This window comes from Megascapheus bottae, chromosome 13 (genome assembly GCF_031878675.1).
Source record: "Megascapheus bottae isolate mThoBot1 chromosome 13, mThoBot2.hap1, whole genome shotgun sequence".
NCBI classification, from domain to species: Eukaryota; Metazoa; Chordata; class Mammalia; order Rodentia; family Geomyidae; genus Megascapheus; species Megascapheus bottae.
This window is the reverse complement of record NC_143521.1, coordinates 17,490,867-17,562,955: the sequence shown is the minus strand read 5'-3', so window position 1 is coordinate 17,562,955 and position 72,089 is coordinate 17,490,867. Positions and strand designations below refer to the sequence as shown.

The following is a 72,089-nucleotide window of genomic DNA, read 5'->3' as shown; positions in this document are numbered from 1 at the left end:
CTTACCATAAACGCCAGATTGCCTTGGCTGTCTGGAAAACAAAGAGAATGATCAGATCCTCTGTGTATCAGAGTTGTGAATCAGAGCCAAAAAACAGAACAGGAAGAGCCATAAGGACTGCACAATGCAACAAGAGTCAGACATGAAGGCCGGCAAGATGGAATGTGAGGAGCAGAGAAGGCTCACTCCATCCAATCACCTTCTTACCAGCAAATGCGATACTTGTGGCTAAATCTTAGGGGCTATGAATTTTGCCTTAATAACATTTTTTTCTTATTACACTATATGCTATAGTTGGTAATGAAATTTATGCACAGTGGGATGGTGTACAATTTAGTCTGTGAGTTGGCAGAAATGCCTAAAAATGATGAAATAGAATATGGTCGAGGATGAAAAATACTTATTTTATGGTGAACATGTATTTAGCCCAGCTGCTTCTTTATTCTTCAGTAGCTTGTTACAACAGCGAGGCACCCACTGAGAATGTTGTACTGATAGAACGTTTTTCTAGCATGGCTTAGCATGGCATTAATATTTAAGCTCATTTGTTGCAGCTTTCACTTGGAGCTAAAAATGAGTGGGCAATGAATAGGCTGTGTTGTTGTTCACCTTTTTCAGCTAATTATTCAACCTGATCGTAGTCATCTATGCTTTCCTGCTGGGTTCAGTCATGTCTAATCCTTTGATCTATTTTTTCCCATTGATGTTTGCCTGTTTTGATGGCCCTTTCCAATTACATTAAGGTCAGTCCTTACAACCCCTCTGAAGAAAGAAACTGTGGAGCATAGTTTAATGATACAGCCACAGTTTTCTTCCTACATGGAATTTATTATGGTATTGTATTCTTGGTGACTTGCTCAGCTTTGTAGAGGTATTGGCTGGTGAGATTTGGGTTTAAGGCTCTAGAGATGCAGCAAGACTCAATGAATTATTTACCAAGAATAGCTAAAAACAATGTCATTAGGAATGCTACAAAGCAAAGATTGTGATGAAGAAAGTCAAAAGAAGCATAGAAAAGTAGTTGCCAATCTCATTTTGGAGGGAGTCCAGGTCTGAAGAAGTCCATCACTGTAGAGGTGAAAGGCTTTAGCCATTGATAATGGGTCAAAGAGAAGAAGGTAAGATGAATCTGCTGAAGATGATGGACTAAATCTATGAACAGTGAGAAGATGCCAGGGCCTCATTTTGAGGTATTATTTATATCGTTAGTGGTGATAACCAAAATCCTATATCCTGGGTGATTTGTAAACAACCAACATGCATTGCTCCTGGTTCTAAAGGCTGGAAAGTCCAAGATTAAGGCATCAGCAGATTTTGTGTCTGCAGAGTCGCCAGTTTCTGTTTTCAAGAGTGGTGTTTTTCATGAACTAATCATCCCTCTTCCTAATGCCAGCTTTTCAAGGTTTAAAGTTTGATTTTATGAATTGAGAGGTAGAGGCATATGCATTCAATCCATGGAAGCTAATTTCATATCCGTGGTGATAATTATTTCAATGATTTTATGCCATTTATTTCTGGGTCTCCCCACTTCTGAAAGTAATATGGAGCTGGACTTTCTGGCTCCCACATGGCTGAACAGAGCCATATCACCAATTCTATCCAGTGAGTTCTAAGCAAATAGCCTCTGTGTCCTTTCTAAATTAGAGCTTATGATTGTCATTGCAAGATTTGCCAGAGCTCTTTTTTCCCTCTAGTAAGGCAATTAACATCCTTCAGAATGATGCCTGCATATCAGCCTGCATTCTAAGTAGGAAGATGCAGAGCAAGGCTTCCACCTTATTCACTAATGTATCATGAGGTAAGAAGTCAATCTATGTTGTTTAACCACTGAGACTTTAGAATTCTTTACACAGAAAATCATCTCTGTAACATTGTGACAGATGATTCTGCTGTGTCCAGTATGCTAGTGAATGATACCATAGACCCAGGGGACTCCTCTCTCATAGCTTACCAGACAGCTTAGCATGGCCCTGTCCCAGGCAGTACTAGGCCCATTTGGTCAAAGCAGTAAATAATCAGTGCTGGCCCAGGGCCCCTTCTCCCTCCCTCCCCTTTAGTTTAGTGTGTTCTCTCTATATACAAGCAGTACCAGGCCCATTTACTAGGGCAGTAAATACCTATTTCCCACCCCTTTGCCTTGAATAACCATATAAGGCTATAAGATCCCCTCCTCCAGAGATCTTCATGTCTGGGAAGCTGCAGAATCCCCTTATCTATCATGTTAGCAGAGCCATAAATCTTCTTCCATGATGGAGCCCCTAACCCTCATGTCCACCCCAAGGTCTCCGCCTTCTCTCCACCCCCTAGGTCACCCCAGACAATAGCTGGCACTTCTTCTCAGGTGCATGTGAGAAGGGGTCTTGTTAGCTCCTTTAGCTAGCAATCAGCCTTCCTTTCCTCTATGTGACGGTGTCCCTGTGGTTTTCTGGAAAGGTGCTTACACAGTAGATGAGCTAGATATTAACTATTAAATGTTGTCAGATTTTACTACATTTACCCAATGATATGTGTAGAGTGAAAAGAACATCAGGCTAGGATAGATGCCCAGATGGCTAAATGGATGGATGGATGGTCTCAAAGATATGTCATTAGCTATTCACATTTGGATCACCAAACTAGATAGAGTGGGCCTACCCTAACCTCCTTTTAACTAAGTTATCCATTCATTTAATCTCTTTCATTAAATGTCAGTGTTGTTCATCTCTACCACAGAAATAAGCCCATCTATCCATCCCCAGTCCAAGAACTGTGTTGAGAGCTAGGGATGTGGCTTAGTGGTAGAGTGCTTCATGAAGCCCTGGGTTCAATTCCTCTGTACCACATAAACAGAAAAAGCCACAAGTGGCGCTGTGGCTCAAGTGGTACAGTGCTAGCCTTGAGCAAAAGAAGCTCAGAGACAGTATCTAGGCCCTGAGTTCAATCCCCAGGACTGGCAAAAGAAAAAAGAATTGTGTTGATAATTGTGATAGGAAGACTCATTGTTATTCCTGCCTCCTGACATCCAAGCCTTTGTCTAATCTTCTCCCCTTCAGTGGGAGTGAAACATGTACTTTACTTCTAGCTAGTTGAATGTGATGAAAGATACAGGAAGTCAGTTCTATGATTACATTACATCATACAGTTAGTCCTCTTCATCCTTGGATTTCACATCTGCAGATTCCACCAAGTGAAAATTGAAATATTTAAAAAGATATGTGTTTCTGCTGAATGTTCGGATAGTTTTTCTTCTATCATTATTCCCTAAAGAATATAATGCAACAAGTTTTTGCATGGTATCAACACTGTATTAGGTATTATAAGTGATTTAGAGATGAAGTAAAATGTGTAGGAGAAAGTATATAAGTTATGTTCCAATATTATGCTATGTAAGGAACTTAAGAACCTGTGGATTTTAGTGTCTTCCAGGATTCCTAAATCATCTAAATACCAGAAAATGACTACTATATGCCTCCATTTTTCTAGAAGTTTTGGAGACCCTCTATCCTGCCTTGACAAAGTCAATGGCAGGCTAAGCACTATAGTTATCCTCTAGGAACTGATGGTGGCTCAAAGAGTGGAGAGCCTAGCAAGAAATCAGGATATTCAACCCCTCCATCATAGAAAAATGAATTCTGCCAATACAGTGAATGAACTTGAAAACATTCTTTCCTCTAGATGGACCATGTGGGAAAGCAGCCCAGCTGATACCTTAATCACAGCTTGTTAGACACTAAGCAAAGGATGCAGTTAAGTTGTATTCTTGAACTATAAAAACTGGGAGAGATTAAACTAGTGTTACTTTCACTGTTAAATGCATATCCATTGGTTATGTAGCAGTAGAAAAGTAATACAATAATTGAATCCATTAATATATGCCAAAGCAACCATATATAATGCAGCCTATCAATATAAACTCTTAGAATTGGAAAAAAAAGAGGTCCTTATTATGTCCTGTGAGTTCTTTTCTTTTCTTTTCTTTTCTCTTAGCTTTCTGTACCTTGTGTCTTGTGTATGTTTATTCAATTTGTGGAAGGGAAAGGGAATCACAGAAACAGCAGTATGAAGGATGAACTAATGTAACATGGATTCTCACTTGACACTATGTTGGATATGAACCTCACAACTTGGGAGGAAGAGAGTAGGGAGGGATAAGCAGGGGAAAATGAGGGATGGGATATCAATGTATAAAAACAAATGTACTCATTACCTTACTTATGCAACTGTAACCCCCTTTCTCATCACCTTCTCAATAAAGATAAATATACAGATACACATATATATATATATGACAAACCTGTGCAATAGTACATATATGTTTTAGATATCAATTTCAAAGTACATTAGTGCTTTTTTGTATCATGGAAACACAACATTACTTAAAGAAAAGAATTACCCTTGTGCTTTGGGAATTCTACAAGTCATCTTTTCACTGAGTCTTCGCATAAACTCCTTCCATTTTCCTCCAAATTATAGCATCTGCTTCTTTACTCTGACCTTCAAGTTGGGACAGCTGTGTCATTGGTTGCTTTTGGTCTGTGATATGTACAGCTTCTATAATGCTGTCGATAAAGATAAAACCTAGAGTTGAAATGCTTCTCCTTAGAGAACTAAGAAAAGCTCAGACTGTTTTAACTATGGATCCAATTTAATAGCTATACTTCAGCCCACATTTCAGTGGGATTATCATTTTCATCATTTTTACACTACCCTACACGTCACTATGATCTATTAAGAACATCAATGTATTTTTGTGTCTGTGTTTTTTAGCTAGACTTCATAAGGATGTTAGAGTTCTGTTGTCTATATCAATATGCCAAGTTTCATCTCCATTACAGAATTTAAGTTTGACGCAGTTTCTGTCATGAGTAACATTTCTTGCCTTTAAGCAAACTTGCTTCCAAAAACCCCTGACCAGTGTGGCTCTGACGGAGGGTAACCTTGTAAGTCTAAAGTAGTATGATTTTGTCATCACTATCATATTATTATGCTTATGACAATGACCAGAAACTGAGTACCCTCTAAGTGCCAGTCTCTCTGTGCCATCCTAGCTAATTCTCAAGAGAACTCTACAAAGCTCATTTATTTTTTTTTTTTAAAAACAGACTTAAGAACTGCCTCTCTTGAGGTCAAACATCTACTACTCACTCAACTAAGATTTTTATATCAGGTGTGATATATTTCAAAGTTCATATTATTCCTCCACACCTCACCTAAGTACAAGCCCCAAGACCAGCACACAAAAACAAAAGAAGAAAGAAAAGAAAATAAGGATCAGAACCCAGAAGAAATTAGTTGCAATGGATAAAAATTCTAAGTAGACTCCTTTGAAGTAGTAGCAATACCTTAAGCCTTAGAGATGAGTAAAATTTGAGTAGATGACAAAGGAGTTGCAGGAATGTGTGAGATACAAGGAGAATTAAAGGATATTACATGCTCAATAAATACCAAAAAGTGAAGAGTTATAAAGAGTTAGTTCACTCCCACTTATAGGGACAGTTATGGTCCTCAGAGAATCTTCTTGTTATTCATCTAGTGTCCACTCTTTCTTTATTTCATGGTAGCCAGATTCTAGGTAAGTTTATACCCACTCAAAATAAAGACAACCTTTCTTAAGCTCCCTTACACCTGGGGATGGGCAGGGGTTATATGTCTAAAGTCTCACTAATGTGATACAAACAGATGTATCTTGAGCTAGGCACAGGGAATCATTCTTGAGAAGCCAGTCAGCATTCTTCTTGATCCCTCTAAGGAGAGGATCACAAAGGCTCAATAGCTATTTCACATGGTCATATAAAATGATGTTTATCAAATGGAAACAAGAGGTTTTTTATTTTACTTTTTGTGGGTTTTTTTTGGTTTTTCCCTTTTTGTTGCTGTTTTTTGATTTCCACACTTTTTGTCTTGTGTGTAAGTTTATCTGTTTGGGTGGAAGGAAAGCATAGAGATGGTAGACAAAGGGTGAATTAATTCAGCAGTGATACTCACTAGACACTGTTGAAAATAAACTATACAACTTGTAGGAGGGGAAAAAAACTAGGAGAAAGCAAGAGAAGAGGCGACACTGTTCAAGAAGCAATATACTCATTACCTGACTTACGTAACTGTAGTACTTCTGTACATCACCTTTACAATAAAATAATTTTTTAAGCATAAGACCCTGAGGTCAGTTCCAGTACTGAAGCATCATTGTCTGTCATCTAACAGGCTAGAAAGCCAAGAAGACAGTGATGTCAATCATAATTCAGTTTAAGTTTCAAGGCCTTAAAATAGTAGGGTCAGCAGTAAAAGTCTCAATCTGGTAAAAAAAAAAAATAGGTTCAAAGCTGGACACCAGTGGCTCATGCCTATAATCCTATTTATTCAGGAGGCTGAGATCTGAAGATCATGGTTCAAAGCCTGCCCAGGGAGGGAAGCTCATGAAATTTTCTTATCTCCAATTAATCACCGAAAAAGCTGTGGCTCAGGGACAGCCCCCAAATTTCAAGCCCCATGACTTGCAAAAGAAAAAAAAATCATGTTTCAAAATCCCAGAATGGGAACCACCAAGGTCTGATGATAAGAGGAGATAGGTGTCTCCACTCAAGCAGAGAGAGTGCACTGAACTTGCTCCGTGTTCTACTCAGGCCCACAATGGATTACATGAACTCAATACTTCATCAGTGTAATCATTCTGTCTACCCTCACAGACACACCCAGAAATAATCTTTTACTAACTATCCTGTGGCCAACTCAAGTTTACATGTAAAAATAACCATCACAGAAAGCAAGTGAAGAGCTTTTAAAGCAGTTTTAGAAAATATGTGCATGAACCATATTATTTGCCTACCCAAGTTAATCCTCTTTTTCCTCACTACAACACTTACTTTAATCATATTTGAGGAAGTCACGGGTCCAAGGTCATTTGGTTCCTGCCCAGCCTTTGAGGTAATGCCGGAATAGAAGTAGGTATTTACCCCACACATAGGCAAAAGGACATGAAGATAAGTTACTAAGAGCATCTGAGAAAGGGTTTTCTCTATGATTGAAAATAATTGTAGGGCTGAGAGTTTGGCCTAGTGGTAAGAATGCTTGCCTAGCACGCACAAAGACCTGAGTTAGATTCCTTGGTACCACATACATAGGAAAAGCCAGAAGTGGTGCTGTGGCCCTAGTGGTAGAGCGCTAAGCCTTGAGAAAGCCCAAGGATAGTGCTCAGGCCCTGAGTTCAAGTCAGAGAGAGAGAGAGAGAAAGAGAGAGGGAGGGAGGGAGGGAGGGAGGGGGGGGGAATAACTGTATCTTTGGTCTGTTTTTAAATTTTTTTATTATCATCATAATAAAGGGAAGCAGGTAGCATGAGAGGATGGGAGGGGTCAGGAATGACGAATGACTGGAGGAATGAGGGGAAAGACATTGCTGGAGATGAATTGTACTCATAAAACCCCACTGTACAGCTACTTAAAGACCACTTTAATTTTTTAATAATAATAGTAAAAAGAGTTCCCTCCTTTTGTTTAAATTCAATTACAGGAAGACTTGACACTTGGAACTATTGCAGGTATTTTGTGGTGATGACATTAAATCCAAAACCACACAAACAAGCTGACTCAGAACTATACTGCTGAATCAGCGATCCTCAGAATCACTTATTTCCAGATTTATGTTACGTAAATAATAAACTCTTGATTTGAAGATTTAGTAACTACTTCAGATCTCAGAGCAAAAATAAACTTATTGATAAAATACTTAAGAACAGCATCTATCTAACCACCATCTATTTCTCTTTTTATTTAGTACTTTACAATTGTTTAAATTTTGATAAATAAAATTATGGAATATTATTTTGACTAAAACCTATACTTTCATTTAGGAGTGTTAGATATAACATACCAACATTTGAAAGGCATGCTCACAGTCCAGAATTCATGGGAATGGGAGTCTAGACTGATCTCAAACTCGTGATCCTCCTACCTCAGCCTTTCAAGTGGTGGGCTTACAGATGTGTGTTACCACATTGACTATGAAATCTAAATCTTAACAAAAGTCATCACAAGACCTCTTACAATATGGAAAGATAGTCTTTACTCTCTTAGTTACAACGCCTTGGTTGACTGGAAGAACCCATTGTCTGTCCAGACAGAATTAACAATGTTGTATACATTGTACATAAGCCAGATTTCTGTTGCCTAGCCAGGATTGTGTATAGATCATTGAGACATGGTTCAAAAATCTGAGCAAGCAAATGCTTCTGTACAGAGAATAAAGATAGCTGCCTACCCTGGCAGAATTATTCCGACCTTTAAATTGGAAATTGTTTTAGTGAGAAAATAAGCTCAATGAGTCTGAATTGCTTTTTTCTAGCTAATGTAGAGTTCAGGAGCCCCGGGACATAGTAACATGTTTCTATGTAGCCTTTTTCACAGTTGTTTTGCATTATCATTGGATCTGGAATATTGCATTCCCAGCTGTGTAATGTACCTGCCCTAATGGGCAACAAATTTATTTTAAAATGCCATTTGTAGATTACTTCTCTCAGGCCTGCAAAGGACATAATGGGATAATGTGGTAGGAAGGACTCTGTAAGCTGTGAAATACTATAAAAACATTGCTATTTTTATTACTACTTTAGACTTTTTTTCCTCTTAAAATGTTCAAATGAACAAGACCTTGTAATGGTCCTGGAGAGGCTGCTTCTCAGACAGGGAGAGCATCCCTAGACATTGCTCTGTAATGATGGCATCTACCACGTTCACAGGCTGAAATTCTGTTCAAGTAAACTGAAAGCGCTCAGGAATCCTGCCTTCCTCTGTTGCTCAAAACAAGTACGTTCTACACAGTTCCAATCATGGAAAAATCCTTATAGTATCTGCAGTGTCTGTATAACAATTGATCCTGATGCTTGCTTCTTTGTTATGTCAAACACTGTGTATCCTCAGATTCCAGTTCAGTCCATATTACTGAGCTGAACTCAACTCAGTTGCTACTCAAAGTCTGGTGAATGGCATGTTGATGCTTCACTGAGAAAGTAGACTGACATATGACTAGCCTTCTTGGCCTTCAGTAAGAAAATTCTGACACATATCCCAGTCTTCCAGAGGGTCCCAGTAATGCTGAGCTCCTATTTCTCCTCATTGTAACCACTATTGGCTTCTCTGTATTCGTAGCTCCTTTCCCCAAACCTTCACTATGACCTCCTGGAATCACTTTCCCCAGTAAACTGCCTTTATTCTAAGCCTTATCTGCTTTTGGAAGAATTCATACTAAGGCTAGTCATTTTCCTTTCTGACAGTCTCTGTTCTAATTTAGCCTCCCTGGTTGTACTACGATACAAAAATTCCAGAGATTAGATGGCTTAAACAACAAAATTAATACTCTGGTACAAGTCCAAGATCACAATGCCAGTACAGTTGTCTCCTCAGGAGATGCTCAGGTGATACTCTACCCACTGTCCTCCAGAGACAGGGAGAGAGTCCTGTCACACGAGCACTTGAGTCCGTCTTTTAACACCTGCCAATAGTCTAGGTGTATGTACACTCACACTAGGTGACAGGGTTTCAAAATATGAATCCTGGAGAGGCAAAACTCAATCCCGAGTGCCTCTTATTCAAAAAAATAAAGGATATAACCCCCAATATGTTAAATAAATGTCCAGCAGTTCAATATGTGGAAGAGATCAAAGATGGCTATCTGGTGAAGATAATGTTACCCTTCTATTAATTACAATAAAAATCATATGAAAAGAAGGTGGAATTCAACCATCCTCTTTTGACTTCTGGTTCTACCACTAAGCTCCCCTGGCTCCGCTGAAGGATTTAGACATTAGGCCAATGTAGTCACTAAGGACCAGTAAGGATGAGGCCAGAATAAAGAACAGAGACAGGAAGGAAGGTCTTCTAACAATGCTTTGGGGAGCTTTAAGAGTGAGCACAAAAATCCAATGAATTATCACATTAAACCAAAGAAAATGTACCTCGCTCTTTTATTTCTCAATCCTAAATCACTTTAATTACAAGCAATTCATGACAATTCACACTAATGAAAGAGAGCACTGACATAAATAATTCAGAAACTCACTAATAATCAGCACAGCTGTAGGACACTCCTGCCAAAGGAAACGTCCCAAGAGCTCACACAGGGCTGGTAGGTGGTAGGCATGCCAGCTCAAGACTTGAGTTTAAGAGAGCACAGTCTGTTACAGGCCCTTTTGTGCTGTCGGGGAGAGGAACCCTCTTCCAACCTGAGGATATAATAGGAGAGTTGAGGGAGCTTCCAAGTTGACATAATCGAAATTTGTGCAAATATTCTGCCTGTATATTAATCACGTCCAAGCACTGTGGTGTCACAGGAGTTTTATCTACCACTACCTTTATTCACAGTCCTCTCTTCACCTGAATGACTGCTACAGAAACCTGGTGGAGCACAATAAGAAAAGTGCATGCAAGCTGGACATGGCAACGCATGCCTGTAATCCCAACTACTTGGAGGTAGAGAGAGGAAGAGATGCCTTCCCAAGGCACTGTTTCAATTCCTCCCCATGCTTCTCCTCCACTCCTAAGCCATGTTAGTTACTTCTAGAGCAGGCATCCTGAGTATGCAGGCGGTGACAAGGAGTGAGGAATTAATATAAGAAGTGATCGTTTGGCCAATGGGAGATGAGGGAATAGATTATTTCTCCACTCTTTCTTCCTCCAGAAGACTATGCTAAGGTGTGTTGGATATAATTCTCAAAAAGTTTGGGTTGGTTTTCATGGACTTGAACTACTGATGAATTTAGAGTATTAGTTTTTATAATTACTGTGACGATTTCAAAGCTCCAAAATCAGCAATAGTGCTATTTTACTCCAGATAGCATAACGTGAAGCAGAGATTTGGCTACTATCCAGTAAATCGGATCCTATAGACAGCTCAATAGGCCAAAAATAACCTCCTCTGTAGCGAAATCTATTGTGGTAGCTTTTGACTTGTTATTATACTATGAATTTTTCTGGGCAATATCATGTCCAGAAATATGGCTTCGAAGAAAATTTAGAGAAGCCAAATGCAGATAGTAAAGGATATTTTCATATCAGTCAGAAAACTACCATAACATAGCAATCTGCAGGTGCCTAGATCAATCTTTTCCTCTTTGTAGGCTCTCTTTAAGAAAGCATTTTTTTAGAGCATTGGGCTATCTCTACTAGAAAACTCCCTCCCAAGGAAAAATTTAAGTTCAACTGCTCAATTATGTGAATAAGCTTTCTGTATCTGAAATCATCTTGAATGAATATTTTGCCACTTAGAAAGTAGAAGTCACATGTTATTTTAAATTATCACTGCTAAATTAGGAAAAATTAATGACAGGATAAATGGTTATACAAATATAAAACTTCTATCTTTCATATGGAAAACAGTGCTATTCATTCATTCTTTCACTCAGCACATTTATGGAAAGCATACTATTATGCCCTAGCCATTGAATGGCAAGACAGTCCTTGCCTTCCAGAAATTGAGTTTAAATCTATCTAAAAGTACACTGATAAACAAAATACCCCAAAGGTATCTATGCATATAAATAGAATTCAAAAGTATAGAAGAGGGGCCAGGAGTTTGGCCTAGTGGTTAAAGTGCTTGCCTAGCATGCATGAAGACCCGGGTTCGATTCCTTGGTACCACATACATACAAAAAAGCCGGAAGTGGTGCTGAGGCTCAAGTGGTAGAGCTCTAGCCTTGAGAAAGTCCAAGGACAGTGCTCAGGCCCTGAACTCAAGCCCAGGACAGGCAAAAAATAAATAAATAAATAAATAAATAAATAAATAAATAAATAAATAAATAAAATAAAAAAGAAAGAAGTTAAGTTGTTATAAAAAAAAACAAAAGTATAGAAGGAAAAAAATATGTCAACTCTGATTTTTTTGACTGACAAAAAAAAAGTTTATATTTGGGCCCAGAGTGTGACCTAAGCGTGGAGTGCTTGCCAAAGCACGCACAAAGCCCTGAGTTCAATTCCTCGGTACCACATACACAGAAAAAGCTGGAAGTAGTGTTGTGGTTCAAGTGTTAGAGCGCTAATCTTGAGAACATTCAAAGACAGTGCCCAGGCCCTGAGTTCAAGCCCCAGGACTGGCAAAAGAAAAAAAAAAGTTTATATTTCTGTTATTCAACATGATCTCTTGATGTGACTATGTACTGAACAACTAACCCAAGCTAACTAACATCCACATTCATACACATCTTCTTTGCATGTCTGGAGAAAACACTTGAAACCTATCTTGCTAATAATTTTCAAGTAGATATGTTGTTATTAACTATAGTCATGACGATATACAATAGCTCCCTTGAATGTACTTCTTCCATCTCCTGGAAATTCTATGCATGTTTCCCATCTCCCATCCCCTCTCCTTTATCCCCTGCTACTGATAACCACCTTTTATGCTGTTTCTACAAGTTCAACTTTCTTAGATTCCACACGTAAGTGATCTGAAGCAGCATTTGTCATTATCTGCCTGGCATGTTTTGATTCACATGATGTCCTTCACATCTATGTTATTGCAATCTAATTCATTGTGATACAAAAATATTAGAGAATCTATAAAAAGTATGTACACTGGCCAAAAGATCTACTTCTCAGAATACCTGGATATAGAACGTGCTTAAGTAAAACGTTTAACTGTACTGCTTTATCAGGGTAAGAATTGTGACATGAGTCATAATGAAACATTAGTAATTCTTTTGAAAGGCGAAAGGCTTGAGTGAGTTCTTGATACAAGAAAAGGTAAGACACAGAAGCAGTTCTTTTTACCATTTAATTTATATGGAGCCATTTGCTAGTTGAACGGATGGAGTCTATTTAACCAAAATCCCACCAATCAGATTTTTCCTCCAGGAGCTTTGAATGAAAATCAGAAATCACAGTCAACCAAGTAGCCAAATACCATGAGGCAACTCCCACCACAAGCTTAGAGAGACACAATAATCAACCAACCTAGAGATCAGTCGGTGTTTCTAGACTAGGCAGGCAATCCCCAGAAAAGAGAAAGAGCAGCCTCCTTCATTTCTGGAAGATTTCAAAGCCTGATATACCACTATATCTGACTGTGTGTTGGGAGACAGAAAAGAACCATCCAGTAACTTTTTTTTATAGAAAAGTAATTCTTTATTTAAATTTTAATTTCAATCGTGTCATTTTAAATACATATTCAGATTCCAATCATGTTAAGGAATATGATGATGTCTCTAGAGGGTAAATGATCCAGCCAGGACCAGTAACTTTTTTCTTTTGGATAAACCCAGCATGGATGATTGATCATTGAAAACTCTTAACTATAAACATACCCCTCCAGCTAGCCCAATCTGCTACTGTCCCCAAAATATCAGTACTATGTCATGAAACACAAGTGTACTGTGGTCCTTCTGACTCCCAATGCCTTCCCAAGGCCATGTCATCTCCAACTCAAGTCTCTTGCATTTCCTTACATCTTCTCCAGTCTCCTTAGCCAGCATGACTCCAGGGCAGTGACAGAAGCTGGAAAGAGATTTGTAGGACGACTCTACAGAATAGCAAGCATCTCAGACCCACTACATGTGCAAAGTCTTTGAAATCCAGTATTTTATTCTTCTACTATGTTATCATTCAAACCAGCATATTTCAAGTGTTCAGTCATGACATTTGGCTAGAAGCTACTGAATTGGCCAATAGTGCTCTATATTTTAATCCAAACCCGGTTCATTCCTTATTAGGTTATACTGGGTAGATTACTGAACCATTTCTTGCCTAGTAAAGTTTATATTGAATATTGCATGATATATTACCTTCAAAGCCGTTATCATAGTGCCTGTCACCTAGAAATCCCTGAATAAATATTAACCACTAATTTTATAACAAAATCCAAAGAGCAAATAGAAGACAGCATCAGGGAAAGTTCATGAATTGGGGCACTTCATTAAATATATTTAGAATAAAGCGTCAGATGACTACAAATCCTGTGATGTTAGAAATCCTGTTTTGTAATGATTAAGAACAAATTTGAGATTTGCATCCTGGCTCTGCTACTTTCTAGCCATATGAAATTGAGAAACTGATCCAACGACTTGAGATGCCAATGCCTTCATAAGAATAAAAAGCATAACGGCATCTATCTTATGTAATTGAGACAAGAATAAAACCAGTTTATAAGCTGGAACTGAGAGTAAAAATAAGCAGCAGCTATCATTATAATTGTCACCATTACTATCATCATCACTATTGTAATTGTTATTCTGCCAGGCAAATTGTTAATGACACTGTCATCATTAGGTCTCAGTTTCTCCGACTTCACTAAATACATGCTGGCTTTTAGTTGACCCACAGTCAAAACAATCTAGTGTGCACATCATTGTGACCTTCTCTAGTAAGTAAATAAAACCACACGAAGACAAAAGCACAATCACAATGTACTAGCTACAAACATCCAGTTCACAAACATTATACTTTCAGTTTATAAATTTTTGGCAGTCGTGGGGCTTGAACTCAGGGCCTGAGCACTGTCCTTGTACTTTTTTTTCTCAAGGCTAGTTCTCTACCACTTGAACCACAGCACCACTTCCAGCTTTTTTCTACATATGTGGTATCAAGGAATCAAAGCCAGGTCTTCATGCATGCTAGGCAAGCACTCTACCACTAGGCCACACTCCCAGCCCCTCAGTTTACAATTACAAGTGCTGAGAAATAGCACTAGGTTGCTGGTGACTAAGTATATAAAATGGATCACCAGATATTATTAATTGACCCTCTACACTTTTCCATCCTCTCCTTTGTCCTGGGGGCTAGAAGCCTGAGAATTAAAGGTCAAATGTACAGTCACCAGCACAATACTGGATCTGGGTCTGTAAAGTCACTCAACACAAAGAAATCAGAAAGGGAGTGAAATTACTCTTCCCCCCCTATGAGTCCAGCAGATATGTGTGCTTCACAAAGGAGGTGGATGGTGTCATAAAAACATCTCTGTTCCCTTAAAATTCACTCCCTTCAGGTTTCCGGAGCTTACAGCAGTATCCTACAAGTTACTGCCTCTGGGTGACATCCATAGCTCTCTGGTTCCTTGAATGAATGCAGCCCGGGTTGTCCTCTTAACTCTTGCTCCTTCAGCCACTCAGGGCTTGGTGTAGGTGCCTTATTTATTCCCCAGGTTAAATTTTGTTCTATATGCAACGCCTAGAGTGATTTCTGTTTTCTGACTGCTCCCCCCATCCTGACCCCGCCACCCAGCTGATATTCTAGCTTCCCTCTGAAAATTGATCTTGACCCTTTAATTTAGCTGATGCCTCTAAGACATGCAGGTCATGCAATGTTAGCAATGACTACAGAAACACTACTTTATTAGCAGAATGGAACTTAAGCAATAGTAATGACAACAATGAAAAGCAGAGTAAATCACTTTTTATATGATAAGACCTCTTTTTTTATGACTCTCCCTGTCTTATAAGTCAACCCCAAACTACCTAACATAAAAGCCCAAGCCCTTAACCATTGGGTAATATCTAGCTTGTTGCATCAGAATTGATTGAGTGGTCCCCTAGGGACTTGGGCAGGGGCCATATCCACACATACACTATGATCTCAACATCCATGTCATCACTACTGTGCTTTAAATCTTGTTTCCTTAACTCTATTAACATGGTAGGTCTCTTTCTCCTAACAGAGAGGCTAATGTAAGAGACCTGCATGTTCAAAATAAGGCAGCATCTCGGGTAGATCTACTGGATTGGATGTTAAAATGGACAGTTGCCAAGAGAGATTCCTAGCAGTGATTTTTGAAAATCATAGAACACATTTAGTTTCCATCTAATCCAGCAAACCTCACCTAAAAATCAGGTAAGATTCCCACTGACCAAGGAAAACAGCAAGGGTGGGGCACTTTTCCAGAGAGTTGGTTGAACAAAGATGCCATCAAAGCTTCCTACCTCACTAGGCTTCTTTTACTAATGAGACACGAGGCATATGGATAAAGCAGTGGCGATTATAAAGGAGTATTCTTTGAGGCTTTGGGCTCTGGGTTTCCACAGCAACATCATACCTGGAGAAAAGCAGCTATGTGGTGCAGCCCAGAATGTCTGTCTCCATAACAACAAGTTGCTCATGGCAACTTAAGCTGTGATTCTTCTCCTGTCTCCTCCCCAGCAGTGTCCATGGTAACAATGCCATACACCTTCACTTTCCAAATGGACAAATGTCCACCTCTGAGCCCTTGTCTTAGGTCAGGTTCCTCAGGAGATGACACTGTCCATGATTTATTAAAGAAGTGCTCCCAAGAACAGCCAGGGAGATGGGATGCAGTAGAACAGGGCAGGAGAATGTCAGGCAGCACTGCCACCTGGCACAGTCTCACAGCAGGGGATGTCAGCCTAATCCTGTGAGGAGAATCATAGATCAAAGTTACTTCTACTCATCTTTAACCTGTCAAGAGTTAAGATCTATCTCAAGGAGATGTAATTCTACCACTCTTAAGATTGTGCCTTCGTGTGAAATCAGGCTCTAGACACCAGAGACATTTAGAGAAGTGGCTTTGGAAAGCACAGCAAAATCATGCAAAGCATAATAATGGTAAAATGATATTTAAGGACCGGGAGTTTGGCCTGGTGGTAGAGTACTTGCCTAGCATGCACAAAGACCCAGGTTCAATTCCTCGGTACTACATACATAGAAAAAGCTAGAAATGATACTGTGGCTCAAGTGGTAGAGTGCTAACCTTGAGAAAGCCCAAGGACAATGCCCAGGCCCTGAGTTCAAGCCCCACGACTGACCAAAATAATAATAATAACTTTCAAAATGAGAAATCTATAGCCTCAAATGATTTCACTTCAAAATTTTATCATTTTTTTAAATTCAGCACTGATCTACACAAGTTGTTAAAGTGTGTAGAAGAAATATTTTCCAATTTATATTAAGAAGCAAATATTATTCTGACCTCCAGACAATACAAACACATTACCCCCACACACACAAACACACACACACACACACACACATTCACATACCGCAGTCACACATAGTTTATTCACCATGACTGAGATTTTACTTTGTATGTGTGTGTGTGTGTCCTGCCTTGAGCTCAGAGCCTGAGCACTGTTCTTGGGCTTTCTCAAGGCTACAGTTCTGCCACTTGGTACCACAGCACCACTTCTGGCTTTTTCTATGTATGTGGTACAGAGGAATCAAACATGGGTCTTTATGCATGCCAGGCAAGCATTCTACTGCTAGGTCAACTCCCAGCCCCCTGAAATTTACTTTGAAATATACAAAATTAATTCAACATTCAACAAATCATTACCATGATAAGATAAATACAAAAAACTTACGTGATTTTATCAATTGATACAGAACAAATCATCTCACAAAATTCAATTCTTAATTATAAAATTTTACAGAAACATGGAAACAGAAGAGAAATTCCTTTCAACTTGACAAAGAACAGCTACCAAAGGTCCTGCGGCTAACCTTGTACTTAATGGTGACAGATTAAATGCTTTCACAAAGGTCAGAAACTAGGCAAATATCCACTCTTCCCTCTCATTCTGTAAAGTGATATGTCCACATAGAAAGGTACAAGGAAATTAAAACAACAAAAAAAATTTAATCCTCTCAGCTCTTTCAGTAAAGTCATAGAATATAAGATAAATATACAAAATACAGGCATCAAAATTAAAAGATAATACCATTTGTAATCACTCAAAAATTAAATGTTTAAGCTGGGCACCAGTGGCTCACACCTGTAACCCTAGCTCCAGATCTGAGTATTGCAATTCAAAGTCAACAGGGTCACTAAAGGCCATAAGATTCTTATCTCCAGTTTACCACCAAAAAATTAGAAGTGGTGCTGTGGCACAAGTGGTAGAGTGGCTTGAGTTGAAGAGCTCAGAAACAGCACCCAGGCTTAGAGTTCAAGCCCCAAGACTGACAAAATATTTAAATGTTTAGGTAAAAATTAAATAAGAATGTTCTTGACTGAGTTATAAAATGTTTTTGTACTCCTTAATTTATATGTTGCATTACTGTTAATATGATGGTATTAGGAGGGAAGGTTTTAGAAAGTAATTTGGCTTAACTTAAGAGTTAAAGATGGAGTCTACACAATGTGATTAGTACCCATAAAAGAAAGGAAAACTTTACAAGAAGAAATAGGAGATACACTAGGCCTCCTTGGCACAGGTCGAAACTTTCTTAATAAGGACCAAGAATCACAACAAATCAGAGAAAGGCTGGATAAGTGGGACTGCATTAAACTGCAGAGCTTTTGTATGGCAAAGGACATAGCTAGTAAATTAACTAAGAAGCCTACAGAGTGGGAGAAGATCTTCACCAACCATACAACAGACAGAGGCCTCATATCTAAAATATATCAACAGCTCAAAAAATTGAATCACTCCAAAACTAACCTCCAAAGTAACAACCATCCCATTAAAAGATGGGCCAAAGACTTAAAGAGAGTCTTCTCTGCAGAAGAAACAAAAATGACCTATAGACACATGAAGAAATGCTCAACATCTCTGGTCATAAAAGAAATGCAAATCAAAACAACTCTAAGATTCCACCTCACTCCAGTTAGAATGGCCAGGATCAGGAAAACTAATAACAACACATGCTGGAGGGGATGTGGCCAGGAGGGATCACTACTACACTGTTGGTGGGAGTGCAAACTCGTTCAACCATTATGGAAAGCAGTATGGCAGTTCCTCAAAAGGCTAAACATAGAGCTCCCCTATGACCCAGCAATTCCACTACTAGGCATTTACCCAATCATCCAGAAACAAGGACAGACTAAATCCACTAGCACAACAATGTTCATTGCAACACTATTTACCATAGCAAACATATGGAACCAACCCAGATGTCCCTCAGTTGATGAATGGATCAACAAGATGTGGTATTTGTACACAATGGAATTCTATGCTGCTGTCAGAAAGAATGACATCGCCCCATTTGTTAGGAAATGGAAAGACTTAGAAAAAACCATATTAAGTGAAGTAAGCCAGACTCAAAGGAAGATAGGCTCAATGTTTTCCCTCATTTATCATAATCAGTAGAAACCTTGGGCTCTCCTAGCAGAGATTTGCAGTAGAGCAAAGCCCAGATACATAAGGCCATGTAGTATGATGCTAAATGAAAGGACCTCAAGGGTATAGAAACAAAAGCCATATAATGAGTGATTGTTGTCCTTAACATACTATGTTATCTCTCATCTCTTTTGCTGTCCCCTGGTTATCTCATATTGTTACAGTATCCCATTTTGTTACCTGATATATCAGATATATTTGTGTTTGGTTATTTGAAATTGGATAGGGAAGGGGGAAAACAAGATGAGGGATCGGGGTGGGGGGGAGGGAAATGGGGATCAAGACATGTGAAAGGGTATCAATGTATGTGAGTTAATGCACTTCCTATCTGGCAAATATCACGTAATTACATAATTAATTACAATAAAAAATATGAAAAAAAAATTTAGCTGCAGCAGAAACATACACACACACACACAAAAAAAAGGAAAATAGTGGAGCTTGCTCCTCAGTATGCGAAGACAGCAAGACAATTGTCTGGAAACCAAGACCTGAATTGACTAGTGCCTCAGTATTGGACTTCTGAGTCTCAAGAACTGTGGGGACTAAATAGTTGTTGCTTAAGTGGTATTTTCATTTTCTTCTTCTTTGTTTCTTATCTCCTCCCTTCCTTTCCTTTTTCCTTCCTTCTTTCCTGTTTTTTGTTGTAGGTTTTTTGTTTTGTTTTCTTCCAGTCGTGGGGCATGAACTCAGGGCCTGAGCACTGTCTCAAGGCCAGAGCTCTACCACTCAAGCCACAGAACCACTTCCAGTTTGGTTTTTTTTTTTCTATGTATGTGGTCTTCGTGCACGCTAGGCAAGCACTCTACCACTAGGCCAACCTCCTGGTCCCTTTCCTGCTCTTTTCTATCTTTCTTGTAGGTTACAGCACCAGCTTATAGAAGGTAGATCTGGCAAAGACAAACTTTTCTATTCAAAACCATATAGCAAGTCAGGTGACAGTGGCTCCTGCGTGCAATCTAGCTGCTGAGGGCCCTGAAATCTGAGGGTTATTGTTCAAATCTAGCTCAAACAGAAAAGCCCATGAAATTCTACCAGAAGTAGAGCTATGGCTCAAGTGGTAAAGCACTAGCCTTGAGCAAAAAAAGCTCAGGGAAAGTACCCAGGCCTTTAGTTCAAGTTCCAAGACAAGAAAAAAAACTATATATAGCAAAGAAGAACTAAATATTGAAATACATCCTGTTGGATGAGTTGGAATATTCAGTATAATAATGATATCAATTTTTCCCAAGTCATATAGAAGCTTAGTGTAACTCCTATCAAAACTCTGGCCAGCCGGGAGTTTGGCCTGGTGGTTAAAGTGCTTGCCTAGCATGCATGAAGACCCGGGTTCGATTCCTAGGTACCACATATAGAAAAAAAGCCGGAAGTGGTGCTGAGGCTCAAGTGGTAGAGCTCTAGCCTTAGGAAAGTCCAAGGACAGTGCTCAGGCCCTGAGCTCAAGCCCAGGTCTGGCAGAAAAAAAAAAAAAAATTCTGGCCAAACTGAAGGTGTGGTAGTTTAGAATTTAAAAACAACAACAACAAAGAATTTCTCTTAACAGTTGGCTGTTCTTTTAGTAAAATAAAAATGTTTTTCTTACTTTAAAAAAAAATTCTGGCCAAAATTTTCATAGATATAGACAACAGTACTATAAAATTTATATGGTAGGGGCCAGGAGCGTAGCCTACTGGTAGAGTTCTCGCCTAGCATACATGAAGTCCTGGATTTGATTCCTCAGTATCACATACACAGAAAAAGCCAGAAGTGGTGTTGTGGCTCAAATGGCAGAGAGCTAGTCTTGAGCAGAAAGAGTCCAAAGACAATGTCCAGGCCCTGAGTTCAAGACCCAGGACTGCCCCCCAAAAAAGATTATATGGTGGACAAAGCAACTAGAATAGCTAAAATAGTTTTGAAAACGTTGAAAAGAAATGGAAATAGAACAAAACAGAGAACCCAACAGCTATATCTAAATTCTTACAGATATTCCAAAGCAATGCAATGGAGAGAACATAGCCAATACGGCAAGTAATACTGGAGCAATTTTATAGGCAAAAATGAACCATGAAACAAACCCCATATCTTACAGAAGAAAATAATCTACTGTATTAAATGTCAGTACAAAACTATAACAGTTTTATTACAAGCATAGGATGAAATCTTTGAAAATATGGAGGTAGGCAATAAGTTCTTAGACTCAAAGCCAAAGTACAATGCCTAAGATGAAAAAAAATCAACAAATTATACTTCATCAAATTTTAAAGCCTTTGTTCTTGAAGAGGCCTATTTAAGAAAAGGAAAAGCAAAGCTACAGAGTGGAAAAAATACTTGCAAATAACAATTGGACAGGACTAATGTCTAGTATATAAAGAACACTAAAAAGTGAAAAACCTAGTAAATGAATAAATGTAGCATGTTCTAATTAGAACATAGAAAAATAACATAAGCAGATATTTTACAAAAAATATACATAAATACGTAATGAAGTTCAACAACATTAGGAAAATGAAAATAATGACCACAATGAAGTCTAGCTTATAAGCTGAGAACAATAACTGCAATTTAAAAAAAAAGATTAAATACAAAAATGAAATGTCAAGAGTGAGTTCTAAATGCTAGTAATATTAGTAAATGTAAGTTGAGTTCTTGATTTTAAGGAGAAAAATTTAAATATAATAAGGTGTTGTCTATATGAAGCACATTTGAAACAAAAGTATGCAGAAGTTCGATATGAAATTACTACTGCGCTGTTTTTACTAACAATACTTCTGGTATAAAAATAAATATATAATTTTTCCAATTAACCCTCTGGTCCTTTATGGATACCAGTTGGAAATCCTACAGCTGGGGTTTGAATTCAGGGTCTGGGTCCTGTCTCTGAGCTTCTTTTGTTCAAGGCTGGAACTCTGCCTCTTGAGCCAAAGCTCCACTTCTGGATTTTTTTGGTAGTTTATTGGAGGTAAGACTCTCCTTGGACCGGGAGTATAACCTCGTGGTAGAGTGTTCGTCTAGCACACACAAAGCCCTAGGTTCTCTTTCTTGGTACCACATACACAGAAAGGCCAGAAGTACTATGGCTCAAGTGGCAGAGGGCTAACCTTGAGCAAAAAATGTACAAGGAAATGGGGACCATGACATGTGAAAGGGTATCAATGTGTGGGAATTAAGGCACCATTTATCTGGCAAATATCATGTAACCCTTCTATTAATTACAATAAAAAATATATTTTAAAAAAAAGTGTACAAGGACAGTACCCAGGCCCTGAGTTCAAGGCCCAGGACTGCCAAAAGAGAGGAGAGAGGAGAGAGAGAGGAGAGAGAGAGAGAGAGAGAGAGAGAGAGAGAGAGAGAGAGAGAGAGAGAGAGAGAGAGAGAGAGAGAGAGAGAGACTCCTTGACTTGACTTTCCTTTCTGGTCCAGCTTCAAACCACAGTCCTCAGATCTCAGGCTCCTGACCAGCTAGGATTACAGGTGTGAACCAGAGGCACTGGGCTCAATTCAATTTTAACCCTAACAACTTGGAGATACCACCAATTCCCCAGGCTCAAAGATTCACCTCCCAAGACTGCCCTGACTTTAGACAAGTATTGGATCCCCAGTTACTCACTCTGATCACCTTGGTTTCAGAAGTTCTAGCTTGGCATCCTGGCACATACCTATAATCTCAGAATTCAGGAGGCTGACTGCAGCAGGCGAATCACGAGTTACAAACCAGACTGAGCTAATTAGCAAAGCTCTGTCTCTAAAAACAAACAGGTCTAGGCTCTTGACTTTACTCTTAGCTACCCAGGAGAGGGTAGTATTTCAAGACCAGCCCATGCTAAAAGTTAAATCAACAACATCTCAACTGGGCATGGAGACATATGCTGTCACTCTGCCCATGGTGATTAGTCTAGAGGGATGACTATTGTAGAGGCCAGCCTAGGTAAAAAAAAAAAAAAAATTTAAAGTGAGATTATCTCAAAAATAACCAGAGCAAAAATAAAGTTCTTGCATTCCCCATTCCCATTCTGATTGTTTCCTCCGGCCCTATGGCCTGTATGGCCATACAGCATAGGATTGTTATGCTCCCATACCAGCCCCATTAGTATCATGGATAGAATAGGTCACACAACCTGGGAAAACACTTTACTTACATTAATTTGTTCATTACAAAAGATGTAAGACCAGGGCCGGGAGTGTGGCCTCGTAGTAGAGTGCTCACCTAGCATGCATGAAGCCCTGGGTTTGGTTCCCCAGAACCACATACACAAAAAAAGCCAAAAGTGGCACTGTAGCTCAAGTGGCAGAGTGCTAGCCTTGAGCAAAAAGTGCCCAAGGACAGTGCCCAGGCCCTGAGTTCAAGCCCCAGGACTGGAAAAAAAAAAGATTAGCCAAATGTTAAAAATAGAGCAAAATATGAGGAAAAGGCATAGCAAAACTTCTCCTGGCATAGCACTAGCCCAACCACAACCTGGTACATTCACCAAACAGGAAGCTCTCCAACCCTTGTCTTTCAGGAGTTTTTAGAGAAGTTCATATTTAGGTGTGATTAATTTAATCATTGTCCATTAGGGGACAGGATAGGTTAGGATCGATTTGATTAGGAGCATGCATGCCTTTCTCTTGGGTTTCAGATCTCTCATCCCACTGAACTGCAGCCTGGATTATCCTCTGACCTTGTCCAGATGGTCAATGTGCCCCAAGAAGTTGATGGCATATCTGTCTCCTTTTCTCCGAGTTGTTATCGTCTACAGTCACCTGAGATTCCAGGAACCATGGGATGGATCAATGATGATCAAAATGATGCCCAAGGAACAGCAGAAACTCAAGACAGACCCCACCCAACCCCCACCCCCCATGAGAGCTACTGCCTAGAATAAGCAAACTGCCCTCTAGAGCAGGAGACATCATCTCAGAGAAACCAGATTCTCCATTAAGAGATGACAGCAATGAGCACTTCGATAGACACGCTCCCAGAACCGAACTGAGATCATGACTAACCAGGCCACACCTTGCCTGGGACAGCTTCATTATTCATACTATTCCCCTCGCCCCCCTTCTTCATCTACTTCAACCTAATGCTCATGTTAATACACCAAAGTAAGCTGGAATCCTTGTTCTCCCTCTTTCCAAGGCACTTTGTGGAACAAATCTCCTTTCTCCACTTTTCAGCACCACAGATCTCCCTAACACACCTGCACTCTGCCTAATCAGCATGCCTTTGCTGTCTGCCATGTTTGCTAAATAAAATTCTACCTCATGTCTTGGCCTGAATTGCTTTCCACATTAGCGACAAGGACCTGTTAGGGATCAGAGTAGAGGTACCTCCTTTCTGACAGGATTCTCTTGTACTCCCTACCAGTCCCCAGTGACAACTGGCTGTTAATATAATCACCAGACTCTTTCTCCTCCCCGGAAACTTAGAGCTATTTCCAGTCCTCTTAATCTTCCTGGCAACTGTTCTGAGCTACCCCAGAAACCAGCAATCTCATTTGCATACAAAAGAAACTCATCACTCCCAATATCCCAAGCATTTTAGGGACTCTGTGCCAGGAACTGGGAACATACAATACATTTGTGTTTTTATTATATAACAATACATATCATTTTTGTTCGCAGAAAAGATAAGCAGGTGGAGATGTAGGTAGGTGATAGATAGATAGATAGATAGATAGATAGATAGATAGATAGATAGATAGAAGTTGAATATTTGCATAGAGTATGCCTCATCAATTCCACTCCTAAGTATATCTTTACAAGGAAATCTTGTCACAGGATCACAAGAAGAATCCACAGTAAGGTTTATGGAAGCGTTGCTCCTTATAGCAAGTCTTATTAACCCTTGAATAAAACTGTACTTTCAAATTGCAGAAAAGTGAATGAACTATATTTACTACAGCATGGATGACTCTGAGTAGCAAATGTTAAGTAGAAAAGCAAGGCATCAAAAACTACATAAATTCCTTTTAAATTTTAAAAAAACAGCTGGTAATACAAATTGCACTGTTTTGACTTCTATATATTTATACACGTCGCCATGTATGTATGTATGTACGGATGGATGGATGGATGGATGGATGGATGGATGGATGGATGTAAATTTTTCTTTTTGGTCAGTTGTAAGGCTTGAACTCTGGGCCTAGGCACTGTCCCTGAGCTCTAAAGCTCAAGGCTACTACCCTACCACTTAAGCCACAGCGCCACTTCCTGTTTTTTAGTGAGATGAGTCTCACAAACTTTAGTGCCCCAGCTGGCTTTGAACCTCGATCCTCAGATCTCAGACTCTGAGTAGCTAGGATTACAGGCCTGAGCCACCACGCCTGGCTATGTATAAACTATTTTTAAAGCAAGAAAATGATGAACACAAAATTTAGGTCCTCTATAATTCTAAAATGGAAGCAGGGGTTGGATTAGGGGAATACATAGGTGCAGGCAATTGTTACTGTTTTAGGTCTTAGGTCAAGTGGTAAGCTAAAAATTAAAACAGAAAAACTATGGAAAAGACATTTACAAAAATATTCCTGCTAGCTCCTCAAAAGACTAAACATAGAGCTCCCCTATGACCCAGCAATTCCATTACTAGGCATTTACCCAATTGTCCAGAAACAAGGTCAGACTAAATCCACTAGCACAACAATGTTCACTGCAGCACTATTTACCATAGCAAAGATATGGAACCAACCCAGATGTCCCTCAGTTGATGAATGGATCAACAAGATGTGGTATTTGTACACAATGGAATTCTATGCAGCTGTCAAAAAGAATGACATCGCCCCATTTGTTAGGAAATGGAAAGACTTAGAAAAAACCATATTAAGTGAAGTAAGCCAGACTCAAAGGAAGATAGGCTCAATGGTTTCCCTCATTTGTCATAATCAGTAGAAACCTTGGTCTCTACTAGCAGAGATCTGCAATAGAGCAAAACCTTGATACATAAGGCCATATAGTATGAAGCTAATTGAAAGGACCTCCAGGATATTGAAACAAAAGCCATATAATGAATGATTGTTGTCCTTAATGTACTATGTTGTCTCTCATCTCCTTTGCTGTCCCTTGGGTATCTCATATTGTTACAATATCTTACTTTGTTATCTGATATATTGGATATATTTGTATTTGGTTATTTGAAATTGGATAGGGAAGGGGAAAAACAAGATGAGAGGTGGGGGTGGGGGGAAGGGAAAAGGGGACCAAGACATGAGAAAGGGTATCAATCTACGTGAATTAATGTACCTTCTATCTGGCAAATATAATGTAACCCTTCTATTAATCACAATAAATATATGAAAAAAAAATTCCTGCTAGATATGAACCAAAGAATACTGAGTATACCAATTTTAAAATTAGATATTAAAAAGCATATAATATAAAACAATTTATGGCATAAATAAAGGTATTATTACTGATATTGGAAACAATAGACCAAGATTTAATGCTCATGAAATAATATCCATCTCATAAGGTATGATTAAAATACATGGAATAGTAACTGATAGTCAATAGGGTGAAAAAATCAGTTGGAGATGTTTTTCACACATATTTTGTCTACGTATATTCAGGCTTTAGTAACAAAAATACCACAGTGGTGGCTTACAGAAAACAGAAAATGATGCCTCATAATTCTAGTCGCAAAGTCCAATCTCAAGATATAGGATGATCGATGTCTGATGACGATCATAAGTTCTTTCATAAACTTAACCTCATTTTGCCCTCAGGTAGTGGGCTACTTCCCCACAATGCAGCTCTCAACAGCCTCTTCTGTATATGAGCACTAATTGCCATAGAAGGGCTCCACTCTCATGACCTACCCACCTCCCCAAATCCCCATCTCTTACTATTACCATACAGTCCATATTCAAGGCTACACAAGCATTCAGAAGAAAAAAAAACACCATTCTGAAAACTGATGCCTCAAGTAACAGGATGGGAAAGAAAGGTACAAAGTATTTTAATTTCAAATTAAGATATATAAACTCAAAGGAAGGTATATTAGATGACAGAATGGTATCCTACACTCAAAGGAAATATATAAGATGCCTATGTTATAGATTATCAAGGAAGCTCATAAATATTTTGATATATGTACTATTATAATGTCACATCAATTGGACAAGAATATTAATCAATGTAATGTAATGTCTAAAACTGAAAAAATACGTTACTCAACAAAAAGATGGGAAAGACATAACCTATTTCAAGCAATGAGTTTGGGGCCTTGTCAAAACTGCCTCTGTCTTCTTATACACTTTACCATTTTGCTTTATAAAGCTGGGGTACTTCTCACTCAGGGAGAATCTGCAATTTAAGAAGTGAACCTTCCTTCTTCCCCTTGGAACTGCCAGAAAAGCACAGGAGATTCTGTGGCATGAAATAGGCTTGGCAGTGCTAGTCTGACAAAGACTTCTAGGACACCTAGGATCTGGAGACAGCTATTAGATCCTGGAGAAATAGTTCCTCGTCTTTCAGAAGCTTGCAGTGCTGATGGGTTGGCTTATGATGTGCTAGCCTGGTGATATTTAAATCACATCTTAAAGATCTAAATACTTGTTGACCTTTATTGTTAAGCAAAAAATGAGATCATTGGCACTCAACAATGCCTAGCAAAAGAAAAGCAAATCATTTTTAGGGGGAAAGTATTGTCTTCTTTACATAAATGAATGAAGTCTGGATTACACAGCAAATTGTGGGGAAGTGTTCAGCTACTTAGAAATGAATAGCAATGAAAGTATTATATCTTGAAATTTGTGAGAACCACTTAATTGTACTCAGAGGGAGTTTGAATACACTGAAGGATGCCTTATAAACAAATTTTCTTCTCATCTTCCTTATCCATCTAGATTTTTCCCTCCTTCCCTACCAAACAATTCAGACCTAAATGTACTAAGTGAATTGAAAAGAAGTAGGCATTCACATCAAAGATTTGCGAGTTAGCCATAGTGCTCAGAGCACAGAACTGAGTGTGAGGAGGGTGAGACATTGACTGTTGAGGACAGAAGCCCAGCTTAGCCAAGCAGGGTGAGCAAATGGAAAATATTCCCCCTCCATCATGGCTGGGGGAGTAAGCGCAGGATAGAAGGCCATCTAACCTGGGAGGTCAGAGCAAGAATGCGTCCAGAAAGACATCCACACAGGGAAGGCTTGGTGGCAAGGCTGAGAAATTGACTACAATAGGAATCAATCAAAGAAACAGTATCCCAAAAGTCTTTGTGCAATGTTAAGCTTCAATAACTTCAGAACCATAAATTGTCCAAAATGACAAAACACATGTATAAGCATTTTAATTTTTTTTCTATAGCTATGTAGATTTGTGCACTACGGTAAATATTTAATTTTGAATCATTCCCATTTTCTTGATTCAAGATTGCAGATTCAAGATTGTCTAGTGGTAGAGTGCTTGCCTAGCATGCATGAAGACCCAGGTTCAATTCCTCGGTACCACATACATAGAAAAAAGCTGAAAGTGGCGCTGAGGCTCCAGAGGTAGAGCTCTAGACTTGAGAAAGCCCAAGGACAGTGCTCAGGGCCTGAGCTCAAGCCCAGGACTGGCAAAAAAAAAGAAAAAGAAAAAAGAAAAAAATTGCAGAATTTAACTGAAACAAAAGAACATGCTAAGCATGTTACTTTAAATTCACCAGAGTATATAAATATAAGCTTTGAAATGATAATGGGAGAGATATCTCAAGTAAGAGAACGTATAAGTAAATTATACTTAAAAGGCTAGACTGGAAATGAAGATATTGATGCAAGACTGTAATTTCCTGGAGTGGTTTTTTGAGTTTGGTTTTATTGGCAGTGCCAGTACTTGAATTTAGAAACATGGGCTCCCTGGCTTTTTTGTTCTCAACTGGTACTCTACCATTTGAGCCATTGCTACAAAGATTGAAAATGGGAGTAATAAAACTAGCTGGTATATTGTATATATGTTTGTTTGTTTATTTGAAATGAGGAAGGGAAGGGGAAAGATGATTGGGAGTGGGGGGAGGGAAAGTGGGAGAAAAACATGAGAAGGGGTATCAATGTTCGAGAAATAATACATCTACTACCTGATGATTGTAACTATAACCCCTCTATACGTTACCCCAACAATAAAATACAATCATAACTTTTAAAGGAAGTAATAAAACTATCACTTTTGTTGTGGTTATGATTCTGTATTTTTAAAAATCCAACATTCAGAAAATAAAAACACACAAAATAAATAAACATTTGGTTAAGTGATATCACAGGTTTTTAAAATAATTTTGTTACCACAATTTAACTAATGAATCAGCATGGTATATTCTATATATGTAATCTATGTATTCATAGGTGGCTTTTTTATCTCCTTTCCTGGATTTTATTATAAATATATCTCTTTTCCTGGGTTCTCTTAAATTGAAAAATTGCTGGTTTGATAAACATTTGGATTTAAAGCATCGAATAATACTAAGTATATGAGTAGTTTAGATACAATTTCCATCATGAGTCATGAGATAATTAGGAAAGGAAAGGGGGAGGGCAAAAGGGAAGGAGGGAGAAGTCTAACCATCACTGCTATCTTCTTTTCATATCTAACGGTGCGTGTCCATAGGAAAATTTCAGTAAATATGTACCATTCATTGTCAGGACATGCTTTTTTTTTTTAATGTAAGAAGAGGATTTCTTAACCCCATGATGGGGATGGGGAGCAGCTGGGGACGAGCATTCTTTCCTGGAGGTTAAACAGCATGATATCCACATGTTCTCCAAAGCAGAGCTCTCTTCACAATCCTGGAGCTAAACAATATGAAGCTTCTACAATGGAAAGAATGGCTTAGTCCACCTCTAGTCTTTTGGAGCTGAGTGAAAAGCCCCTACCACCCAACAAGGCACCACGATGGCCTATTGCTCAGACCCATACATAAGTGTCCAGGTGGTTTGCTGGGTTGTTAATCTGTGGTATCTGTTGATTTCGTTGTCTATGCTTCCTGTGCATGCTTAGCCTGTTTTCCTTGAACAGAATGCCCTCCCCCTGCCCCCAAGTTTCTAGGGAAGAAGAGTGCCATCCTCCTAAAGTTTCTTCCTGGTGTCCAAAGTTCTCCTCAGGGAAAGGAATTAGTCCTCTAAAATAAACAAAACCATTCATTTCAGGGGGGAAAAAAAGAGGATTTCTTTCGAAGGTACATATAAGTGTATTTATGGAGAGCAAAAGTGAGAACTTGTCAGTGGCTTGATTTTTTTCTTGACAAGATGAAACCTTAGACTTATTAAATGATTTTCCTATCCAGCATCTTTCCCAAATATTCATTGCAAATTTACTATGTACCAGGTTCTTTTGTACTAGGCATAAAGAATGTGAAGCAATACTTTAAAAGACATTTTAGATATACAGTAAGAAAGCAGAAAAGATACTTTCCTTGATTGGGCAACAAATTTCATTCATTTGCACAAGTGTCTATAATATTCTTTCCAACTCCATGCTGCATCTATTTTCTTTTAATTGATTTATCTTGTGTTAGTGTTGTTCTTAATGTACTATGTTATTTCTCTTCTCTTTTGTTGCCCTTTGGTTAATATCATATTGTTACAGCATCTGACTTTGTTACCTGGCATACTGTATATTTGTTTATTTGAAATAGGAAAGGGAAGGGGGAAAACAAGATTGGGAGGGGTAGGGAGATGGAAAGGGGGACAAAGACATTAGAAAGGGTATCAATGTGTGAGAAGTAATGTACCTGCTATCTGATAACTATAACTGTAACCCTCTATACATTACAATAAACTCCAAGTTTCTTATGACACTTCAGTACTACTGTCACCTGACAAGCTTCTTCACCTTACTAAAATACAACTGGGAATGAGTGTGAAGTACTGCTTGGATGATAGGACTAGTAACCCTGGTTACATGAATGGTTTATATAGAATCTTTATCACAATCTAAGTATCCCAAGGGAAAACGGGTAGAAAAGAAGAGACAAGGAAGACAAGAAGGTAGATAGGGAAAGAAAGGCACTTCCATGTGCCAGGCAGGTGTCCATGAAAATGTGAAGATCATCAAAATAGCGTGTTTCTCATCAAGGAGTATTGGAGTCAGGAGATAGAATAAGGAAAAGGGCAAGAGTAGAATGAAGGACAAAGTAAACCACGTAGAACATCTTAATACAGAGTTGATGTGATAAAGAGTTCTAAGCAAGAAAAATGCAAAGGGAAATTTTATATAACCATCTTAATCCTCCAACTTGATCATTTTTCTCCCAAGTCAGGAATCTTCCTTCCTTCCTTTTTTTTCCATCCCTTACTTTTGTGGAATTCCTTAAATTATCAATGCAGCATTCTTCAAACAGTGGGAAATAGACAAACAAAGAGAAATGATCAAATACAGGCATAGATGAGCTCAGGAGTAGCAAAAGGGTCAGACGGGTCATGTGTGAGGGGGAAAGTTGATGCAGCATATGAAATCAAGACTACCTCCTTGGATGACCCATCCACACCAAGGCTAAGGCCAGAACCAAGAATGAGGCTCCAGAAGTAGATGAAAAATAATGGAAAAAATCTTCCTGATAATAGTGGCTGTCATCGACAAATGCATTCATCCATGCAGAGAAAGGGAAATCTGTACCTGGCTCTCTGAAGCTACTGCATGCTTTAAGGGCAGAGATCACATTCAAGCATCCAAGCAGAAAACACTTAACAGAATGACAGAATGAACAGGACAATTATCTCTTCTAACCTCCCACTCCTTCACAGGCAGATATATGGCTGCCAGGGTCAGCTGAAAGGGTGAGGTGAGACTGAACAGCAGCCAGAGGGAATGTGCCCATTTCTACATCATCTATGGAAATGCACACTGACAGAGCATCTGATGAATGATGCTAAGTGCCTGGGGCAGCGGGTTGATGAGGACGGGCCCATGTCAGCTCTTGTTTTGCTCTACTGTCTCGGCAACACTTTCCTCTTGGCATGTCAATGGCTCTTGTCTCCCCGGAGATGAGCAGCAAGCACAGATGTTTTAAAAGTAAGAGCATGGTCTCAATTCAAGGAGAGGAGATGTAAATTAAAGTTTAAAAAAATAGTGAAGAAGCCAGGCTCCAGTAGTTCATGCCGGTAATTCTAGCTACTCAGGAGACTGAGATCTGAGGATTGAGGCTCAAAGCCAGATTGGGTAGAAAAGTCTAGGAGACTCATCTCCAATTAACCAGCAGAACCAGAGGTAGAGATATGGGCAAATGATAGAACACCATCCTTACATAAGAGCTTAAAAAAAAAAAAAAGTGTGAGGCCCTGCACTCAAGACCCACTATCAGGAGAGGGAAAATACACTATTCTTCCTTCCCTCTCCCCCACCACCTGCTTTGGAATTCGACACTACTGGAGCCCCACCTCCAGTAGCTCTGTTTTTCGCTGGTTATTTTTAGGATGAGGCTGACAACCTGTGGTGTGTGTGTGTGTGTGTGTGTGTGTGTGTGTGTGTGTGTGTGTGTGTGTGTGTGTGTGTGTGCGCGCGCGCGCGCATGGGTGCGTGCGTGTGGTTAATTAGAAATAAGAGTCTCACACTTTTCTACCTGGGATAGCTTTGGACCACTATCCTTAGATTTCAGACTCTCGAGTAGTCTCTTGAGTAGGAGCTTAATTTTTTTTTTTTTTTTTTTTGGCCAGGCCTGGGGCTTGAACTCAGGGCCTGAGCTCTGTCCATGGCTTTCTCAAGGCTAGAGCTCTACCACTTGAGCCACAGCACCACTTCTGGCTTTTTTATGTATGGGTCTTCATGCATGCTAGGCAAGCACTCTAGCACTAGGCCAAACTCTCAGCCCCCAGACTAATCTTTATGTTTAACTATCAGCTAGAAGTAAACTTAAAAACCACCTCTCCAAATTTTTCCCTCATAGTACTTATTATCTGAAATATTTTTATTGCTTTACCTTTTTTTTAATCTGTTTTCCCACATACTCTAAATTTAAATCCCAGGAGAGGAAAGGTCTTGTTTATTTGCTTACCAATGTGTCCAGGTGCGAGAAAGAATCATAGCAGAAGCTCAGTAAACATTCGATTAGACTTCTTGATATTGCTGTGCCACATCCTACACTAACCTTTCTTACTTCTTTTAAGTAAGATGCATTTCCTGAAGAGAGTGTCTGAAGTTCAAGTCATGCCAGGCACAGACCACTGCTTATCTCAGCATATATAGCATTGAAACAACACTCAAAATGTTCACATCTACACACTGAAGATTTATGCAAGTCACTTAAACAATGTTTACAGAGAAAATGTAGTAGCACAGAGATATATTTGTAGTCACATGAAAATAAGCAAGATATAAATATGTACAACATTATGACCACAAACAGGATTTTTCAAACACTTACAGATTTTGAAGAAACTCCCCCAGAATGCTTTGGTGTTATAATTGAAGACCACTGTTTTTTGTTCTCCTTCCTGCTTTTCCACAAATCCTAATATTCTATACCGGACATGTATTACTTTTAGCATAAGAAATGTAAAACTGGGGGCCGGGAGCATGGCCTAGTGGTAGAGTGCTCACCGGGCATGCACGAAGCCCTGGTTTCGATTCCTTGGTACCACATACTCAGAAAAGGCTGAAAGTAGCACTGTGGCTCAAGTGGCAAAGCTAGTGCAAAAAGTGTCCAAGGTCAGTGCCCAGGCCCTGAGTTCAAGCCCCAGGACTGGAAAAAAAGAAACTTAAAAATGGCCTCATTTTAAAAACAAACCATTGTCATTACATTGGAAGGTGGGTATATGGAACAGATACCTTGTTAGTCTGCTTACTCGGCCACACTTCGTATCCGCCATAGTGATCAGTGGTTCTGATCAGTTTCCAAATGTAAACAAACCAAATCGTGTTTTTCTCTTTGCTCACGATTATCACATACTTGGTTTTGCTCTGCTTGAAGATTCTCCACGAATTCTCCAAACTTACATCAGTCTCCCAGTGCTGCCTGCTCCCGTCCCCGTAACTCCTGATCCTTCCTCCACCTACCCTTGCCCACTCCCAAATGTACATTATGATGCTCATTACACTGCCCATATTTGCTAAGGTTTCACTGTATACCCAGGCTGGCCAATCCTCCTGCCTTTGCTTCAAAAGTATAGATGATGACAATCTGGCCTAGCTATTCAACGGTTATGCATTCTTTTCATGTAATTCTCAAAATTGTTTATGTGCTGCTAAGGAATTGAACCCAGGCTTCATACATGCTAGGCAAGCACCAATAAGCCATATTCCTGGCCCCCAACTATGCATTCTTGATACTGGTTTGTGTCACTGTTATATAATAATAAAAGCTTTTAATGTCATATCCTGGAAAGGCTCCTACTTTTAAGTATGAAGCAGAAAATAAGTATCAGCAAGCAAGATTTCTATCACAAAAAAATATTATAGCACCCTCTACTGTTAGGAAATAAAGTTTAATGGTATCTTGGGCTTATTTTTCCCTACGGGAGTCTCCAGCATCCTAGTACCACAGACTGCCAACCATCTTGTTCCTATGTAAAAACATAATTCAGAGGAAAAGCATAGGACTTACAGCAAGCAAGATATTAAAGACAAAGAATTAAAATCCAATCATGTGTGGAGTTGAACAGTAATGAGAGAGATCTATGAAACTCCGAGAATGGATGTCAATGGCAAAACCTATTCATTCCCACTTCCTTTCATATGCAGAAACTTAAAAGGAAATAACAGTGCTGAAAATCGAGAAAATCTTTGTACGCCTTCCAAGAAAGCTTAGTGAGGCCAACTGATGTTTGCTGGATTTTAATGTGCTTAAGCAAAATTACAGTGGATTAACTACATGGTCCATAATTCCTTCCAAGTTCTACAGTGCAGGACTCCATTAGCTTAAACTCAATCCATTTATCTTCACAGTGAAATAGCTACCAAAGAAATACATTAGCTCATAAAGAAGCAGGTGAATTCTGAAAAAGAATGCTCTGTGCCTACAATATCAATGACTTAATTTAAAAAGTGGCAAATAGCCAGACACAGGATGACAGCATATTTCATTCTGGAGGAACAAGGGTCTTCAACAGTACCATGGCCAGCTATCCCTGGGGGTCAGGTCAGTTTGAGTCTGCTGTAGGAAGAAATTATCTTATCCTCCACAAGTTTCCTTCAGCCCACTTCTGAGCAACTTTCATGTACCCAGAAAAGATCAAGCCTAGAGCTATGTAAGGTCTTTGGAATGAGGGATTTCTTCACTTCAGGTCATCACGCAGAAAATTCTGCCTCATCTGACTGTGTAAGACAGGAACCTTCATTTTTCATGGCTTCTTACTTCATCCTTCCACATCAAAGAAAAGCTAGCTGACTGGGGAGACTTAGGAAAAAGTCATTGTACACAGACTATAATGTCAGTCACTCATCTTTCCCCATCTTTCAGTGCTAGGGAATCAAAGCTTCCCTCTCCATGGCAAGATGCACACGTAAGTTCAATGTAGAATAAGGAAGTTCCAAGTTCAATTTGCTCTTAATTCCAAGCTACCTTCTACTTTTGAACATTTCAGGAAGAAATAATCCATTCATTTACAAAAGGGATATGCTCCTGAATACTTGTTAAACATATCATCTGAAATATGTAAAAATCTATGCTAATAAATTCTTTAATAATAAAAGGGATATGCTGATCAAACATGGAATGTGTTCATCAAACATGAGGAACAACCCTCATCTGCATGAGGATAGCAAGGTTTGTATTACTGTTCACTGTAATCTCTGTGGCTTCTCAAACTGTATTTGGTCCTCAATATCTTTTTTTTATATATTTTTATTGTAATTAATAGAAGGGTTACATTATATTTTCCAGATAGAAGGTGGATTAATTCACATACATTGATACCCTTTCTCATGTCTTGGTCCCCATTTCCTCCCCTACCCCCTCAATATCTTAATAGATATTTATGAATAATGAACTGAATTAATGAACTATTTTTTTTGAGGTGTGGGGATGGTGATTTAGTAGACAAGATGCCTAGTATGGCTTTTTTTTTTTTTTTTTTTTTTTTTGCCACTCCTGGGCTTGAGCACTGTCCTTGGCTAGCACTCTACCACTTGAGCCTCAGCACCACTTCTAGCTTTTTTTCTATGTATATGGTACCGAGGAATTGAACCTGGGTCTTCATGCAGGCTAGGCAAGCACTCTACCACTAGGCCAAACTCCCCGCCCTTGAATTAATGCACTATTAATGAACTATTCTTTGAAGAACTAATCTAGGAACACCTAAAGAAATTATTTTCAATGTCAATGTTTGTCTTTGGGCTTTGGAAGAGTAATATCACTTTTCATAAGATCTCCTCAATTGTTCTTATGGGAAAATATTTTTTAAAAAGTAAAGATTTCTTTTACATATAAAACTGACTACTGGAGCACTGTGAAAGTGGCGGGGAGCTGTGAGGTGCTGGGGGCTCCAGCTGGGATCTGAACAGTAGTGACTGATTGTGAAAAACCTCCCAAATGGGATGAAGGAAGAGCGCTTCCAGCAGCTGTTTGCTGCCTTTAGCACACTGATTAACTGCAGCCTGAAGTTCACCAGAGATGGCAAGTTCCGTAAGTCTGGCTCCATCAGGTTCAAGTCAGAGGAAGAGGCCCAGGTAGCCCCGCACTGCACCATTTTAACAGGAGCTTCATGGACACATCCGGATCACAGTGAGTCGATGAGTCTCACTTTGCCTGACAGCAGGCTCCCCACTCTCACTCAGCACCCAGTACTCTTCCCACTTTGGCCTACCACCCCATGGGTTCACGCTCGAGTACCTAAGAATCACCCAAGAGCTTGGGAAAGCATACTGAGCTGGTCCTGAGTGTGTCAATGAGCTCCTGGCAGTGAGGCCCCAGGACACCACCTGTGAGAACCTCAGGAGTCCCACCTTCATTCACTCACCTGTCAGCAGCTGCTAGGAGTCCAGACAGATGTGTACTACCCAGCCTGTGTCTTCACATGGCCACCTGCCAACCAGTAGAGCAGAGTACCATATATCAGCAACTTGCTTGTGTTCCTGGAGGACTCAGGAAGGCTTCCACATGTATTCATCATGCATTCATCAAGCATTTCCCATACTGCACTGAGAAGGAAAAGGGTGACTGGCAAGTTTATGTCAACTGATCCTATGAATAACCATGTCTCTGGTCTGCAGGTATAATAAATGCAGACAGAGCCAGGTGCCATGAGTTTCCCAGAAGATTAATTCCACTCTGTGGGTGATACAAATTCAAGCAAGTTTTTTTTTGGTGGGTTATGGGGCTTGAACTTGGTCTTGGCGCTGTCCCTGAGCTCTTCAGCTCAAGGCTACCGCCCTACCCTTGAGCCAAGCTCCAGTTCCCATTTTCTAAAGGTTAATTGGAGATAAGAGTCTCAGATCCATTTGTGCTTAGGCTGGCTTTGAACCTTGATATTCAGATTTCAGTCTCCTGAGTAGCTAGGATTACAGACACCACTCCTGGTCAAGAAATTTTTTTTTTTTTTTTTGCCAGTCCTAGGCTTGAGCTCAGGGCCTGAGCACTGTCCTTGGACTTTCTCAAGGCTAGAGCTCTACCACTTGAGCCTCAGCACCACTTCCGGCTTTTTTCTATGTATGTGGTACCAAGGAATTGAACCAAGGTCTTCGTGTATGCTACACAAGCACTTTAACCACTAGGCCAAACTCCCAGCCTGGTCAAGAAATTTTTAAAACCTCATGAATACTCTTTTCTGGGTAATAAACAAATGTCATGACCACCAAAAAAAAAAAAAAAAAAAAAACCTGACTACTGTTTTGAACCAAAAAGAGAAACTTTACAGAAAGAAACTTTCTGTAAAACAATGTTTCAATATAATTTTATTAGCACTTATTACATTAAAACTCACTTATACTGATCCAAAGGAATGTTTAAGAAAATTCAAAAGCATATGTAATTAGATTTTAACAATACAGTTCAACTAATTCTCATAGCCCTCGAAGTCAAGAATACTACTTAGAATAGTACAGTTCTATCAAGAACTAGAAATGAACTCTGCGTGCATAGTGTCACTTAAAACAAAGTTCCATGAAAATATATGTCTATGAATGTGTCAGTGGCAAACATCATTGGCTTCTAAATTAAAGGAATTTCCAACCAAACCACAATCAGAGATTTTCATTCAATACAGGGTTATGGTAAGTCTATAAAGAGACCCTGAATCCTTAAGTACTTGTAATATGATTTTTATGCATTGACACTAGTATAAAACACGTCAACTCTAATGCATAGATATGACACATCATAACAACAGCATACTTTTCCACAGAGCTTTTTCTATATCACAAAACGCTGACATTTCCAGTTAAGTATATGCTGATCATTGCTGATCTCGTGAAATTCTACGTCCTCCAGCTTGAGCAGTATTGTAAGAATCACAGATCTTACACTTCATGCCCAAAATATGAAACTGGACTGTCGATCGCCCATTACAGTCATTGCAGAGAATCTAAAAAGTGAAGAGATGAATTCATGGTTAAGTATTTGAAACCTTATACATGACACTGTCTGCTCGTAACAATCCTTTAATCATAATGAAGATGTATAAACAAACACAGATATAGATATGTCTAAACAGTCCCTTCAGTATTGTCCCTTAAAAAGTCCCTTATTCACCAGGCGTGGTGGCTCATGCTTATGATCCTAGCTACTCAGAAAGCTGAGACCTGAAGATCACGGTTCAAAGCCAAAGCCATCCCGGGCACTAAAGTAAAGTCCATGAGACTCTTATCTCCAATTAACCAGAAGTGGGGCTTGGCTCAAGGGTAGGGTGGTAGTCATGAGCTAAAGAGCTCAGGGATAATGCCCGGGCCCAGAGTTCAAGCCCCACAACCTGCCAAAAAAAAAAAAAAAAAAAAAAAAGCCCCTTATTCCTCCACTGAAAACTTAAGCATTTATTGAAGGTAGCTTTGAATTTAGAAAATGAAAACAAAAGTTGGAAGAAATAAAGGTTATGGGGCCGGGAGTTTGGCCTAGTGGTAGAGTGCTTGTCTAGCATGCACGAAGACCGGGGTTCAATTCCTCAGTACCACATGCATAGAAAAAAGCTGGAAGTGGTGCTGAGGTTCAAGTGGTAGAGCTCTAGCCTTGAGAAAGTCCAAGGACAGGGCTCAGTCCCTGAGCTCAAGCACAGGACTGGCAAAAAAAAAAAAAAAAAAAAAAAAAGAAAGGCTATTATACAAAAGCTCCCAAACTACATGAAAAAAGCAAGGCATAGCCAGATCAACACTAATACTTAAAATTCAAAGTAACAGATATAGTTTCATTACTTTTCACTGCCACTCAGAATTATACCCATCAGGTAATAAAATTAAAATTTATACACATCTGTAACTTTTTTTTTTTTTTTTTTGGTGGGTCTTGGAGCTTGAATTCTACCTGGGCACTGAACTAGAGCTCTTCAGATCAAGGCTACCGCCCTACCCCTGGGCTCTCCCTGGAGAGAAGGGCTCTCCCACACCTCAAATGACAGTAAAATGCATTGAAGAACTGATTGTTCCTTGGGCTAAATGAGAGTCTGGAAACGGAAAAAAAAAAAAAAACATTTGAAAATAGAGCAATACAATATGATGTGGTAAAATCAGTAGCTTTAGCTTTGCACTAGTGGCTCACACTTATAATCCTAGATACTCAGTTACCTGAGATATGAGGACTATAGTTTTAAGCCAGTTGTAACAGAATGTTCTGAGATACCATCTATAGTTTAGCAGCAAAAGCCAGATTAAAAGCATGGCTCAAAGTTGCACTGTGGCTTAAGTAGTAGAGCTGTAGCCTTGAGGTGAAGAGCTCAGGGACAGTGTCCAAGCCCAGAACTCAAGCCCCACGACAGACCAAAAAAAAAAAAAAAAAGGATGGCTCAAATATAGAGTATATCCTCAAGCTGAAAAGACCAGGGAAGAACACAAGATCCGATCCTGTTTAAGCCCTGGTATAGAAACGCACATGCACGCACACGTGCGCACCCATACACAATCACTGGATTTAAATCATTAGATTTAGATTGTTTTCTCTAAATTATAATTTGGAAAACTATTCTTAAAAAAGCAAACATTGGGGCCGGGAGTTTGGCCTAGTGGTAGAGTGTTTACCTAGCATGCATGAAGACCTAAATTCAATTCCTCGGTACCACATACATAGAAAAAAGCCGGAAGTGGTGCTGAGGCTCAAGTGGTAGAGTTCTAGCCTTGAGAAAGTCCAAGGACAGTGCTCAGGCCCTGAGCTCAAGCCTAAGACTGGCAAAAAAAAAAAAAAGCACTAATATTTAATATTTAATAAGGGTACCAGTGGTTCATGCCTGTGATCCTAGACATTCAAAGCTGAGTTCTGAGAGGATTGTGGTTTAAAGCCAGTCCAGGCAGAAAAGTCCACATGAAACTCTCTTTTATCTCCAATTAACCACTTAAAAACCAGAAGTGGTACTGTAGCTCAAGTAGTAGAGCATTAGCCTTGAGCACAAAGAGGCTCAGCGACAATGCCCAGGCCCTAAGTTCAAACCCCACAACCAACCAACCAACCAATAAATGGCTGCAGGCTCTAGGAAGTATCCACTACTAAATGGCATATAATTGTATTTGTTTGTTTTGCCAGTCCTGGGGCTTTCTGAAGCATAGGACTCTATCATTTGAGCTACAGTATCTGATGATTTTATGATGTTTTAGTAGAGAGTGAAGTGTGATATGTTTATGCATAGACAAACTTTGTCTATGTATACAGTACCAAGGAATCAAACCCAGGGCTTCAAGTATGCTGGGCAAGCACTCTACCACCAGACTATACTCCAAGTATTCAACTGTTTTTTTTTTAAAGAAATGGATTCCACAGCATATGAATTATAGCTTAGCAAAGCCATTACTTCAAAGCCAAATTATCTGCATAAACATATCACACTTCACTCTCTACTAAAACATCATAAAATCATCAGAATACTAAAGGTTATCTTTCATTTTTTTTCTTTTTACTATTTCATTTATTCACATGAATTGTGCAACTTTCTGGTGTGAATAAAGAAAACAAGTTTTGTGGTATAAGCTACATCCTCAGCTCCCAAAATAACTGTTTTGGCTTTGTTATATGGTTTGTATCCTTGTGCATACAAATATTTGAAAATGAAAATATATATGCCCCCAAATTTTAAAGCATCAGAAAACTACGGAACCCATCCTCATCTTAATGCCAGTAAACGAATGGAGCAGCACATCGGTTAGTGGAAGGGATAATCCTCCACAAGGCAAAAGGTACAAAAACATTTTCCATACCTTCTCTGCTAGTAAGGACCAAATACTCAAGGAAAAATAGGGTATTAAACAATGAAAACCAAAAGGCAAATTTCAAAAATCAGTAAACATGTTCTCCTGAAATGCAATTTGAAAAAAATTAAAAACAAAACACAATTAAAACAATACATCAGTGATCCATCTCTAGCCAGTTGCATTATAGACTCTGCCAAGTAATGTGTAAAACCCACATCACAGTTTTTGCCTGCCATCTAGTGTTGAGAAAAATTGTGCAAAAGTTTTCCTAGGAATGTTTTTTCCTCATCTGAGCTCAACATACCAATTTAAAGATCTTTTTGTTCTTCCATTCATCAATCACCATGGCCTTTACATCAAAGCAGTATTTTCTTGACAAATTTAAGCAGAATAGCAAAAACAAAAAAAGGTTATTAAGAAAAAATGTGAAAAGTTTAGGCACTGGTTCTACTCACATCCACAGTCATGTTCTGATACTCTGATGGCATGGGAGTCTGTGCTACCTCATCATCCAGCTGTCTCCAGTATCTTGTCATATCTAAAGCTGAGTGCATACACAACGGACATCTGTAGCCTCTGGAAGAGACATTTTCCACACATTAACCTGCGTGCAAGCTCATTGGTACATAACATCCAAGACACAATGTAGAGAATTACTCCACATTCCAAGATTATCTCTTAGGAACCAAGGAATCTTCCAAGCACAGGAGTTTAGGTTATATCTTTTATCCTATGGTATCTTTTTAAACACTAAATCTTTGTCCTCAGTTCTTTCCGGACTTTAAAAACATTGATCATAGGGCCGGGAGCATGGAGTAGTGGAGTGTTTGTCTAGCATGCACAAAGCCTTGGGTTCTATTCCTTGGCATCATATACACAGAAAAAGCTAGAAGTGATACTGTGGACCAAATGGCAGAGCATTACCTTGAGAAAGTTCAAGGACAGTGCCCAGGCCCTGAGTTCAAACCCCAGGACTGGCTAAAAGAAAAAAATTTTAAAAAGAAAAAAAAACACTATCCATTGGCTAAATGACCTCAAGTTCTTAATACACTCATGCAAAGATTACAATCCTTACAAATTATTTAAATCATATTATTTCCTTTCTAAATATATGCAAAAGTTCCTATTAAGGTTCTTCCTTGTGGGTAGGGAGTGTGACCTAGTGGTATAGTGCTCACCTAGCATGCATGAAGCCTGGGTTTGATTCCCTGGAAGCAAATACACAGAAAAAGCCAGAAGTGGCGCTGTGGCTCAAGTGGCAGAATGCTAGCCTTGAGCAAAAAGTGTCCAAGGACAGTGCCCAGGCCCTGAGTTCAAGCCCTAGAACTAGCAAAAAAAAAAGAAAGAAAGAAAGAAAAAGAAAAAAAAGAAAGATTTTTCCTTGCAAGGGCCAATGGCTCATGAAATCCTAGCTACTCAGGAAACTGAGACCTGAGGATTGCAAGTTCAATGCCAGCCCAAGCAGAAAATTCTGTGAGACTCTTATCTCCAATTAATCACAGAAAAAGCTAGAAGTGGGACTCAACTAGTAAAGTATGGGTCAACTAGTAAAGTACTAGCCTTGAGCAAAATGAGCTCAGAGACAGCTTCCAGGCCCAGAGTTCAAACCCCAGGACCAGAAAAAAAAAATTCTTTTTCATCAATTTGTAAAACAAAAACGCCATATCTCTTCTTTCCTAACTGCTTCTCATCTCATTTTAGTATCAGTTTTAAATACAATATAGCCTACCTAACAACACCTGGGCAACATTCCTGAGTATTTTTCACACCGTTATGACTGTCTCTGAAGGTAACTGTACACTCTATGTACTCTCTATTAAGTACAGCTAAAACAAGAAAAATCTACCTCAAGCTATGAATGTACATAAGGCATAATATGAGATATTCGGACAGAAGTATAGTCCTGTATCTGCTAAAATGCCTCCTAGTTTAACATTATTCACCTACCCTCCTCTCCTTATAAATATCTGTCGTGCCCGATATATAGTGTAAATGGTAGTCAGCCATCCCCACCGCCCTCCACCCCATAGCACAGAAAAACCACACATCTTACAATTAGCATTTTTAATCCCATCAAACACTCACTCTTTCAACATTTCTTCATAACATGTTCTGAAAAAGAATAACATTATTTCAGTAAAACAAGAACCATCTCCACTGTTTGCTAACATTTTATGAGAAAGTTATTTTACCTATGTAAAAGATGTCCGCATGGCAAGACATGAGCCACAACACGGGATGTGTGAATGTCCTAAACAGAAGAAAAGTGGCAGTGTTGTATGAACATGATAGAAACATCCAAATGCTTTCAATTCAAGAAGGAAAAGTTCCTGAGAAAATATTTTAAACTTACCTCCAAACATATTGGACAATTCTGCCGCGAAACATTTTCAATACACTGTTTAAAAGACAACTTCAAATTAATAAAAACATCAACAGGTGAAAAGGTCAGATAAAATAACAGCACTAAGAAAAGCTAACAAGGCGAGGAATGTGGCCTAGTATGGAGTGCTTGCCTAGCAGGTATGAAGCCCTGAGTTCAATTCCTCGATACCACATACACAGAAAAAGCCCAAAGTGGTGCTGCGGTTCAAGCGGTGGAATGCTAGCATCGAGAAAGCTCAGGAGAGTGCTCACACCCTGAGTTCAAGGCCCAGGACTAACAAACAAACAAAAAAGAAACTTACTCATTCCACTTGGCTCTATATTTCACACACACAAAAACAAATATTTTAACATTTTTGTAATTAGGATAGATATGAAATGCAATTAATGATGTAGAAATGCAAATAATGATGTAAAAATACAATGAGTTGGGTTTCAGGTGCAGGTGTACACAGACAGACAGACACATTCTACATGTGTTTTAGAAAGCAGAACAACATATTAACAAGTACAGAAATGTATTATGAAGCCATTGGTTACTAAGGAGGAAGGGAGCACTTATGCTTCCTCCAGATGAAATAGAAAACAAATTCTCTAACCCTCCCTCACCAGGAAACTACTTAAGTTCCTGCATGAAGAGAAGAAAACCTATAGTGGCTGGAAAGGACCTAATACCATGTTGTAAATTTTAATAGTGATAAATTCACTGTTAAAAGATAACATGTGGGGCCAGGAGTTTGGCCTAGTGGTAGAGCGCTTGCCTAGCATGCACAAAGACCTGGGTTCAATTCCTCAGAGCACTGGTAGATGAAAAAAAAAAATGCAGATCCAAAAACAAATAGAAGAATTCAAGGAAAAAATGTCCAAGAAAATGTAAGAGACACCACACCTCTCAGTGAAGGAAATGAAAGATGAAATTAATACCCTGAGAAATTACATCAATAAAGAGTTAGGAAGCATGAAAAACTGGAGCTGAACCATAGGCAATCGAACAAGTGAAGCAGGAAACAGGGTATCTGGAGTTGAGGAAAAAGCAGAGGAATTAGAACAAAAAAATCTAAGGCATGGAAAAAACAGTCCAAATATACCAAAGAGATATTCAAGAAATTGGCAGATTCCACCAAAATATCAAATCTGTGCATAATCTAGACAGAGAATTCAAACCAACAGCATTCAAAACCTATTTAAACAAAGTAGTAACAGAAAACTTCCCCAATCTCAAGAGAAAGGATCTCACTCACCTAACAGAGGCATACAGAACTCTTAGCAGACATGATCTGAGAAGACATAACTCTAGACACATCACAGTGGAACCCCTGAACTTGAAAAACAAGGACAGCCAGGAGTGTGGCCTAATGGCAGAGTGCTTGCCTCACACACATGAATCCCTAGGTTCGATTCCTCTCTACCACATACACAGAAAAAGCTGGAAGTGGTGCTGTGACTCAAGGGGTAGGGGACAAGGACAGTGCTCAGACCCTGAGTTCAAGCCCCAGAATTGGCAAAAAAAAAAAAAAGGAATTAATTTTAAATACAGCAAAATCAAAGAAGGAATGTTATTACAATGGAAACAAAATTAGAACCAGTACAGATATCTCCTCATAAACTCAATGCAAGGAGAGCTTGGTGTGGTATAATTCAATCTCTGAACAACAACAACTGCCGGTACAAACTGGTATACCCAGTAAAGCTAATATTCACAATTAACAGTACAACTAAAACCTTTCATAACAAACAAAAACTAAAGAATTTCATGAACACTAAACCAGCATTACAAAGGATAATAGTGTCTGCCTAGCATGCATGAAGCCCTGGGTTCAATTCCTCAGTACCACAAAAAACCAGAAGAGGTGCTCTGGCTCAAGTGGTAGAACACTACCCTTAAGAAAGCCCAAGGAAAGTGCCCAGTCTGAGTTCAAGCCACAGAATTGGCAAAAAAAAAAAAAAAGTCTATCCTGGCACCAATGGCAAATGCCTCTAATCCAAGCTACTCAAGAGGCTAAGGCTGAGATATACGAAGATTATGGTTCAAAGCCAGCCCATGCAATAAAATCTGTGAGACTTCTTATCTCCAGCAAAGTGCCAAAAAGCAGGAAATAGAGCTAGAAAAATAGATAACTAGCCTTGAGGGAGGAAAAATATTCAAGAACAGCATCCAGACCCTGAATGCAAGACCCAGGACTTTTAGGGTTCACTATACTGACATCTACATCTACATGAGGAGTCCCAACTTCCCAATTTTACCTAGATCTGCTCATGGCTGTGGATCTGCTGCACTGTTTTAAAAAATTATAATAAGCTGTTATAAAAACAAGGAGCCAGGCCGGGAGTTTGACCTAGTGGTAGAGTACTTGTCTAGCATGCACAAAAACCGGGGTTCGATTCCTCAGTACCACATACATAGAAAGCTGGAAGTGGTGCTGTGGCTCAAGTGGTAGAGCTCTAGCTTTGAGAAAGTCCAAGGACAGTGCTCAGGCCCTGAGCTCAAGCCCAGGACTGGCCCCCCCCCCCCCAAAAAAAAAGCGTATTTACTCTTTGCTATCTCCAACAAGTATCTCTTTAACAACTTTTATCTTTTTCTTTGAAACAGCCTCATTAGGTAGTCCAGGTTGGTCTTTAATTCAGTCATCCTGCCTCAGCCTCCTTAATACTGGTAGTAAAGGTATATACTATATACTACCACACCAAGCAAGTTTTCTCTTGCTATCAACCCCAAACCTAAGTTTATAAAGCTGGACCCAATCTTTAATCCCTAATAAATTTACAATGTACTAGTCATGTACTTTAAACTAGTACTATTATCATTTTTAGCCCTATTCTTTTCCCCTAATTACCAAAACCTCTAAGTACCCTATTCATCTTAATTTTCCTCATCACATGTTAGATAAACTAGGTACTATTATATTATTTATGCAAGAACCTTTTATCCTTATCTTCCATTAAACTTCATGCAAATTATTTCAAATATCCTCTTTCCAATCAGTGTCTATCTCTCTGATTACCTCTCTCTGCCTCCCTGCTTGCCTGCACCTCCCTTCCTCTCCTTTTGCTCCTTTCCCTTCCTCCTTTTCTTCCCCCACTGCACTAGGACTCACTGTTCTCCTTAAATGGAATTTTCTATACTTAGATGATTTATACTTCACTCTACACAATCACCCATTCTCTCAACTTTCACACTAGGTGGATGGTTTTTAAATAATGAAAGAGAGCTTAAGATGATAAAATCCCTACATATAGTTTAAAAATAATTTTTCTTAATTAGGAACAGAAATGCAAAAACATGTCAGAAACTTTTTTTTACAAAAATGTCTTCATAAATACCCTGCAAACAGTTATACTGCTCAGTATTTCTTCTCTTCTAAAGTTAATCTTAGAAGCATTACAAATGTTAAGAATCCATGAACCAATTTATAAATTGCCAACATCATAGTAACAACTAACATAAGCATTCTTTTTTTTTTTTTTTTTTTTTTTTTTTGGCTAGTCCTGGGCTTGGACCTAGGGCTTGAGCACTGTCCTTGGGTTTTCTCAAGCTAGGAGTCTACCACTTGAGTCACAGCACCACTTCTGGCTTTTTTCTATTTATGTGGTACCGAGGAATTGACCACAGGTCTTTGTGCATGCTAGGCAAGCACGGTACCACTAGGCCAAACTCCTGGCCCCAATAAGCATTCTTAAACTACAGAAATTATAGATCAAATTTTCAAGGCATAATCTTCAAATAATCTACTTCATACAGCTTTTTCAAAAACTCAATAAATACAGTTGCACTAGGTAATATGCAAAAATAAGCACATTTCTCAAACATATTACACTTTATGCTGGCTCTCAAAAACAACAATACCTTAAAAATTATATAAACTGAATTATATACCTTATGTTTTCCTTGAAGATTCATAGCTAAGCATAAATTACATTTCAAACAGTGGAAAAAGTCTTCTTTCGGACCAATCCTAATAAAATATATGAAAGCCAAAAGGTTATAGATTCATACTACAATGATATTTGCTCTTTTTAAAAATCAAAATTTAGTTCAGCTGTAAAAAATTTCAATCCACAATGAAGTACTACTGTATTCAAAGTCGTTCTCTAAAGTAAGCAGTGTAAACAGAATGGTATCTATTGTACAAAGCTGTCTTCCCCTATAAAACTACACACAGAGAGGAAGGGGAGGCAAAAGGGGAATGCTGTCTTCCTTCATGAATAAATCCTTTCCATATATCCTGTACTGTAACTTTTATTTTTTACTTAACAGATTATACTGAGGATGACTTTACGTCTATTTATGCAGAACTACTCAATCCTTTTATTTTGTTCTGGTTCTCTTGAACTCAGAACCCTGTACTCTTCCCTGGCTTCTTCACTCAAGCTGAGGCATTATCATTTGAGTCACACCTCTACTTCAAGCTTATTACCAGTTAAGTGGAGGTGGTCTGAATTTCTCTGTCCAGATTGACTTCAAATCTTGATCCTCAGATGTCAGCTTCCAGAGTAGCTAGAATTCCAGACATGAGCTACCAGTGCCCAGCCACTTTATTTTCTTAATAGTTCCACATTACTAATGTAATATGGACATTCCATACCCTCAAAGATCCTTTTATTGGATGTGATCAACAATCTTTAGTTGCTCTCATGATATGATGAAAATTATTTTCTAGAGGACTGGGAATGTTGTCTCAGTGGTAGAGTACTCGCTTAGCATGCATGAAGCCCTGGGTTCAATTCCTCAGTACCACATAAAGAGAAAAAGAACAGAAATGGCACTGTGGTTCAGAAAGTGGTAGAGTGCTAGCCTTGAGCACAGAAAGGCTCAGGGACAGATTACAGGTCCTGAGTTCAAGCCCTAGAACTGACAAAAAGGAAAAAGAAAATTGTTTTCCAAGGGCTGGGAATGTGGCTTAGTGGTAGAGTGCTTGCCTAGCATGAATGAAGCCCTGGGTTTGATTCTTCAGTACCACATAAACAGAAAAGGCCACAAGTGGGTGCTGTGGCTCAAGTGATAGAGCCCTAGCTAAGCAAAGAGAGAATCGGAGACAGAGCCCAGACCCAGAGTTCAAATCCCAGAACTGGTCAAAAAAAAAAAAAATTATTTTCCAGACATCTCTGAGTTCACATATTGATGGCACTGGTGACTCACGCCTGTAATCCTAGCTACTCCAGAGGCTGAGATCTGAGGATCACAATTCAAAGCCAGACTTCGAAGGAAAGTCCCTAAGACTCTTAATCTCCAATAAACTACTGGCAAAAAAAATAAAAAATAAAGCCGGGTGGGGTGCAGTGGCTTCACACCTATAATCCTAGCTACTCAGGAGGCTGAGATCTGCGGATCAAGATTCAAAGCCAGCCCAGGCACAAAAGGACCTGATACTCTTATCTCCCATTAACCCCTAGAAAACGGGGAAGTAGGGCTTGACTGAAGAGCTCAGGGAAAACATCCAGGCCCAGGGGTAGGGCAGTAGCCTTGAGCTGAAGAGCTTAGGGACAGTGCCCAGGCCAAGTTCAAGCCCAATGACCCACCAGAAAAAAAATTCTTAAAAGTAAAACATGAGGGGCAAGGAGTTTGGCCTAGTGGTAGAGCGCTTGCCTAGCATGCACAAAGACCCCGGTTCAATTCCTTGCTGCCCCATACATAGAAAAAAGCCGGACATGGTGCTGAGGCTCAAGTGGTAGAGCTCTAGCCTTGAGAAAGTCCAAGGACAGTGCTCAGGCCCTGAGCTCAAGCCCAGGATTGGCAAAAAAAAAAAAAAAAAAAGTAAAACATGAGTCAGAAGACTATTGGATTGTGACAATGACAAACTGGCATCCAAAAAGGCTACCAATTTACACTCCTATCAATCTTGGTTAACACCAGTTATATGTATGGCAGGCAAAATATGCTACTTCAAATTACATTTCCCAGCTTCTAAGATGGATATTCTCAAATGCATATAAACCACTTAAGAGTTATTTTGTGGATTATGTTGATATGTTCTGCCCAACTTTTTCCTGGGGTACTTCTTTGTAAAAAGATAGCAGGAGAGTATGTGTGTGTTGGTCTTAGGACTTGAACTCAAGGCCTAGGTGCTATCCCTGAGCTTTTAGCTAGTGCTCTACCACTTGTGCCACAGCTCCACTGACTTTTTTGTAGCTAATAATAGGTAAGAGTCTTGTTGACCTTACTGCCTTGGCTGGCTTTGACCCAAGCACAATCCTCATATTTCAACTTTTGAAGTAGATAGCATTATAGGCATGAGCTACGAGCACCCAGCTATCTTTGACTTTTAAAATCTTAAGATTTTAAAATGCTAATCTTTAGATACTGTCAAATATCCTTTGGATTCTAATGCTAATAGTGAAATTTATCCTCTAAGCGATAAATCAGATTATGATTTTCAGATGATGATATCATAGATGAATAGTCTCACTCAAGAAAGGAAATGGGACAAAGGGTATATTTTTCAGTGGCAGAGCATTTGTCTAACATCTTATAATTAAAGAGAGAAAGGAAAGAGTGAAAAGGAGGGGGACAACAATAAACTCCTAAAAACAAAAAGAAATTATGGTATCTTTATCTAGTTAGTCATTTAAGAAGAAATTAAACAAATCATAATAGAAAAGACTTATATTATACTTTCTAACAGTAACTTAACTATCTCATTTTGCTAGGATGTGTGAAAATATTTTCCCATCTTTTATGATGACTATACATCAACATTTACTTAATATGGCTCCCAAGTCAAATATTAAAGGAAGGTATGTACATAAAAGCATTTAGAAGGAAACAGGTCATGAAAAAATTTAAAAGGTTATATATATGTTTTGCAATTATAGCACTTAAAATGAATGCATTTTATCATACGTAAAGCATAAAGATCATTTTTTAAATATTATTGCTCAGGTACATCAGAAGTAATTAGAACATTGTACATATACAGTACCTACAAATTCCACAGTTTTCACAATGATACTGCTTCTTATCTTTGTCAAACAGATGGCATATACTGCAATAATATTCTCCAAATAATGTGCTACATTCTTCACAAGTCTGTTGGGCCTAAAAAAGAAACATTTTTTAAAAGTTGGAATAACTTTATCAATATATTTTGAATTACTATTTTATTATCCAGAACTGACGTTAAAGTAAACTTTCATTGTTTTTATAAGTTTTTAAACATTTAAGCCAGAAGTAGTCCTTACTCTAAGAGTTAGGGTCTCGGCTGAAACTTTTAACAATTTGTTTTCGAAGACCCGGGTTCGATTCCTCCGTACCACATACATAGCAAAAAGCCAGAAGTGGTGCTGAGGCTCAAGTGGTAGAGTGCTAGCCTTGAGAAAGTCCAAGGACAGTGCTCAAGCCCTGAGCTCAAGCCCAGGACTGGCAAAAAAAAAAAAAAAAAAAAAAACTATTTTAAGAAAAACAGAACTGAAGATGTGACTCAAGTGGTAAAACACCATAGAGCAAGCAAGCTGAGTAAGAGCATACACATAAATAAAGAGACAGATATGCCATAAAACCTTACATGTTGAATTTTTTCACAGTTGATACACTGCACTTCCTTTACTTTAAAGCGATCTAGTTGATGATCTTCATTGTTATCATGACACAACCGGCAAGTATAAAGCTTGTCACAACAAGGAGCCTATAACACCAAGGAAAGAAGACAGATATTAGAAGCAAAAGAAGACAAGTCGACTCTGCAAAAAGAAAACCTGTCCCTCTTCTTTTTGGAATAAGGTCACAGATTACAACCAACGGATCAGTTGCTCTATGTCACTATTGGTTGTTGTATCTGGTGTTAACTAGTCCTCTCAACATCTATATGTTTGTATGAGATATGGTACAATCTTAAAATAGGAGAATTAAGAAGGTTAGCAATCCTTCAACTAATCCCACAATAACCTAATCTCATTTTCAGCCTATACAGTAAGCAACCCTTTTTAGACATTTCCAAATAAACACTTAACATAGTTATTTCAGTAGGAGTTATTAATCACCAACTAAATAAAAAAGATGAAACAGCATTTTTTGAGAATGGCCAGTTGTCCACCAAAACGTATTTTCTCCTCAGAAACATGACTACCCAGCTAAACTATAGCTGCTCTAACAACTTGGCAAAATACAATGGAAAAAGTTGGTCCTTAGAATGGACATATGTAATGACAACTCACTTACTTTGGAATTACTAAATAGGTAGAAATAAGCTATTTTTCATATGTTTTTTTAAAAAATATCTTTAAGAAGTTGTATATGAGTCAGGCGTCAGAAGCTCACGCCTATAATACTAGGTACTTAAAAGGCTGAGATCTGAGGATCCAGTTCCAAGACAGCCTGGGCTGAAAAGTTCCAGTGAGACTCTTATGTCCTATTAACTACCAGAAAATAGGAAGTGGCACTCTGGCTCAATATGGTAAAGTGCTAGCCTTGAGCAAAAGCTCTGGAACAGCAAGCACCAGGCCCTGAGTTCAAGGACCAGCAAGACCAACAACATAATAACGTTGTATAAAGGAGCTGTCATTTAACAAAAGCTTATGAATACAATGTATCCTGATCAATATCACCCTTGCAACATTCTCATCACAATTTACCCCTTCCCTCACTTTTCTTAATTTTGTAGGATTTACCTTGAATTCTTGATTGTATCCCCCCTTCTTTCTCTTCATTTGTCCACCTCTCTCCCCTTGACCCCACCTCAACTCTAAATTTAATGTACCCATTTCCTGACATTTATTTTGTTGAATTTTTACTTTGCCTTTCTAAGAAATTACAATATGAGTACTGAGCTTGGAATGGGACTTAGTGGTAGAGTGCTTGTTTGCATGCATGAAGCCCTGAGTTGGATTTCTCAGTACCACATATACAGAAAATGCCAGAAGTGGTTCAGTGACTCAAGTGGTAAAGCCTTAGAGCATAGAGAGGCTAAAGGACAGTGCCAAGGCCCTGAGTTCAAGCCTCAAGAATGGCAAAAAAATAAAAATAAAAACTAAAAAAACTGAGTACTAAATTTCACTAACACTTGTATATACTCACGTACCACCCAATGTATTTATTTATAAGTTTATACGATAATTCTAGCTCCCACGTATAGGGAAAAACATGCATCCTTTGTCTGTCTGGGCCTGAATTACTTAACATAATTTTTAAGGATCTTTCCATTTCTTTATAAATGGATATAAGAGGCTGGGAGCACAGACTGGGGGCTGGTAGCGTGGCCTAGTGGTAGAGTGCTTGCCTAGCATGCACAAAGCCCTGGGTTCTATTCATTGGTATCACATACACAAAAAAAGTCAGAAGTTCTGTGGCTCAAGTAGTACAGCACTAGCCTTGAGAAAGTCCAAGGATAGTGCCCAAGCCCTGAGTTCAAGCCCCAGAACTGGGACCAAAAAAAAAAAATTTATATATATATATATATATATATATATATATATGCTTTCTAATGGATGAGTAAAATTCCAGAGTGTATATACATCACATTATATTGATCCATTCATCCATTCAAGGGCATCTGGGCTGATTCCATACCTTGGCAATGGTGAATAGTGCTGAAATAAATTTTGGGGGTTTTTGTTTGTTTGGTGCCAATCCTGGCACTTAAACTTGGGGCTTAAGCAAAGTCTTTAAGCTTCTTTTGCTCAAGGCTAGCACTCTACCACTTGATCCACAGTGCCATTTCCAGCTTTTTCTATTTATGTGGTACAAAGGAATCAAACCCAGGGGTTCATGCATGCTAGGCAAGCACAGTACAAATAAGCTATTTTTTAAAACCTCACTACTGGTGAACCTCTTTATTACTAAACCTTACCCTAACTAGAATATCAAGAAACTGCAGACTAGTGGGCTAACCCAATACTTTCTAGTATTCCAAATCCAGTTATTTCTGAAGGGCCTGTACCATGATTTAATACCACAGTTAATCATTTTAAAAGTTTATCAAAATACCAGCTTATCTTTTCTCCAACACTATCATTGTCTTAAACCTTAGAGATTTGTATACCTAGAATGATCCTTTCAGTACTCAGAACTCAGTTTCTAGACTTCTTCCATCTTAATGGTATTATTCTCCAATCCTCCTCAGCCACATACTCTCATAATTGTACCACAGGACAGTGGTTCACAAACTAGTGTCCAGACCTCTTTATACTCTTAAAAATGAAGGATCCCGGCCTGGAGTTTGGCCTAATGGTAGAGTGCTTGCCTAACATGCACGAAGACCAGGTTCGATTCCTCTATACCACATACATAGAAAAAAGCCGGAAATGGTGCTGAGGCTCAAGTGGTAGAGCTCTAGCCTTGAGAAAGTCCAAGGACAGTGCTCAGGCCCTGAGTTCAAGCCCAGCACTGACAAAAAAAAAAAAAGAAAAAAAAGAAGGATCCCACCCAGCACAGTGGCTCACGCCTGTAATCCTAGCTACTCAGAAGGCTGAGATCTGAGGATCTGGGTTCCAAACCAAGCCCAGGCACTAAAGACCTTGAGACTCTTATCTCCAATTAATCACCAGAAAAGGGAAAGTGGGGCTATGACTCCAAGGGTAGGGTGGTAGCCTTGAGCTGAAGAGCTCAGGGACAGTGCCCAGGCCCAGAGTTCAAGCCCCATACCCCCCCCCAAAAAAAAGGCACCAGTGGCTCATGCCCATAATCCTAGCTACTCAGGTGGCTGAATCCATAATATTCTTATCTCTGATAAATTACTCAAAAAAGCCAGAAGTGAAGCTGTAGCTAAATGGAATAGTACTAACCTTGAGCTGAAAAGCTCAGGAACAGTGCCCAGGCTCAGAGTTCAAATGCCATAACCAAAAAAAGGAAGGAGGGGAAGAAGGGGGAAGTGGAGGAGGATCCCTTGCCAGGTCAGTGGCTTATGTCTGTAACTTTAGCTACTTAGAAACCAGCTTCTATCTTCTCTTCTTTTACAAAGAACTAGTAGGCCCATGCTTGTATCTAAGGGCAATTCCTCCACTTGGACATTGGATCTCATCCCCTTTCACTATTCAAGGATAGTACCCGATCCCTCCTGCATGACAACATACTCTCACACTTTTGGATCATTACCAAGAATATAAAACATACTGAAACACCTACTTAAGGGAGAGGAGGGATAATCGCATGACCCTATATCTTTCAGCAATGATTTCTACATTTTCTTTTTCTTTCCTTACATTGAAACTCCAAAAAGCCACTCTTCACTCCAAGTCAGCCTTTATCCTGGTCTGATCTCCCTTGACACCGGTCAAGACCACTAACTAGTAACACTCCTTGCCAAACTCAACAGTCAGTTCTTAGTTCTTATCTTCAACAGCTGCACTTGACTTACTTATCACTTCCTCCACACAGTTTTGGGTTTTGGAGGGGGGGGGGTTGCCAATCATGGGCTTGAGCTCAGGGCCTGAGCACTGTCCTTGGACTTACTCAAGGTTAGAGCTCTACCACCTGAGCCTCAGCACCATTTCTGGCTTTTTTTTTTCTATGTATGTGGTACCAAGGAATAGAACCGGGGTCTTTGTGCATGCTAGGCAAGCACTCTACCACTAGGCTAAACTCCCGGCCCCCTCCACACAGTTTTTTACTTGACTAAGGAAAGGGCAGGAGAGAAATCAGAAAAGGAGCATTCAGGGACATGAGTCAAAATGCTATGAAACAGATTTAGTTGAATGGGTTTGGTTTCGTTTGGGGTGCATGTTTTTTCCTCTTCTCTGGAGGGGAGAAAGGAGAGCTAGATGTTAGATTCAGTTTCAGACCTCAGGTTTGAGTAAGGATAGCATTCGATCCTAATTCTTTACACATCTGACCAATTTTAAAAGAGCTTAATACAAGTGCAGTGATAAGCAATATTCATCAAACCCTAGCCTACAGACAAAAATTTAGACTGTGCTTATAGGCTTGAGATTACCACTTAATTCTAATTACTCTGATTAGTGACTGCCAGTGACCAGTGACTGGTAAAGTGAAACAATAAGCAAAATATCAGGATGGTGATGATGGTGATGGTTGTAGTTAACATTTACTACTGACTCCAAGGAATGTATCAAACAGTACACATGAATTTTAATGTGCAATCCTGTTTTCATGAAGTAATCACCTCAGGGGTCCCTATTTTATATGTGGGGTGCTGAAAAATCAAAGAACCATTGAAGAGTGAATCTAAAATCTGAGGATACGACTGAAGTATTCCAAAACTCAAGCTTGCTGGTGTTCTTTTGGGGAATGATGGATTGCTGGGAAATAAAGCCAGGACATCCTAAATCTTTTGCATACTTGAGGGATACAACCCAACTCAAACCTCAGGCTTTGTCAGCACATCTTTACACTGCTCCTTGTAAAAAGAAAACAAAAAAATTCAGGAAACTTTAACTGGATGAGGGCCAATTAACACCCTAGATTGACTAGGAAGTGCTGTCAAAGGAAGCAACAAAACGACACCTATCTATCAGGCACTCTGCTAATTTAATGATAATTATTGTCTTCCATTTCACTCACACACTTTTCTTCCTTGACAGGCCTGGACATAAGTACTGACGCAACTGAAAACTGGCAGAGGCTGTAAGATTTATAGACTGCCGGGGTTGAAATTGTATTCCGATTCTCCACTTGCTACTCCTTCCTCCATTACTTCATCAAATATCTGAAAGCGGTCCTAGAGAAAGGCCTGGGGCAGGCCTGGCTCTACCACAATTTACTTCCAGCAGCACAAGGCGAACGAACGGATAGGTAAAAGTGACTCTGTCGGTGCCCAAGCTCCGACTCAACAAGAAGGCTGCTCTGGCGAAGCACAAAGCAGGAGAGGGTCCTGGGCACGGGCACCCCGGCTCCAGACGGGAAACCGACCCTGACACTCGGCTTGGCTTCGCTAACCCCACGCCTAACCACCTGGCCCGGTCCTCCCGCGGCCGGGCCCGAGCCCAGGGCAGTCGTCACCTTCAGGAGACATCCTCTGTCATAGTGCTCGCAGCCCCGAGGCCCGCGCTCCCGGCTGCCGACGCCATCTTCCCGCGTCGCCGCCGCCATCTCCTCCACCTCCCCTCACGCTCCAGAGACCCTTCCCCCAGGTTGAAAGCCACGCCCGGGGAAAGCAGCGCGGCTCTAATCCCCCCGCCCCTGCCTCCGCCTCCGCCTCCACCTCCACCTCCGCCTCCTCCGAGCAGCCGCTACCCCGGCCGGAATGGCCGTGGAGCACGTGACCCGGAGCGGCCGGATATCCGGTTTCCGGGGCGACGAGGCGGAAGTGGAGGGAGACGCAATCTCCGTGGTCCCTGCTAACGGTAATAACCCTTAAGTTTGCCCTTCTTTCACGGGCATCGCTGCCAGCCCGGATCCCGGAGCGTGTGTTCCGGGACGAGGAGAAGATGCCGGGAGACCTCTTACGCAAGTGTTGCTCTTTCGGCCTCGGCCCGGGGACTGACGGCCCCACCCCGGCCTGGGGAAAAGGGGCGGAGCTTGGCCGCCGGAGCCGGCCTCCCGATTGGCCTGCACTGCGTGCCCGCGCCTGTCGACCTCCCCGCCTGTCGACCTCCCCGCCTGCCTCCCAGCCTCGTCCCTGTTCTTAGCTCTCCATTTACCATCAACTCAGCCGTGAGGACAAGAAGGGAGGGGGAAAAAACTGAAAGCTTTCCATACTGTATGGAACTCACAGATGGGTGGGGAGAATGACATGAACCAGAGTAATCACTGCAATAAATGTTAAGATTACAACTGGGAGAAATGCTCATAAAGTCCGTTGTGTTGGGACAGAACTGATCATAGAAGCGATCTGATGATATAAAGTGTCAGGGAAAGTTTCCTTCAGGACAGTGGACACTGGAGCTGAAAGATGAGTCCCAGATGGTATGCGGCTAAGGAGTCAGTGTGCCCAGTCCTGTTACAAAGAGAATCTACTACCTGAAGATGGAAGAGAAACGTAATGCAAAATTGAAGTCTTAGACTTCAAGGTCTAATGTCATGTCCTCAGGAAATTCTATGAGATAAAACTACAGGTGTTGGAAACATGCTTGTCTTTGGCCTTAACTTTGCAATTACTAACACTTTCCCATTTTTATTTTCTTTCAGTTATGTTATGAGTTGCTAACACCATGGTGAAATGTTGTTCAGCCATTGGATGCGCTTCTCGCTGTTTGCCAAATTCCAAGTTGAAAGGACTGACATTTCATGTGTAAGATTTTGCTGTAATTAAGCCAAGAATTATTATTATTGTTGTTATTATTATTATTATTATTATTATTATTATTATTATTATTATTTTGCCAGTCCTGGGCTTGAGCTCAGGGCCTGAGCACTGTCCTTGGACTTTCTCAGGACTAGAGCTCTACCACTTTGAGCCTCAGCACCACTTCCAGCTTTTTTCTATGTATGTGGTACTGAGGAATGGAACCCAGGTTTTTGTGCATGCTAGGCAAGCACTCTACCACTAGGCGAAACTCCCAGCCCAAGCCAAGAATTTTTAACTATCATAAAAAGTGAACAGTTCTGCTTTACTCTTGAGGTTTGAACTTCAGTTCTCAAGTACTTTTGTTGTTGGTGGTGGTCATGGACCTCTCAAACTGGAGGCCTGTGCACTGTCCCTGAGCTTAAGGCTAGTGCTTTATCACTTTGAGCCACAGCACCACTTCTGGTTTTCTGATGTTTAGTTGGAGATCAGAAGATCACAGGAAATGGTGCTGTGGCTCAAGTGATAGAACACTAGCCTTGAGTTGAAGAGCTCTGAGATAGTGCCAGGCCCAGAGTTCAAGCCCCACGACCGACCAAAACAAAATAAAAGATCACAGATTTTCGTGCCTATCCTGGCTTTGAACCATGATCTTCAGATCTCAGCCTCCTTAGTACCTAGGATTAAAGGCCTAAGCCACCTGCTCCCAGCCTCAAGTACTTATTTATAAATAACTTTTTTTGTTACCACCTGCTCCCAGCCTCAAGTACTTATTTATAAATAACTTTTTTTGTTGAAGTTCAAGTGATACTTTTATGTGTGCAGTTTGTAGGATACCAGACAAGTAATCAAAGACTAATAGCAACAAAAAACAAACTTGGGGCAGGGCAAGGTAGCTCACACCTATAATTCCAACCACTAGGTTAACAAAGGTGAAGAAGATGGTGATTAGAGCGTCTCCAACATGAGAACATGTGCCTGTCAAGCAAACCAGGTGGGAGATCTAAGTAGGAAGATCTCTGTCCAGGCCTGCTAGGACGAAACAAGTTAGACCCTACCTGAAAAGTAGGTGAAACAGGGCTGGGAGTTTGGCCTAGTGGTAGAGTGCCTACCATGCATGAAGACCTGGGTTTGATTCCTCGGTACCACTTACATAGAAAAAAAAAAAAAAAAGCTGGAAGTGGTGCTGTGGCAGAGCTCTAGCTTTGAGAAAGTCCAAGGACAGTGGTCAGGCCCTGAGTTCAAGTCCCAGGACTGGCCAAAAAAAAAAAAAAAAAAGTGAGTTTGTATATATATTCTACCATATTCCAAAAAAGATTTACACATGCTTGCAAAATTGGGAAAGATAATTAATGGCCTCCAGGTCTTCAAAATAGTTGTTTCCAGAGCTTAAGACACTGAAGTTTTTTCCTCCAGTCCTGGGCCTTATGCTCAGGACTGGGCACTCTCCCTGAAGCAATTTGTGCTCAAGGCTAGCACTCTACCCCTCGAGACAGAGCACCACTTTTGGCTCTTTGTGAGAAGTTTATTGGAGAAAAGAGTCTCATAGACTTCCTGCCCAAGCTAGTTAGGATCCAGGCATGAGCCCCCAGCATCTGGCTGTGGATCATGTTCTTAAGGTATGGAATGTCTCTTGATAATTTTTTTCCATATAATATAGGAAAATTTTAAATGAAGAATGCTTAACAGAAAACAAAAATCTGATTTTTCAAACCAAGTTACGCCAGAAGGAATCATATTTTTTCTGCATGTCATAGTTCCCAAAGATAATAAAAAATAAAAGAATCATTTTAGACTAGTCATATAAGAAAGATTTAATTTGAATATATGTGTGTGTGTATATATATATACATATGTAAATAGTATCTGGTTTTAAAGTATTTTCTTTTCTAGATTCCCCACAGATGAAAACATCAAAAGAAAATGGGTATTAGCAATGAAAAGACTTGATGTGAATGCTGCAGGCATTTGGGAGCCTAAAAAAGGAGATGTTTTGTGTTCAAGGCACTTTAAGAAGACAGATTTTGACAGAAGTGCACCGAACATTAAACTAAAACCTGGAGTTGTCCCTTCTATCTTTGATTCCCCATGTCCATTACAGGTTTGTTTATCTTTGAAAAATCTTCAACAATGAACCCTTGGCTATATTTTATTGTTTGTTGCTGCATTTAAAGTACATTCTTTTAGGTTTTTATATTTATACACAAGCTTTAGCTTGTGTATTCGGAAATACTGGTGCATTACTAAGGTATAGTAAAGTTGACTGACCAGAAGTTTGCATAACAAGATTTGTGTCTTAAAAAACTGGAGGTTAACATAAAAGATTGAACAGAAGTTCTAAAATGACAGACTTCTTGAGAATTCAAGAAATAAGTGCTGATAAGACAAAAGTATGCTTCTAAGAGGAAAGAATGTGCAGGATATAGTGGCTCATGCCTGTAATCCTAGCTACTCAAGAGGCTGAGATCTGAGGATTGCAGTTCTAGTCTAGGCAGGAAGGTTCATAACTGTTATCATCTCTAAAGTTGTAGAACAACATCCTTGAGTAAAAAAGCTAAGGGATAGTATCCAGGCCCTGAGTTGAAGCCCTAGTACCCTCACAAAAGAGACCCAAAAAAAGGAAATAGCTTAAATAAGTAAACTCTAGTTGAATTCTTGTTTTCCTTAGACATGGTGCCGTAGAATGGTTGCTTTACCTCAGTGTCTCTTTGGCTTCAAAATTGCTTCCAGCGACTATGGATTGATGGATTCCAATGTAAAAGATCTGAGGGAAGCCAACATTAAGAGCATGTGCTCTTTGACAGTTATAAGCACAAGACATGATCCCAGAAGTGAGCCTACTACAGCTGTCTTGGTCACTCCTGCAGTACCTAAGTGAATAAGTTTGAGGCCATTTCACTTTCTTCCATATCAATAAATGTACAGTGTCTCCAAAATTAGCTTTGAAGGATTCTTTTTCAGTAAAGTATCATCTAGCTATAATGTAGGAAAGACCTTAAAAAATGTAAGCATAACCAAAACTATTTCCTTACAACAAATTTTTCATTATTAGAACTTAGATAATAGGATTAAAAATAAAAATCAGGGGCTAGGAATGTAACTTAGTGGTAGAGTGCTTGCCTAGTATGTATGAGACCCTGGGTTTGATTCCTCAGTACCATATAAACAGAAAAAGCTGGAAATGGCACTGTGACTCATGTGGTAGAGTGCTAACCTCGAGCAAAAGAAGCTCAAGGACTGTGCCCAGGCCCTGAGTTCAAGCCCCAAGACTGACAAAAAAAGATAATAATCATATAATGCACAGATAATACTTTGTGTACTTCAGTATATAGCTTTCAAATTATTTGTATGTGTGTTACTATAAATTGATAATGATATGTGTTTTGTGTGTATGTGCGTGTATATGTGTGTGTTTCCCCCATTCATGGAGCTTGACCTCAAAGCCTGGACACTATCCTTGAACTTTCTACCCTTGAGCCACAGCACCATTTTTAGCCTTTTCTGTGTATGTGATACCAAGGAATTGAACCCAGGGCTTCATAGATGCTAGGCAAGTACTCTACCACTAGGCCACACTCCAGACCCCATAAATTGATCTATATTTATATGTATTATTTGTCTATTTTCTTTGCAGTGTAGTATTGCATTATATTAATGAACTATTCTACTGTTGACAAACACTTGGATTTTTTTTCACTTTGAAGCTATGTAAATGATTCAGCTATGACCATTTTTGGTCTCTTACACATTTTGAAGAGTTCATGTGTGTCCCTGTTAGAAATGAGGATTTTTAGGTCTGGCTAATGTGTGTCTATAGTTTTATTAGATACTGCCATAGTTTTCAATTTTTTTTAATCTTTTTTGTGTTTGTGTGTGTGTGTGTGTGTGTGTGTGTGTGTGTGTGTGACACTGAGGTTTAAACTCAAAAGTGCATGCATGCTAGGCAGGCACTCTTAGCCCTTAAGCTGTGCCCAGTTTTTCACATTTATAGCCCCATATGAAAGTTTCTCTGCTCCCATATTCTTCCCAGTACCTGAGATGTTGATCTTATATGTTGATCTTTTCAGTAACCATGTAGCTGTTGATACTACATATGAATCACAGGTCACATCATCATCAGTCCTTACTAGTAAGGACTAGTAAAAATACAATTTCTGTTGTTTTATATCATCTTTGAATACTTATGAATTTTTATATTTTTTTATATGTTCATTGAATATTTGTATATTTTGTAAGCTACTTTTTCTGGTCCTCTTCTATTATCTTTTCCTAACCTGTTTTGTAAAACACAGAGGATATGAATCATTTAACTGCCAACTCTATAGTTGCAGTTACCATTCATTATTTGTCTTTAATTCTAATTATTACACTGATTTGTTTTCCAAACTCGCACTTTTTATGTAGGTAATTGTGTGTTCTTTTTTTCTATACTTTTAGCCTTCTCTACGTTGAGATTATATAAACCCTCCTTGTAGTTCTTTTGTAATTCCTCATGGTTTAAAATTTCATGTAAATTTTAAGAATTTCATTGCATATTACGAATTATCATATATTATTAAGATGTAACATCTTTTCTCAATTACTTGATATTTACAACATGATTTGTAACCTTTGTACCCTTACTAGATACCACTTTTATCCTAAAGGTTTTAATCTATATTGATATGATTTATCTCTAGATTTTTTTATCTAGTATATAGAAAATATAGTATTTCAGCAACTATTACTATATTTCATATGTACTTATGATACTGAGATTTGAACTTACAGCCTTGCACTTGTTAGACATGTACTTCCACTGAGCCACATCTCTGTGGTTTGTGCTGCTTATATTTAAGATAGTGTCTTGCTTCCTGCCAGGGTACAGTTCCTCATATATTTTTGCCCAGGCTGGCCTAGAATCTCTGTCCTCCCTATCTCAGCCTCCTAAATAGCTAGGATTAAAGTTGTGAGCCACCAGCACCTGGCTTGTATAACTGTATTTTAATTACATGTGGGGTTATCCTTTTCATTATCATCCTCTGTTTTTAGGAAAATTTGTGTTTCAAAAATGAACTATAGGAGCAGAAGTGTGGCCTAGAGGTAAATTGCTTGCCTGGCATGAAAGAAGCCCTGGGTTTGATTCCTTGGAATCACATAGAAAAAGCCAGAAGTGGTACTGTGGCTCAAGTGGTAGAGCTCTAATCTTGAACAAAATATGTCCAAGGATAGTGCCCAGGCCCTGAGGTCAAGCTGTCAGACTGCAAAAAAGAAGATGGAAGAAGGACGACGGGAAGGAGAAGGGGAGGGGGAGGAGGAGGAAAGAGGAGGAGAAGGAGGAGAAGGAGGAGGAGAAGGAGCGGGAGGAGGAGGAGGAGGAGGAGGAGAAGAAGAAGAAGAAGAGAGAAGAAGAAGAGGGGGAGGGGAAGGGGGAGGAAGAAGAGGAGGAGGAGGAAGAAATGTAAGCTAGGCGTTGGTGGCTCATCCCTATAATCCTAGCTATTCAGGAGGCTAAGATAGAGGATCACAGTTCAATATAGTCCTGGGAAATAAGTCCCCATGAAACTTTTTTTTAATTGACTTATTGTCAAGGTGATGTACAGAAGGGTTACGTTACATAGATAAAGCAATGAGTACATTTCTTTTCAAACATTGTTACCCCCTCCCTCATTTTTCTCCTACTTTTCTCCCTCCACACTCCCCTCCCCCAGTTGTAAAGTTCATTTCCAACATATTGTGAGTATTATGGTTGTATTGGTGTACACACTTTGCCCTTTGTTGTTCCCCTTCCTTTCCTATGAAACTCTTACCTCCAATAAACTACTAAAAAAAAACAGAAGTGGCACTGTAGTTCAAGTGGTAGAGCTCTAGCTTTGAGCACAAAATGGCTCAAGGACAGTGCCCAGGCCCTGAATTCAAGCCCCAAGACTGGCAAAAAAGATGTGTGTGTATGTGTATGTGTGTAAACTATAGGGTTGTTTGGGGAAAATCTCTTTATAGTAACCTTTTGAAAGTAAGGGCATTTACTACCTGATAAAAGCAATCTTTAAAAGAAATGTATTTTTATTGCACGAACTTAAGTACGAAAAATTTAAGAAAAGGTATCATGATTTTTACTCAATATTCTTAACAGGAGAAAAGAGAAAAGCTTCACTGTAGAAAGAACTTCACCATCAAAACCCTTCCAGTCACAAATCACAATCACCCGCTTGGTGCTCCATCATATACTGAAGAATTCCAATCCCAGTTCATCTTTGTAAGTAAAATGATTTATTGGGTTGTTAATATGATGTATAATTCTACTCCATTAGGATCAAATTTATTGAAATCTTCCAGGAAAAAAATGATAGATTTGAAAAAAAATGATAGATTTGCGTGCTGAAGATATTTTTTAATTTGTAATATCTGGAAATAATACTGCTTTCAGAGTCATTGTAATTCATAGGTATTCAAAAACAGCATACAAGTAGTTCATTCTTCGTTACGTATTACTTTGGTAGATATGTTTACTAACATCTGTGAGACTCTTATCTCCAGTTAACCACCAGAAATCCGGAAGTGGTGCTGTGGTTTAAGGGGTAGGGTGGTAGCCTTGAGCTGCAGAGCTCAGGGACCAGCGCCCAGGCTCAGAGTTCTAGCCCCATGACCAAGAAAAAGAAAAAAGAAAGTGAAATGTTCAGTAAAAGAGCGCAGTTAAAATCCTAACAATTGAAATTTGTTTGAAAGATGAAAATGAAGCTCAGCAATGAGCTTTCATTAAGGACTGAAAGCTGCCTAGCTGTTGCCCTTGCTCATCGTAGATGCAAACTTCAGGTGGATTAGAAGCGCCTCCCGCTCACTCTGCACAGCACTCCTGTGTGCTTAGTCTCCAAGACAAGAAAGACACAGATGCCTTCAATATATTTTTTCCTTAGTCTTCCAACCTCTAAATGCTCCCAACTAAGGACCTCTGTGCATCATAAGTGAACAAACACCCAGAGCTTCGTGGTAAGCTTTTATCTAACTACTTGTCCATCTGTGTTAAATACCTGATCTTTTTGTTTTTAGGAACATAGCTACAGTGTAATGGACAGTCCAAAGAAACTTAAGCATAAATTAGATCACGTGATCTGTGAGCTGGAAAATACCAAGGAAAGTCTACAGAATGTTTTAGACAGAGAAAAACATTTCCAAAATTCATTGAGGAAGACAATCAGGGAATTAAAGGAAGAATGTCTGATCAGCCAAGAAACAGCAAATAGACTGGATGCTTTCTGCTGGGAATGCTGTCCCGAGAGCATGAAATGAGACTATACTCTGAAAGACTTTCATGTCTGTTCTACCAACAGCTGGCTCCTCAGGAAATGGCTGTCGCCGACATCATCACTAAACACCATTGAAAGCACTTCTGTGGATCCTCTGGAGCTTTAGGAATGATAGTTACTCAGAGACTTCCTGAAGAAATACATGGCAGTTACCATGACTCGTGAGCATTATATTTTATACACCAAAATGAGGGCCAGGACACTTACTATAAAATGCAAAGCTTCAAGAAAGTGCCACAAAAATAAGGACACAGCATCAGATTCACTATATTAAGCTCTAGTAGTAGAAGCTGGACAATTCTTCAGCAGCATTGGATTTTTGACTTCAAACAAATATCTTTACTTGTGTATGCTTTATGGTAAGTTTATTTAATTTTTTTTTTTTTTTTTGTCAGTCATGGGTCTTGAACTCTGGACCTAGGTCCTATTCTTGAGCTCTTCAGCTCAAAGCTAGTGCTCTACCATATTGAGCCACAACACCACTTCCAGCTTTCTGGTGGTTAATTGGGGAAAGAGTCTCACAGACTTTTGTGTCCAGGATGGCTTTCCACAGCGATCCTCAGATCTCAGCCTCTGAGTAACCAGGATTATAGGCGTAAGCCTTCAAGGCTGGATTTAAATGTATTTTACTATAAAGTAGAATTCATTTATAACACAAATCCATTTTGAATCCATCATAGATTCTTCAGTTGTTATTAATTCTTAATAAGCTGTTTCCTGAGAACAACACATGGTAAAGATTTTTTGCCTTTTGCTGGGAACTAGTGACTCATGCCTGTAGTCCTAGCTACTCAGGAAATTTAGTTCTAAGCCAGCCTGGGTGGAATAATCTGTGAGATCCTTATTTCTAGGTAGCCACCAAAAAACTGGAAGTGGAGCTGTGGTTCAAGTAGTAGAGCACTACCCTTGAGCAAGAATTCTAAGAGACAGCACCCAGGCCCTGAGTTCAAGCCCTAGTACTACTAAAAACTTAAAAAAAAAAAAAAAAAAAGGTAACATTTTAAAATTGTGAACGGCCCTCAGGACCCCTAACAAAATCTCTTTGACAGTACACGAATGCTTTCTTTGATGTAAACCAAGGTAGTGTTAAAAACAAAACAAAGCAGGGTCAGCAATTTGATCTTTAAATTTGATTTTAAACTATAAATTTTTTGTTCTAATAGCTCTGAATATTTTTTTGCTTTATAATAACTTATAGCTATATCTTCAAAGTATGAATGCCAGAGCTTGCTGAATATGTATAATTCTGCCTTGTGTTTTATAGAAAGTACTACTGCTGAATCTACTCAAGAGGCACAAATCCGGAGGACTGAGGCCAGCCTGGTCCAAAAGTTCACAAGGCTCCATATCAACAAAACAAACCCAGTTTGGTGGTATGCTTCTGTAATCCCAGTTATAGACAGTAGGTTTATGATTCAAGGATGGCCTTTAACAAAAAAAGAGAAAATGGGAGGATTCTATTTGAAAAATAACTAAAGATAAAAGGAGGTGTGTGGTGTAGAGCATTTGGGTAGCAAGGCCTGAGTTCATCTCTGTGCTACTCCTGCCTCCCCCACCCAAGAAAAAAAAAAAAAGTTGCATTGCTGACACTTAAAAACATATAAAATGTAAACTGGGTATCAGTGACTCATGCCTATAATTCTAGCTACTGAGGAGGTTGAGATCTGAGGAGCAAGACTGGAAGCTAGCCTGTAAAGACAAATTTAAGAAAATCCAGATAACCAGCAAAAAGCTGGAAATGGAGACATGACTCAAATGGTAGAGGGCCAGCTATAATCAAAAAAGTGGATTGAGAGCATGAGACTCTGAGTTCAACCCCAGTACTGACACACATATACATACCAAAAATAAAGTAGGTGGAATCATTAAAAATTAATAATTTTAGGTCTTCTGGTAGATACCGTAATTAGGAGATTAGACTTTTTTCCATGACTTTATTTATAGAAATACAACACCATTTTAGAATAACTTCTTACCAAATATCTTAGCTATAAGTCTCAGAAACTTGGCTTCTCTCCTAATGTCTTATTAAAACAATTGAAATTTAAAAACATAAATTCTAGCCAGGCTAGTTTATACCTGTAATCCTTGCTACTCAGGAGGCTGAGATCTGAGGATTGTGGTTCAAAACCAGCCCAGGGACTAAAATCCATGAGACTCTTATCTCCAGTTAACCACTAGAAAACCAGAAGTGACACTGTGGCTTAAGGAATAGGGTGATAACCTTGAGCTAAAGAGCTCAGGGATAGCACCTAGGCCCAGAGTTCAAGTCCCACGACCAAAAAAAAAAAAAGCCATAAATACTGTAACTGTTAACCAAGGGTCCAGGAGTTTGGCCTGGTTGTAGAGCGCTCGCCTAGCATGCATTTAGACCCAGGTTCAATTCCTCGGTACCACATACATAGAAAATAGCTGGAAGTTGTACTGTGGCTCAAGTGGTAAAGCTCTAGCCTTGATAAAGCCTAAGTACAGTGCTCAGGCCCTAGTTTTAAGCCCTAGAACTGCCCCTCCCCCCCCAAAAAAACCTGTTAACCAAAATTAGACTCTGCTCTGAAGCACACATACATGTAGAAAGAAACTTATTCATAATTCCATATTGTAGTCAGTGCCATTGGAGGGGCAATTGCTTCTTTGTGTCATAAGAAATGAATTTCATTTTGTGCTGATGTTTCATTGTGAGTTTGTGTTATATTACTATCAGTAAGAAATGTGATCACTTCCATTTTTTATTTAAGGATTTTCTATGTTTTTATGTGTGTTAGATTTTTATACAGGATCCCAAACCTTCCTTCTCAATGAGATTTTACCACATATAAAGATAAGGAGGACATGACAGAGGTCATCTCTTTTTATTACCTTAATTTGTTTTTCACCAGCTACGTGCTATTTATTTTAATTATTTAATCATCTTGAATTCGTAGTAGGTACTCCAAAGAGAAGTTTGAACATAATCTTGAGTTTTATGATACTACGTTGATAAAAATGGAGTTTTCTCCTTTCCCTCTTTGAGAACATATAAATTAAAGTCATAGGTGGAATGGAGAAAAATGTGAATTGCTGTGTTCCAACACCCCTCTTGATTTCTGAAGTGAGTCTGGCCTGGAAGACTTTTCTAAGACTGCCAGCCACTTTCACTGCCTGTGCTCACAGTGAACTGTCCTGATTTCCCCAGGCCCACTTGTTCTTTGTTCTTATAAAAACCAGGGTCCTCACCACCTGCCCCAGATGCCTTCACACAGCATATACCTCAGCCCCAGGATAAAGCAGAACCAAGGAATCCCCATCCCAGAGTTCCTCAGGCAGCAAAGCTGACCTGAGGGCTCCAATTTGTTTTAAACTGCCAGCAGTCACTAGGTCCTGAGCACAGTACCAAGCTACCCTCGACACACCTGAGATCGCATCCTGCCCTGTATCGAGTTTACACTGCTACAAACAAACCGGTCACTAAGCAAACTACAGCTGTACTATAAAGGAAGAAAAAACTCCATTATTTGAACATTAAAATATTTTTTCTAATAATGTCTCATAGTTTTTAATATATTCTGTTATTCCACTAGCTGGGCGGGGGGAAATGCGGAGTGCGTAGCAGAGGGATTGCTTTCACCCACATCTGTTTTCCCAGGGCTTCTCAGGTGATACAAAGCCAGTCGGCTTTCCACCCAGCCCTCCACGTCAGCCAGTCTATAGGGAAGAGGTATAAAATCTACTTCCTTCAGATCCTGGAGACCTATCAGGCCTTCCGCATAGTAAGACTCACAAGTAGCCATACTAATCTTTAACTTAAGGAAATGTCCTCAAATAGACATGCCTCCAGAACTTATTGACTCTATAGCCCCTAGGTTTTGTAGATTTTGCTCTTCCTAGAGCACAGGTGTTTCACCAAGGCCTTCAGTTTACTAATCAACTTTTTTTGTTTGTTTATTTAGGGAGGCAGAATTTTGCTGTGTATCCCAGGCTCTCCTTGGAGTCAAAATGTGACTGCTGCAGACGCCCAAACACACTGCCATTACAGCCTAACACCATCAAGCACTGGAGTTACCTCTGTGCTTACCCTGTAAACCTGTAGTGTCTTGGGCATCTCATTGGCTTAATGTAAATTCACTAAAATAGTGAACTTCCATAGAAGCAGCAGTACTACCGTAGCATTGAGGCAGAACTACACACGTATATTACTCATTCTGTGTCACTGGATGTTTCTGATCCTACGATAGGCTAGAAAAGCACATACCAACATATCAAGAGCTACATGGCATTTACCCACGACATCAATAATCTGCACTAGCTAGGATCATGCCTGGTGTATCAGCAATAGTCAGGCTGCTGCTTGGTTGGATTTATGCACATCTATCTATGTGCCTGTCAATATTTATGGGTCTGCAGGCTGATTATAGGTATGCAGGCTGATACTCTTATCAGCTGTTATGAGTAGTGTATGCACTTATTGAACCTTGTTTGGATATGTACCCAGAAATGAGACAGCTGGATATGAATTCACACACCAGGAGTGTGTGAAGGGTGGTTGTCCCATATCCTTACTAATATTTGTGAGTATGGCCTTGGGCAATATCCCTGAGATTTTTTTGCTTAAAGCTTACACTGGAACCACAGCCACTTTGGGCTTCTTGTTGATTAGTTAGGAGCACAAGGATTATCAACTTTCCGGCCCAGATTAGCATGGTACAGCTAGAGAGGGCACATGTGGTAAACCCAAAACAAAACACACAAAAGAGCAAACAAAAACCTTTGTTCACTGTCATTCCATAGGGTTGCCCTAAAAGTTACAGGGGCCAGAATAATGAATTAAGTGGGGTTATAAAGAGGGCCATCGTGGCTTATGCTGAATACCTGCTTTGCTGCTGGGAACCTAGAACTTACAAATGTGTTTGGCAGTGGGTGCCTGTATGATTAGCCCCCAATAAAACCTTAAACATTGAGGAGTTTGTGTTTGTGTGTGCGTGTGTGTGCATACATGCTGGTACTGGGGCTTGAACACAGGCCCTAGACAGTGTCCCTTAGCTTTTTTCCTCCAGAGCTGGTGTTCTACCACTTGTGCCATAGCTCCACTTCCATCATTTTGGTGGTTAAGTGTAGATAGGAGTCGCTGGGTTTTCCTACTCAGGCTGGCTTTTAACCACGATCCTCATACCTCAGCCTCCTGAATAGCTCTGATTACAGATAGGAGCCACTGGCACCTTGAGTCGGCTTCCCCTAGTACACAACATTTCATATGGAGTCTCACAATATAATGCTCCAGTGACTAGACAGAAAGGACTCACAATCGTACACCTGATTTCTTCCAGGTTTTGCTCTCTGGGCCCTTTCCCTTTCCTGGTTTACTTGTCTTTACATCATCTGTACTCGTGGCGTAGTGAAGTTTGGTGAATCTTCCTGGTGATGCTCTTGGGATCTAGGGATGCTCTTGGAGATTTCACCACAGAGGGCCCAGAGTTGCCTGTTGTAGTAGGGATAAAAACAGAGAAAGTCCTCAGGAGAAACCACTGCCCTCCTACATCCCACCACTTCCCTTCTCTCCCTTGCTTCTGATCATGGAATTGTGTCTACCAGACAGGAGTGTGCAAGTAGAAAATGTTGAGTCAGGAGCACATGGCACACAATTCCTGATCTCAATCACATGAGGCCCCCTAGCTAGCACGGATAACTGCAGGTGAGGAAGAAATGCTGAGCTCCTTGCATCTGTATTATAGGCCAGGGTCTGTGCTACTCATGAGACAACAAAGACAAGGCCCCCTTGCCTGCTCACAGGGGCCATGGACTAGTGAAAAGTTCCAGCTACCATAATCCAGAGATACAAAGGACTGTCGTGTATCTCAGGTGAATGCATTCTTAAATTCAGTTTAAAATATGTTATCGGATAATATACCTGTATCATGTGTTCAGGTTAAGTGGTTAGATCTCATTTACTTGATACTTATCTTCTCCGGTGCATCAAGAAGTATATTTGCTAGCCTATTGTACTGAGCTATCACATAGCTGCTTTTAAAGCTACATATAGTTTTTGTTGGTTTCAGTGCTAGAGATCAAACCCAGGGCCTGGGGAATGTGAGACAAGTACTCTACCATTGAGCTACACCCTCACCTCTATACACCGTTGTGTGGTAGACTGAGTAAGATGAAGGCATTTATAACCTTCAGGGATATAAAAGAATCTAATACAAATAGAGGTAAGTAGCAGGGATTGGGACAAATAAGGATGCTGAGACTATGAAACTAACGTAGCCTCAAAACTCTAGAATGAAATTCTGTCCCAAATGTGGATTCTATCAGCATCCTTGTCAGATGTGAGAGTATGAGACAAGACCACAGATGGAAGAACCAAGCAGGCAGATCTGGCTTCACACCTCAGGCAAGCTTGTTACTTTACTACTAATAAGACTAGTCAAGTTATGTCTTTGAACATTTACAAAGTAGATAATTGGTTCCTTAGTTATGGCTATATAGAGAGAGATATCTATATATACAGCATATATATCACAGACCATAAAATGCGCCTTTTTTTTTTCCTGGTGCTGGACCTGGAGCTTGAACTCGGGTCTTAGATGCTGTCCCTGAGCTTTTCTGCTCAAGGCAGGTGCTCTACCACTTAGCCACATCTTCACCTTCAGCTTTTATTTTTTGCTCGTTAATTGAAGATAAGAGTCTAATGGACTTTCCTATTTGTGCTGGCCTTGAACCTCAATCCTCAGATCTCCTGAGAATCTAGGATTACAAAGGTGAGTCACTGGTATCTGGCTCTTTTTATTTCTTTTAATCCCACCTCAGAAACATTGGGAAATAATAAGATGGAGGGCAAAAAGCAAGAGGAGGAGCCGGGCGTTGTGGCTCACATATTTAATCCTAGCTACTCAGGAGGCTGAGATCTGAGGATCATGGTTCAAAGCCAGCCTGGGCACTAAAGAACATGAGACTCTTTTTTTTTTTATTGTGATTAATAGAAGGGTTACATTATATTCACCAGATAGAAGGTGCATAACTTCACAAACATTGATACCCTTTCTCAAAACATGGTCCCCATTTCCCTCCCACCCTCCCCCCACTCATCTTGATTTCCCCCCTTCCCTATCCAATTTCAAATAACCAATTAAGCACA

The 72,089-nt window shown here is 39.6% G+C and overlaps 2 protein-coding genes across 11 annotated transcripts; one reads left to right on the top strand and one right to left on the bottom strand.

Moving 5' to 3' along the window:
* Nucleotides 1-37,755: 37,755 nt before the first annotated feature.
* Rchy1 (ring finger and CHY zinc finger domain containing 1) lies at nt 37,756-56,633 on the bottom strand. 6 transcript variants are annotated; one of them, XM_090343425.1, is made up of 9 exons: nt 56,426-56,630; nt 51,087-51,206; nt 50,505-50,620; nt 47,462-47,540; nt 43,556-43,600; nt 43,395-43,453; nt 43,288-43,314; nt 41,658-41,778; nt 37,756-38,402 (listed from the first exon to the last, which is right to left on the bottom strand). In XM_090343425.1, the coding sequence occupies exons 1-9, from the start codon at nt 56,561-56,563 to the stop codon at nt 38,274-38,276; spliced, it is 834 nt and encodes a 277-aa protein (XP_090199551.1). In that variant the 5' UTR covers nt 56,564-56,630; the 3' UTR covers nt 37,756-38,273. The 6 variants fall into 6 exon arrangements, with proteins under 6 accessions (XP_090199551.1, XP_090199553.1, XP_090199555.1 ...); XM_090343427.1 differs by having other exon boundaries at nt 56,474-56,629; XM_090343429.1 differs by lacking the exon at nt 56,426-56,630 and adding an exon at nt 56,036-56,346.
* Nucleotides 56,580-69,886, top strand: Thap6 (THAP domain containing 6). 5 transcript variants are annotated; one of them, XM_090343434.1, is made up of 7 exons: nt 56,580-56,817; nt 57,602-57,704; nt 59,577-59,799; nt 63,811-63,933; nt 64,725-65,340; nt 66,246-66,354; nt 68,908-69,886. In XM_090343434.1, exons 2-5 carry the CDS (start codon nt 57,625-57,627, stop codon nt 64,962-64,964), a joined length of 666 nt encoding a protein of 221 aa, XP_090199560.1. In that variant the 5' UTR covers nt 56,580-56,817; nt 57,602-57,624; the 3' UTR covers nt 64,965-65,340; nt 66,246-66,354; nt 68,908-69,886. The 5 variants fall into 5 exon arrangements, with proteins under 5 accessions (XP_090199560.1, XP_090199561.1, XP_090199557.1 ...); XM_090343435.1 differs by lacking the exon at nt 68,908-69,886 and having other exon boundaries at nt 59,592-59,799; nt 66,246-67,647; XM_090343431.1 differs by lacking the exon at nt 68,908-69,886 and having other exon boundaries at nt 66,246-67,647.
* The last annotated feature ends 2,203 nt before the right edge of the window (nt 69,887-72,089 follow it).

Excerpts from the sequence above, each read along its gene's own strand:
- Rchy1 (XM_090343425.1), bottom strand. The coding sequence starts at position 56,563 with ATGGCGGCGGCGACGCGGGAAGATGGCGTCGGCAGCCGGGAGCGCGGG. Across the intron at positions 51,207-56,425 it reads CCGCGGGAGGACCGGGCCAG|GCTCCTTGTTGTGACAAGCT; the intron begins GTGGTTAGGCGT and ends TTGGTGTTATAG. Across the intron at positions 43,454-43,555 it reads ATTGTCCAATATGTTTGGAG|GACATTCACACATCCCGTGT; the intron begins GTAAGTTTAAAA and ends TCTTCTGTTTAG.
- Thap6 (XM_090343434.1), top strand. The coding sequence starts at position 57,625 with ATGGTGAAATGTTGTTCAGCCATTGGATGCGCTTCTCGCTGTTTGCCA. Across the intron at positions 57,705-59,576 it reads AAAGGACTGACATTTCATGT|TATTTTCTTTTCTAGATTCC; the intron begins GTAAGATTTTGC and ends CTGGTTTTAAAG. Across the intron at positions 63,934-64,724 it reads TCCAATCCCAGTTCATCTTT|GAACATAGCTACAGTGTAAT; the intron begins GTAAGTAAAATG and ends TTTTGTTTTTAG.